Raw genomic sequence first — 72089 nt, 5'->3', positions numbered from 1 at the left:
TTGTCAATATCCATTTGCTCCAAGATTTTTGCACCATCATTTGCTGAAAATGAAGTAGAGAGTGAGGAAAATAAAAATTTAACTAAAGGAGGTTGTGAGGAACACAAAAATTAAACTAAAGGATGCTTCGACTTTTATCAAGCAAACAACTATAGCCCAAAACCACTATTCTGGTGCTAACCAATCACTATTTTACTTTGCAAAGGTTAAATATTTATAACTGTAAGATAATATTGTTGAGATAAATACATGAAAATTAAAGAATACAAATCAACGGAAATTAAAAACACAGATATAAACCCTACCTAACTTAAAATCAACAATAACATTAAGTTAAAAATAAAGTGAAATAATAATAGCAGGAAAAGCAGGACGTGTAAAAAGCAGGGACACGCGTCACCAGAACCTAGCTGTGAAACCCACACACAACAACTAATGCACAATGTACAAGCTCTATAGACAAAATTGTAGTTATATAAATCTCTCACTAATTGCCTCCACTATCAAGATTATCTTATTCTCGCATAAACAATAATCATGTTCTAATCGATTTCATCTATGCGTGTAATATATACACACACACACCGACTAAGCTAATTTTTGGCAGCACTATAAGTAAACAATTGTGATTCCTCACTCATTAAATGTGTGAAGGATAACATCTCATGATAAAAAATTGTATCTTAAGTTTCAAAATTATTTTTTGTTAGGGTGAAGCCGAGCCGTTTAACTTACAGTTGTAACATTTTGGATTTTTTCATTTCTTGTATCTGTAACCTCTACCCGACCCGGGTTTGTAAACGGTAATATCGTCAATGAAATCTCGTACTTAATTAGTATTCTTTTTTTCTTTTTCAGTTAATTTCTAATTAAACTATTAAATTGGGTATTATATGATGAATTGGTTACCAACTACGAGATATGTACAATAAATCGTTTTGCCAACCTAAAACATGCTAACCGACACTCTAATTGTGGAATATGATTACCATTTGACAACTAATTGGCTCGTTTTCTAATCTTAACAAGCCGTGGAAATTAGCACCTCATAACACTATTTATACACGTCTATAATGCAATTAAACCCTACCACACCATCCTCTCAGCAAACACTAAGCCCTAACTTAATTGCAAGCTACGAAGCCATCAAGACCCATATCGAATTCGAGCTAGAGCCGTGAACCTTATTCCTTCTATCACCCTCAATTCTTTAACGTTCCAGGTAGTAGTTATATGCATTCGGTTCAATTTTAAGCAATATATTAACCCCATATCAATTTTGATTAACATCAATCAATTGGAACCAACCCGATTCTAGGGTTTGTAGTGAAATTGGGGGTGAATTTCTAAACATGTTTAAGTGTTTTAAGTATTGTATCATTCAAAAAGATCAAAGCACCAGCCATGCGTGACGCTTAAGGACTTAGAAACCGACCAGGCGCGGGTTCGAACCCCCTAGACCCGGTTTTGATTTTTTCTTTTCTTTTTATTATATTTCTTTCATAAACTATATATATGTGTGTGTGTGTGTGTGTGTGTGTTTATAAATATAGAAAAAGAAACTAATGTATTACACTCGCTTAATAAACTGAACTAATGACCTATTAACGTTTGAAATAAATTTCGTTTAACTTTCCTGTTAATGTGTATACTGATGAAGACTTTGATAAAATAGAGGAGGATGAGAGAGCTCTAGCTACCTTGACCACGGCATTGTCACTTGACATTGCTCAAGGTTTTAGGGAATCAAAGTCTGCTAAAGCCCCATAGGAGGCATTGATAGAAGTTTATAAGCATAATGAAGACATGAAAGAGAGTAGGCGAGACATGCTAAACCAAAGGTTTAACATGTTTAATCATGTTCTTCGGGAATCCTGGAGACACAGCTTTAAAGATTTATCACTCTTATCACTGAAATGCATACTACTGATATCAAGATGACTATTGCTGAAGTCAACAAGCAGCTGCTGAATTCTCTTCAAAGAAACTAGGATATGAATGTCGCTGTTATCAAGAAACCAAGATATTTGGCTTATCTTACACTCTCAAAAGTTATTGTTATAATCAAATCTTCTGATATGGATGATAAGCCGCAGGCCATCAATCATGCAAGTGGTACGCATCTAATCAGCTTTTGTCTCTCAAGAAAATTTCACTCTGTTCAGATCCTCATCTAATCAGCCAGCATCACCCACTTTTTTCCAATAAACTCAATCTAACAAGTCAAGCCCCTGCATGTTTCGCCATAGGTTAGGGTGTGACACAATACCATTTCGATTACCACTTGCATTCCTATTTCCATTCTCGACCAGCTGTTTATTATTAACCGGTTGTTCGGTATCTCCCAACCATCTTCGAATTCGTCTGCTTGGTCATACTTGATATTTCCCCGAACATTCCAATTATTACTAATTTGCTCCTCATTTTGATCATCCCGGTCCCCTTCTCCTTCATCATCTATATTCGTTTCGTGAAAACTGATATAATCCTCATCCTGGTTCACTTGTCTTTGGTTATGGGGGGTGTTGTGTGGGATTAATGTTGTGGGATGTTGATTGTTTTTATTTCTAGATTGGTTAACTGAGTAGTTTGGATTCTTGTTGGTGTGAATAGGTTTATGGTGGAGTTGGTGGTCTTAGGTTTTCATTTTTGGCTTGGTTGATGTATGGGTTATTTTCAGGCTGGTTATGTTGGGTTCGATAACTGTTGTTGGGGTTGAACTGATTACCTTCAGCTATTGGGTTTTGGTTCTTATATTCCATTTCTAAATGTCTTTGTTGAACGCGGTTATGTCTTTCTAATCTTTCAATTTCTGGCTCAAACACAAGTGGTGAATGTCTTCCTGAAAAAGGGCGTGCATGCACCTGTCACCTGCACAATTAACGCACCTAGCGTAAAAGGGAAAAACAAAAATATAACTAATATAATACAAAAGGCAAATCACACGAAAACACTAACCGCAAGAACTCCCCAATGACGTTGCCAAAATTTGATCTAGATGTCTGGTCTAATAAAAAATAAAACCATTATGATTCTTAATTGCCTATACAAGTAAGGGTAAGTGAGGTAGCAAACCATGAAGAGTCTGTGGCCAGTGTGCAGTGGAACTAATTCTAAACATTATGAAGTTTTATTAAATTATTAAGTAGCAGTTTAGAGTGCTGAACACACTAGCAATGATTTGTGGAATAAGTGAGTACTTAAGAAAATTTGTAAACAATAATTAAAAGCAAGCTACACCCAGGGTTCAAGCATGTAATCAATCACTATCATATATCATGCATCAAAATCAATTATCAACTAATAAATATGGCTTAACTAAGCAACTCCAAATCATGGGAATCAACAATCGCTAACACGTGGCACTAGTAACTAAAGTTTCCTTACCGGTGTGACTCAATCAAGGGAAATTGTATGCTTTATTAACTAAAAGTACTCAGAAAACCCTATGAAACAAGTATTATAACAATTGACAAACTAATCGTTCAGATAGAAATAAACCTAAACCGATTTATTGTCCAACAATACCAAACATCAAATAGCATAGATCATCAATCAATAATGACCATAAGTAGTTCAGTATTAAACATGAGACAAACTTAAATCATACAATACTCTACACCCGAGGAATAACGCGAAGGAGACTAGCTTCTCATAGCTGTGATTCGCATCTCCAATTCTTCGGTTTTTGAGTTAAGATCTTCAATCGATGATGGAAATAAGTCTCCAATTGTGTATAAAGTTTCAAGAACGTCCTCCAACTACTTAATCTCGAATAGGGGCTAAAACTCTAGTTTTATATTCTTAATATAGGCTAAACCAAAACTCTCTTAACCCAAATCGGGTTCGGCGTCAGTGACCAAGATCTGGGGTCGTCGACCCCAAATATGATGTTTTCTGTTTTTGCTTGTTTCACTCCAATGCACGCGCATATCATACCTAATCTTCTCGAGACTTCATCATGTGCTCACACAAGTCCAACATAAGCCTCATTAACGATGAGGACCTTCACACGTGAAACACATATGAAGTATCCTAGTTCATACAATAAACTGATTTAAAACTATACAATAAATACAATATATAGATGATTTATACCCGACCATCACAACTTAAGAATGAGATAATACTCGGTCAACCCGATCTTTTATTCTGGCATGAAACATCTAGCTCTTGAATTTCACTTTGTAATATGCGAGAAAGTTCATGACTGTTCTATAAGAGTAACACACATTTCTGGAGACGACCAACTGGCTGACACCCTTACAAAACCGCTCCCGCGTGCTTGATTTCATCAACTTAATTCCAATATTGGACTTGTCTCACGATTGTTCATTTAACGGGAGCATATTAAAGTCAAAGAATAAATAATTCACAATTCAAATTGTCACACCCTCGGCCGAAGGCGGAAAAGGCGGGGAGTGCGTAGATTGAAATTATGCACATGGTATTAAATGTAAAAACTAATATTAAAACAAACCAACATATTGTTTAAACCAAATATAATACAAATAGAAAATACGGCATAAGCAATTTATTCATTAAACTTCTAAGTCTGACTCATCTCTTATATGAAACTTCAAGAATTTTCATAACTTAATTTCCATCACCTGAAAAACATGCGAGAGTGTCAACTAAAAATAGTTGGTGAGAACTATGTTTTAAAAATAAGTTTTATGTTGAAAGCATTCCATATGTGTCAAGTTACTTGTGTAACATTTCGGGTTTTTATCGTATTCGTTTGTCATTGTTGGAACGTTATTCGGATCTTAATATTTATAAAACATTGCATTATGAGTTATTAAGTTTCCTTATATTCACGTTAAGCCCTCAAAGTTTTAACTATTGTTTACTCATAATTATAACACAAATAGTTCATAAAATGTTCAATATTCAATCTATAGGGACTAGAAGTGACAAAAAACGAAACATCACCCTCCAGTGGCCAGAGCACCGTGCGACAACGGGCTCCAAGGCCGCCGCACAGCGCCTTGAGGTGGCTGGGCAGTTTACTCGCGAAATATCGTTTTTCGACTCATTTAAGGCATGAAATCGTTTATTTTAGGTACGTTTCAGTAGATTAAGGGCCAAGTAAATGTATTATAGTCAAGATACAAGTTCTAGTTCGTTATTTACTGCCCAAGATCAAATCTTTTGATTATATTCTGTGATTTGACCATTAAAGTGTTATTTACTTGCTAAAAGGGCCAAGAAGACTAAAAATAGTTCGGTTTATGTTTTTATATATAAACAAGCCTAAAACCCTATCACAAATCTTTACACAAACCCTAATCATCATCCTCTCAGCCGTCACCCTCTCTTTCTCTCTCAATTCTCTTCAGTTTTTGGTGTTTTTGTTGAAGAACCATTCATTAAACGGTTGACTTTGCAAGACTAAGGACCTTTGACTAGCTGTATCTCGTTGTTCGTTCATATTCCGGGTAAGTTGTAAACTGAGTTTTCATTCCTAAACCTTCAGTAGTCGATAACCTTCAATCAATTTCTGAGATTGAAGGGTATTGACTGGTCAATTGCTTTAAAACCCGATAAAGGGTAAAACAGTCAACATCTTTGACTTCTCGTTTTCTCATGTTTCTGGTCGGATTCAATGTTCGGTCCAAAAGACTTTTCTTCTCGGAATTTAATTTCAATGGTTCTGACCAAAACCCGACTCCCGAAACGAAGTTCGGATTCTGGTCAGACTCGACTCGTTTAAACGTTAAAATCGACATAACTCGAATTATACTTATCTGTTTGGATTGATTCCAGCGGCATTAGATTCTTTTTTACTTATACTTTCATACCGTTAAGTTTCAGGTTCTGTTGGATATTCTCATTCGGCGCGTTAATCGGATGACTCTTCGTTTATTCTTTAATATATTATTAACTCGCTTGTCCTAAGGTGAGTTTTGTCATTCCCCCGTTTTCACATATTTTCAAACGTTTTGGAGGCGTATACGTACTTAAAGTATTTCGTATTACGTATATCTTAATCATTAGCAAACGTTATATTGTGTGTGAATTGCTAGACATATTTGCTATTTGACTACTTGTTTAATTTACGCATTCGGAGAGGTCCACCATATTTTCATTATAGTATGATCATACGACCGTCTAGTTTTAACCGGCGCCCGATTCGCTTGGCAATGGTTCACTTGACACTTACTTGCTCATTGGTTTGGTTATTTTACCACTTTATTTACGTTTTGCTATCTTTTCATATTATATATTATTGCAAAACTTAATGACTTGCTCACTCAACATATTTGTTGACAAAACCTATTGTATTTTCTACGTATATACAGGTTATCGCATGAACTAAGGGATTGAAGTATTGGATTGCTAGTCGTGACTCTAGGAATCATAACGACAATATAATTAGATTTTAATTTGGATTATTTCTATAATTGTCATAGATTATTGTTATAGTTGTTTTGCTATATTTGGATATTTTTGTTTTATTTGAAATAAAATGAATTATTAGATATCGCCATAATTAGTGCATGATAGTTACCTCGAGCTATGGGCAATCATGCTCACGCCCCGGCATTTCCGTCTTAGGTTGGGGTATGACAAGTTGTATACTTTTGTGATTACCACCAAACCATTGACACGTTTAGCTAGTCGTCTAATCCACGATTAGACTATTATGCTTAATGTTTAACAATCTTCGGATTCTGCACACACAGACCTCTACCCGAGGCCTGCGTGGGTGGGTCGGGCAAATAGATCTATCATCATACTATCACAGGCTTAACAAGTTAATAGTTGTCAATGTGAATATGTATACATTTGTAATGATCGCACATAACGAAAATAAAGCTTGAATCAAATAGCATGTAAAACAAATTGATTATGCATGTTTTCCACCCTAATGTATAAAACGTTTAAAAGCATGTAAAAGGGGCTATGAACTCACCTTGCTTGATAGATGAACATGAGCACGAACAAGAGTTTGTTGAACCGGTCTCGGGATGCCCTAGGTTATATTTGAGATTTTTTTTAGAAACCGAGTAACGTGGACTAGATTATTAAAAAAAATAAAGAAAACCGATCAAAGTTATGTTAGTTCGTGTGACATGTGACATGCTTTGGCCTAATATGTTCCAACACTCTCATCGCCCCCTCCAGGAAAGTAATCAGGTCCAGCGTCTGATTGGATTAATGCGCGTTACTTTCCTTATATTTAATAATCTTTTTGGCAAGGGGAATTGCGGCGTTGTCCCCCTTCTAGTTACTACACGCCGGCCACATGGAACTTAAACTTTGATGAGATGAAAAATCAAAAACAAACGAAAAGATCACATTTTTAAAATATATGAAAGAACGACATTAATGAAAGTATGGGGTTTAAAGTGTAAATATTTTAGTTTATGATGTTTATTGGTATTTGCGAAAGCATAGGGTTTAAAGTGTAAATATTTAAGTTTAGGATATTTATTGACATTTATGAAAGTTTAAGGACCAATTATGTAAATATTATAATTTTTAGTTATGATAAAATTATAAGTTTTTGAAGATCATAAGAATATTCATAGCTGTCATGAAAAAATTCTACTTTTGATCCAAGATCTAGAGAAAATAATTGTGGTTTTTTGGAAAAACATGATCATAATGATCTTTTAAAGCAAAAAGGGTAAGGTTTTTTTTATTATAAACAATTTATGATGATCATGATGAGAGTATATTAACAACTATGAATATTTAAAAGAAACTTAAGAACATAAGAATAAACCAAAAGAAATTCATAAGAACAAGATTAAAATCAAAATAAAAATCAAAGAAATATGAAGAACAACAAAGAAAACATGTAAAACTTACTTAATTATGCTAGAGAGAATAAAAAGAATTAGATTTGGTGTGAAAAATAATGAGAATGAGAGGCTCTATTTATAGTGAAGGGTAGAATGTCTGAATACAATTGAGATATAGAAAAAATTGGTTTAATATTTAAGAGATAAACTAAATAATAGTAATTATTATTATTATTAAAATATATATGTGTGTGTGCGCGCGCACGCGCGCATATAATGTGCACTACACTTTTTAATATTTTTTTTTTTCATATTAAAAATCTTGAGAAATAAGATTAAGATAGAAGGTTCTATAAATTTTCATTTTTAAATCACATGATTAATTAAATACTTTGAATAAAAACTAATAATAACAAAGTATTTTGTTATATGTTATAAAATATTAATCTAGGTATTCCGGTTTAACGTGTCATATTAACGATTAAGCATGTTTTTGATGAAATAAGCATAGGATCATATAATTACGCACACAAAGATAATGTTATTCAATAATGGTATATTGGTTTTTAATGGTCCCAACTATTGTCTTTTGGTCACTGCTGGTCCCAACTAATGAATTGACTACTGATGGTCCCAACTTTTAAAGTATTTGTTTCTAATGGTCCGCGACTAATAGAATCCTAACGCCGTTAGTTTCAGATCGTCGGGAAAACGTTTTTGGCCGGAAAATATAAATTTGTTGCCGGAAAACACCACCTGAACACCGCAATCACCGCCAATTGACTCACCGCTAACCAACTACCACCACTTGAGCACCATCAACCAATTTCGACGATGGTTCTAAGGTTTCCGACGACCTCAATAATTAGGACTTTTACTAGAAAAAGTTTCCTAAAGGTTCGATATGAAGTTACCAAGATGTTTGGGACGAAAATGTTGAGTTTTCGGGAAAAAAATTGAGTTTTCCGGCCAAAACCGTTTTTCGGGCTACCTGAAACTAACGACGTTAGGTTTCTGTTAGTCGCGGACCGTTAGGAACAAATACTTTAAAAGTTGTGACCATTAGTAACCAATTCATTAGTTGGAACCAGTAGTGACAAAAAGGTAATAGTTGGGACCATTAAAACCAATATACCTTCAATAATTAATATATAACTCGACACTAATAAATGTAGACGATTAAATGAATACGAGAATTTATTAAATGAGTACAAAAGACTAGCATTTTTGCAAGAAAAATCCATAAATGTTACACAAATGATGGAGGAGTTATGGTCAGGAGAAGATTTGACAGCCTTGCATCAATTAATTGTAATTGCTTAATATTTGCAATCTTGTTGTATTTGGAGCATTTCCAACCCGTCCCCTAAATTTAAGTAGATGATTTTGTAAATTATAAGATATGGTTAAGAATGGCTGTGCGTGGAGGAAAATGAAAAGTTAGTGATTTTTTGTAAATTTGGGGAAGTTTGTTTGTCCCTATATATTTTTTAATATTTGTTGAAATTGTTTGTGAATAGAGATGAGAAAAACTGTTCGGATAAAGGTATAAAAACTAAAAAGTATTATTTAATTAAACATAGTATAGAAATGTAATGTTTTTTAACGTAATTATAGAGATGTGGATAAGAGGTGCGCTAAGAATGCTTTTATAGGTAGCCTGTAAATGAGAATATGCAATTTATTATCGTCTATCTTTTTTTAACTACTTTATTTTATAACTCTTGGATTCACTACTATTCTCGGATGATGGTCACCCAAAAGCACACATGTCAAAAGTATATAACTAATAATAGAAATGACACATACAAACCAGAAACCATACACAATATCCTAAGTGTGGAATGAGCCTGCACAAAAGGTCACCACCACCATGGTGCTACCTATGCTTATTTGCTGGTGACATGGTGATTTACCGGGTTATTTAGAGGTGCCAACACTAGATGAAGTCCTAAACCTCAATTTTGTTCGGTTAATATAATCTGAAAACATGTCATTGAAGCTTTCGCGCCTAGAAATGGTACTTCCACCCGAAGGAACTTGTGTTTTCATCTTCATCTGATCATTATAACTAACGTTCTTCTCTTCACTAAAACTCTTATTTTCAGTTAACTCTTTCCGAGCACCATTTTCACTTTTCTTGATGACACTATACGAAAAGCGTACAAGTTTTTTTCCGTGGTTTGACTTTAGGAGCAGAAAAGGACTCGGGTTTTGGAGTGGGGATCACTTGACCAGCAACAGGTCGGTTTAGGACTGATGATGAGGGGCTTGTGGCTGACGGTGACATAATTGGAATTTCATTTTCGAAATTGTGTGAACGTGAACTTGTAAAACCGAAGGTGAGTTTGCATATCTTGTCATATGCACTCCTAGCAAAACTTTTGTGTGAATGATCTTTTGCCATTATAAGGTTCGAGAAAGTAGTGGTTTGAAGCAATTTGGTAAGTGGTAACAATATGTGCGGTATTAAATAGCTAGGGAATTAAAGGGCCATTTGACAAACAAAAGGAATAAGTTGAAATTAAAGCTCCAACAATTGAAGATGGTTATTAAGCACGTGTTTCTACTTAGATTCATATGTAAATTGTAAAAGACGCCTATGATGATAGATTCTTGTTAAGTTGTTGACTTTTGTATTATAAGATTCACATTTAACGGTTTGATGAATTCACATTTGGCAAAAGTAGGGCTTGTACGTTTATTTATTGAAATAATGAACGATATTTTATTCATTTAGCTAATGAATGAGCACATAAATGTCATGATCGTTTGTGACATTCGTCAGTTTTTCGATTCGTTTTCGTATTTGTAAACCTGACCTGTTGGGTCGTTTTGATGTACTAAATATTTTAATAAAGTGATTCGCGACATTTAATATTCATTATTCGATGTTCGTTGTCATTCAAGTATTTATAAATTCCCGAGCCTTAAAAGTAATCAAGCCGTACGGGTTAAACACGTAAAACCGAAAACTATTTAATTTAATTATAAAGTTTAGGGTTAAAAAATGTAAACTTGAAAACTTTATTTAACTTAAAAGATATTTATATTATCATTTAAAGGTTCTTTAAATTTCAGGGGCTAATAGTGTAACATTTTTAATTCAATTTATATTAAAATAAAACCCTACCCGCCTCCCCCCACCCCCGTTTTTCCGGCCACCCTCCGGCCGCCGGAAGCGACGCCGGAGGTGACCCAAACACCACCAAACTTCGTCGTTTTAACCAAATAAATATGTAAACGCGTTTCTCCGTCAATATAAAACATTAACAAACTATTTAATTGCGTTTAACATCCATAAATCACCCCGTAATCGTCGCCGGAAAATCCTGGTAAATCACATTAATGCATTGACGCGTATACGCTCCGATTAGTTGTATAAATAGGGACCTAAGCCTTGTTACAACTCGCTCATAACCTTCTTTCCCTCTAATTCTCTCTACAATAGTCGTAATAATCCGGCAAAGCTTCGGCTCCGGCGAGTTCTTGTTCTTCACCAAATCAACACCTTTTGAGGTAATTGTAACATGTTTTTGATTAGTTTTGATCCAATAAACAAAAACCCTATACTAATTTAAACACACATGAAACAGAAACCGAGATTGAATTATTAGGGTTTATGTTCTTCATGTGAAGAAGATGAACCTGAAGTATTATATATATATAATGATTCTTAACTCTTAAACGAATATCCTTCTAGTTCAACTGGTTAAACTCAATTCCTCGCAACCATGAGACCTGGGTTCGAAACCCGGGTCACGCTCATTTTTTTTGGTTTAATAAACTGGCCCTGTTAATATTATTATTAATAAAATTAATTTGAAACAGTCATTATATTTATATATTAAGAACTAAACCATAAACGAATATGCAGTCTAGAGCAGCTGGTTGAAAACAAGGATTATAACTCCAAGACCCGGGTTCGAAACCCAGGTCAGTCATGTTTTTTTTGTATTAATTAAATTCAGTTTATTAATATTAATTAATTCTTAATCAATTAAAAATCATAAATAAATCATAAAAGTCTTTTTAAATTAAATAAAAATGACGTAAATTAACTATAAAATATAACTCACCATCTCACCCTTAAAAACCAAGTTTCTCGTTTTCATAAGCCGCTATTAAAAATCATTTAATAATCGCAAAGTAAACTTTAATTCTCTAAAAATCGTTTTGTTAAAGCAACAATTATATTTTCGACTTGTAAACAATAGTTCAAGCTTTTCGAACATATAAACTTTGTTTTCTCGCCATTAAAGTGCTTAAATTGTATTAATAACCAAGTCGTCGTTAAAACATAAATAATAATATAATAATCTAAGAGCCATAAGATTCGTAATAAAATTATAAAATAATAACTAAATTCTAAAAATTATTCGTGCAATTAATCAACTTTAGAATCCCGTTAGAATAGCCGTTAAAAGTCGTGTTTATTCTTATTTATAGTTCGTACGGATTGACCGCTTCGGTTTCCTTTGACACCTTCAAGTTATTCTTATTCCTTTTTCACTACAACTACTAAGGTGAGTTTTTCACCACCCCTTTTTAATGTTTTGGGGTAGCATATGTATCCTTATAAAGATTCAAGTATTATTTCTTCTAGTACAAAACTACAATTCGTACATGGACTTGTGTGTTACTTGTATTACTTGCACGAATATTACTTGCACGATTGGGAAGCCTCATTAAGTATGATCATACACCCCCCTTTGCACTCTGGTCCATTTGTATCGAGTGGAAAAGGGTCTCATTATCCAAGTACGTTGGTTGTTACCAATTGGAAAGGACCTTACTTGCGCGATTATCCAAGTACGTTGGTTGTACCAACTCGAAAGGATTTACTTGCTCGTTTATCACATGTCTATGAATTGTATGGTTTTTATGTACGTATTTAAACTGTGGAAACTCACCAGCTATATTTATAGCTGACCATATTTTATACATATGTTACAGGTACCGTGATTAGAGGTTGAAGTATTGAAGACACTTAGATTACTTAGGGTATTTCAATAAAAGAACTATTGTTATGGTTATGTTTTGGTTTGAACTTGTATTGTTACTTTCGAACTTGTGTTACTTGGTTTATTAAATGAATTAATGTTATTATGGTCACTTAATAGTGCCACGTGTGTTTGAGCAATCTGTACGTCACACTCGGGCGTTTCCGCTTAAGCCGGGGTGTTACATCGTTCATTTTGATTCGTGAATATTTGGTTAGGTTTTTCCACATACATTCTTTTATATTTGTTTAAGTTCATTTGTTTAGAGTCGTTTACACATTCTTTAAGCCCATCAGTTTCAATATTTTTTTTTCTTTTTTGAACATGTCGGTTTTAATATTCAATGAATTGAACCTAACGGGATTCTAGCCTAGTTCACGAGTTTTTGTAATACCTCAGAAGCATTGCCAATTGAATTAAAGTGTTGTTTGTTTTTTCAGAGGTAAAATGTTTATAGTCTGCGGACCACATCTGCAGACGTTTGTAGAAGAAGATGTGAGCCAAACCTCTTCAGTCTGCAAGAAGAAGATTGTTTGTTTTTTAACGTCTGTAGATTGCAAAAACAAACTGGTAGTGATGTACAAACTGTGGTAGTTGATGGTGGTGGTGTTGGATGGTGATAATGGTAGTGGTAGTGGTGGGTGGTGGTGGTAGAAGGCAGTGGTGATGGTGGACATTGGTGGTAGTGGACGCTGGCGGTGGATGGTGGTGGTGGCGAATGGTGGGGTGGGTGGTAGATGGTGGTGGTGGGTGGTGGACGGTGGGTGGTGGTGGTGGTGGTGAACGGTGGGTGGTGGTAGTGGTGGTGGACAGTGGGTGTTGGTAGGGTATGGTGTTTTAACTCTCTGTAGACCTTAGAAGATCTCAGAAGAGGATGTGCCCAATCTGCACCAAGAAGAGCTTGTGCAGACGTTTTTTAATGAAGCGTCTTCAAGAAAACAAACAGTCTACACATGGTAGGCGTAGACAAAAAAGCTTGCTCAGACCTTTTTTCAGAAAAACAAACAACACCTAGACAGCAGCAAGTTTCAATCAAAACTCACAAGTCATTGCTGCCTGTATAATAAATAACACTTAGAATCAACTGAATCGCAAGTCTTCATTTAAGCTCTTTCGTTTATGTCTGTTTGTGTTCGTGAACCATTCATTTATAATATTAATGAACGAACACAACAAAAACTTTCATTTCTTAACGAATGGGCATGAACAAAGATATATGTTTGTTTATTTAGTTAATGTTAAATAGATGAATATGAACTTGTCTCGGTTGTGTTCTTTTGGTTTGTCGCGAAAGCCGATCGTTCATTTGCCAAGGTTGGTCTGCTTGTACGTTTTATCGGAGGACAACTTATGACTGATGTAAACAAACGAACCCTATTACTGATATCTCTTACGACAGAGAATCCATATATCAGTCAAAGTCCATAGTCTATTTGCTTAATTAGCACCTACAATTCATCTTGTCCACTTATATTCAAGATGGCTATAAAAGCCATTTGAAGTGTTGATAATGTAACAAGACAGGCACACCCGAAACTTTCGGGCGGGTATTTGGGTATGTGATTAGTTATAAAAAATTCTTGCGTGTTTACCAAAACATCCGGCGGCTAACATTTGGCGTGTGGCTTAATGGAGGAGATGACTGAACATATTTTCGATTCGTGCAGGTAAGCTCAATCGGTTTGGCAAACCATATCTACTTGGTGTAAAGTTCTGCAGTTGTTTGTGTTTTGTGTCCGCGACATCGAGTTATATAAATATACTAAGTTCCTGAAGGAAAATGTGAAGTCGTTCCATGCGGTTTGTCTTGTCACGTTGTGGTGCTTATGGAAGGCTAAAAATGATATGGTGCATAATGGGTCGATGGTGTCTATCGAAAGTGTTGTGGAAAATGTTAAAACTCGTAGCTATTTTTGGGTTAAAAACAGGTCGGGTGGCATGTCGATCTTGTGGGTAGATTGGGGTAGATTTGTATTATAGTGGTCCTATGTAGTGTGTGTTTGGTGTCTTTTTCTGTTCGGTGGTCGGGTTAGCTGTTGGCTACGGTGGCCAATTATATTTTTACGTTTTTAATGCTTGCTTTTGTTGGCCGTTAAAAAAAAGTCAATATGTATAGCAATTAAAATGGTAAGAATGCATACGGAAATCCCAAGAGGTAAACTTTTGGTGACCAGTTTATCTAGTGTGTAGAATTGGATTCTAGAAAACCTTTCCAACCTCCAAAAGCAAACATAGAGAATCTATAGATCTATGTATAGAAATACCTACCGACTTTTTTAGATTCATTTCACATAGTAGTGTTATGACTCAAACATCAGCAAATATAGTTTTTAAAAGATTGGGTTTTGCGATTCAAAAAGAGGTAGCGGCGTAGCTTGTTGCCCGCTTGTCTTCTGTTTCGATGTAATCCAATAAACAATTAATACGACAATTATTGTTTTTAGATTTTTTAGTTTTAAAAAAAAAATTTCACATACAATATTATCTTGAGAACCACGAAGACTACAACATTAGCATGTGATCAACCTTAGGGGTAAGATTATTTTAAAAATGGGGAGAAGAATGAGAAGAATTAATAGAAAAAACACCAACCTTTTCGAAAAATAATAAATCAAAATTTAATAAAAAAAGTAAAAGTATAAAAATATTTTCACCGTCTTCCTACTTCGCAAAAAAAGAAAAAAAAAGCAATATTGAGGAAAAAACTCATTGTGTTTTTTGTTTATTTTTGTCACTAATTGTGTCATTTTATCTTAATATTGTGTTATATTACTCAGCATTGTGCTATATTTTACGATATATTGTGTCTTTTTTTATTTATCATTGTGTTTTTTGTTTGATTTTGTCATTATGTTTTTTTCTCTTCATTGTGTCTTTTCGTCTTTTTTTGGAACGGTTAGGTTTTTTTTTTTTTTATTTTGTGCTGTAATATTTTTATTATTATTTTTTGAATTTTCTTTTAAGTGGTTTTTTTAGACAAATTATTTTCATACTTCTCATTTTTGTCTTCTTTTTTATTTTAACTTTTCACTCATGTCAGATGCACTATTATGTTCAATAGAAAGGGTACAATAAAAAAAAAGGATATTGGATTTAATAAGCCAAATTTTGTCTCATTGCCCGACGCTAAGCTAAACTTTAAAAATGTACAATCTGTTGGTCGCTAACAAGCTTTTTACTAACAGGATTATATTTCGTTAGTTTTTAATGACGTGGCAAAAATAGTGGTGTAGACTGCTTATGTGGTCAAAATTTGTTTTTAAATTAAAATTAAAAATTTCTAACCAAAATAAACAAACTGAACCACTTTATTAAAATAAATAAATAAATAAGTGAACCGGACTATTTTTCTAACCAAATAAATTAGCAGAACCACTTTTGTTAACAAAAATAAATGAGCCGAACTACTTTTCGAACAAAAATGAATGAACCGGACCACTTTTTTTTTAACAAAAATAAACAAACCAAATTACTTTTTTTTTAACAAAAATGAATGAATTGAAGTATTGAACCACTTTTTTTTTTAAGAAAATCAACTAAGCCAACCACTTTTTTCTTAACAAAAATAAACGAATTGAACCACTTTTTAACAAAAATAAACGAGCCGAACCACATATTTTTACAAAAATAGACTAACCAGACCACTTTTCTTAACAAAGGTAAACGAACCGAACTATTTTTTAACAAAAATATACGAACCGAACCACTATTTTTAACAAAACTAAACGAACCTAATTATTTTATGGGGAAAGTACGGTGCTGTCAGACGCCTAAGCTTAGAAGGAAAACTCCTCAAAACTAGGGCTGTTCACGAGCCGAGCCCGAGTCGAGCCAAGGTGGTTTCGAGCTCGGGCTCGAAATTAAACGGGGCAACTTAGTTAGGCTCTAGCTAGATTTTGAAGTTAAACGAGCTTAAGATCGAGCCAACGAGCCGAGCCGAGCTAAGGTCGATTTTGGCTCGGTTACAAAAATGATCCAAATCACCTCAGGATGTTACAAATCAAATTTTTATAGAGAGTTTTATTCGAGCTTTTCTCGAGCGAGCCATGAGCCCAAGCTTAGCCCTCGAGTTTTTTGAACAGTCATACTCAAAACTACGTCATTTTGATTAAAAAACATCTAAAAATAGATCATTTTATTTTGGTATGTCACCATTAATTCAATGAGTTCATTTTATCTTTCTTCAAATCCATTTGCATGCAACTTTTGTTTGTTATTTCAATTTTAACTACCTAAATCTGAAACTAATTCATTAAAAATAAATAGAAAATAATTATTTGGTTTTTGTTGTTGAAAAACTTGTGATATACAGCAGGTTCTAGAAATTTCTTCTTCTTTCAGCTATGATCTTTTATCATCCCTTCACTTACATATGCATCAATCTCCTCTTCTTTCACTTATATTGTTTTTAATTCATTTATGTTTGATTGATTTTTAGGTTTGAAAAACATGCATTTGAATAAAATTATGTTGTATGTTCTTAGAAGGGTTTCAAAAACTTCTTAACAAACTAAAATTAAAAAAGTATTTCTAGTTTTCACTGTTAGGGTTCTTAATCAAAAAGGGATTAATAATAACATAAGCGCTGGATCAAAAGAAAGCAAGAAAAAGTCAAAACATAGAAGCTCTGATTAAATTCGTAAAAATCATTTTTATTTTGCCATTAATATTCAACAGTTGGCTACAAATGGATTTGGAGAAAGATGAAATGAACTCATTGAATTAATGGTGACATACCAAAATAAAATGATCTATTTTTAGATGTTTTTTTTAATCAAAACGACGTAGTTTCGAGGAGTTGTCCGTCTAAGCTTAAGCGTGTGACAGCACCGTATTCACTTTCCCCTTATTTTTTTTTATCAAAAATAAACTAACTGAACCACTTTTTTTTGACAAAAATAAATGAACCGAATCATTTTTTTTAACAAAAATAAACGAAACCTAACCATCACCACCACGACCAACGTTCTAAGATGAACCACTTCCGACCCAAACACGTTCTGACCCTAACTCTGTCGACCTTAGTTTATTTTTGTAAGAAAAGTAGTTCGGTTCGTTTTTTTTTGTTTAAAAAAAGTGATTTGGTTCGTTGATTTTTGTTTAAAAAAGTGGTTCGGTTCTTTGTTAAAAAAAGTGGTTCGAGTCGTTCATTTTTGTTAAAAAAAAAGTGGTTTGGTTTGTTTAATTTTGTTAAAACAGTGGTTCCGTTTGTTTATTTTTGTTAAAAAATTTGATTCGATTCGCTTAGTTTTTTATGAGAGAGAAAAAAAATGGTTCGGTTCGTTTATTTTTGTTAAAAAAAAAAGTTGTTTGGTTCGTTTATTTTGGTTAGAAAATTTTAATTTTAGTTTAAAAATATTTTTTACAACACATGCAGTCCACGTCACTATTTACCCCGCATAGCCGTACACGTCATCAAAAACTAACGGAATCTAACCATGTTAGTGAAAAACTTGTTGGCAACCAATAGGTTGTTGAATATATTTAAAGTTTGGTTTAACGTCAGCCAATAGAACAAAATTTAGATCATTAAAATCCAATATTCAAATAAAAAAAATATTAAAAAGAAAAAAAAGAAGAATGATTTGGTTCTCTCCCCCGCTCTTTCTTCAATTTTATCTGCACTCCCAAACTTATTTTGAACTTATTTTAAAATAATTGTAATAATAGTCATCAAATCAAGCATGGCATATAGTCTATACTAATCTCCTGTGATATGTTCCTACTTAACCCAAAAGCTGTATATACGGTAGTTCAATCTAGAGGTTAAATTATTTTACATCATCATCATCATCATCATCGTACTCAGTATATCCCACCAATAGCAATGCTATGGTAGGGTCTGAGGAGGGTAAGATGTAGACAGCCTTACCTCTATCCCATAGGGATAGAGAGGCTGCTTCCGGTGAGACCCCCGGCTCGATAGTAGTTTTGAATCAAGCCTTGGACATAAGACATATAAAACTCAATCATCGGGACACTGGCTGATTGGTGCATGTGCCCTTGTCTTTCGGCTATCAACGCCACCACATGATGCCTGATTAACCTTCCGCCACTTTTAACGTTATTTTCACGTGATTAGTAAAATAACGTCAAAATTAGTGCAATTTTACTTTTACCCACCCAAGGGTTCACACATATATACATTATATGTGCGCACCGCAAGCAGGGCGTGTTAAATTATTTTACACTGTCTCCTAAATTTAGGAAGTATATAAAGACACCATGGATCGTAAAATTTAACACAATATCGAGCAAAATATAACACAATGTGGAGTAATATATAACACAATATCAAGGAAAAAAGACGCAATGACAAAAATAAACAAAAACACAATGATAAATAAAGACACAATCATCTGAACAAAAATACTAAAATCTACAAGCTAGAAATCAAAAAACGAAAACCTAAAATCTAATATCATAAAGTTCGACTAGACAGTTCAAATGTCGCTCATTTGAGTTCAATCGAAGTCCTTTCGATACCCTTCCTATTTTTTAAAGACTGTATTTTAACTTAAACCTTCAATCTAAAATCATGAATAGACAACTTAAAGAATAATATAAAGACATGTACCTTCTGTTTTTAGCTATAATACATAAGAAAGTTATGTAACTGTGTACCTCACTCTCTTACACTCTTTCATTATACGAGCGAAGAATTTCATACGATTGTTTTACACGATTATCATAATTCTCTACTTAGAATTAGATGCTTCTATCGTAATAATTTGTAGAAAGATATCGATACTTATGAAAATATGAAAGTTGCTATGTTATTTAAATAAACCTAGATTGTGAGAGACCATAATTCTTTTGAAAACGATGCAACTTCAAAAGGATATCACAAACTAATATAAAGTCACTCCTATGCAAACTATGGCAATCCAATTAACCTTGTTTAGAAAACCAATTGTTCTTATTTTAGTAGTTTGAAAAAATAAATATAGATTGTTATTGAAAAGTATAGCATTACATATCCAAATTTGACGCAATACCTACCTGCCTTTAAATTTCAAAATCTTAAAAGAAAAAAGTGTTTCTTTTAAAGAAATTACCCATTTTATAAAATCATGCATGATGCATTCTATATATTATCGATTTACACGGGAACTAAAGTTATATAACTAGCTTATGTATCAAAGTTAAAGTAGTATGTACAAGTGCTTATCTGATTATTATTTATAGAAAGGCCCTCTATATAAATGTATATATGTACACACACCTATGGACGAAAAAGATGAAATGTAACTTCTAATATACAACTAATGTTATCAAGGAGATGAAAAATACCTTTTGAGTTCCATGGTAAAATAGACAAAGAACCTCCCACATTTATTTACTGTCAATATAGTTGACAAATATTCAATTTCTCAATGTCTAAAGGTTTTGACCACCTGCCCAATTCGACTGCGACATAGTGGACAGCTTGACAATTGTGAAGAACATGCCACACAACAGCACATATGACCACACCTGAAAATCATAGTCAGTTTGTTCATTTCATGTTAATATTTAAGCAAGCAATTTAAACAAGAAAAGATTAATGAGTGCATGCCAAAGATTCAAGAAATCTGATTATTACAATTTAAAGTTGTAACAATAGTTTTGAGCAACAAATATATTTTCTAAGGTTATAACAAAACTATCTACTTATCAACTGGCCTTCTTATACCCTAATACGAGACATTTTTACACCCATTTTGTACCTTTTTCGTATAGAAATGTCATATTTCGGTTATTTTATTTGTTTTTGTTTACATAATCGAAAGTTGCCAAACACGATTTGCTACTGGTATATTAAGATTGATTATCAAATTGTAATTATTAAATACTTTCCAAACACCTAGTGGGAAACCTTAACTAGTGGTTAAATAAACAACTTTCTTAAAACAACCACAAATAGTTTAGTAATTTTCTTAAAGAAGAACTATAAAGTAGCTAAATATATGATTTTTAGTGCCGTTTCGTACTCATTTTCAACTATAATTTTCTTTTAAATATTACTAGTTTGACGCCCCAAAGTTTTTGGGGATTTAACTTTATAAAGATTGAAAGGATGCAGATTGGAGAACTTACGGGACAAAAACAGAATTGTACTCCTGCTCGAGGCATATAACCGGCATTTGTCCATCCTTCCATGTCCCATTACCTCCACTTTCTGCTCTACCATTTAAACCTGAAGTTTTTTTTTTTTATTTTTTTATAAACTGCTTTTGCGAAACAGAAATTTTAGAACATATGAATGTCCCAAGATAATTGTCTACTTTCAAAAATAACATTAAAATTAAAACTACTTTGTTTTTATTAAAATTAAAACCCTAACAACTAAAATAGAAAACCACGTTTGTTCATCGTTGCTTCATTGCAAACCCGACAACAACCCTAGTTCATTCCATGAATGATTTCATCATGTTCTTGATTAATTGATAGGTTTAAACCTAAATTCTTCAATTTTAGCTCTTGAACAATTGACCAAGATTGATTATAGTTATATTTTTATTTCTCTTCATTTACCAAATCAAAAAGTGATAACCTAATCATCATCGGTTCATAAATCAATAAATAAGATCAGAATTTCATGTTTTGATATTCCTCTTTTGTTGATACAGGACGTCCACACTTCAATGGGTTTAGAAGTTCAATCAGAAAAGGAAGATCTTGAAACAAATTTGATTGAACATATTGATGAAAATGGATATTTGGTCATAAATAGCGGCACAGATGTTGAAGTAGAGAAAACAGAAGATGTGTGCCTGGATTTGGATTTGGATTTTGGAGTTGAAAAAGAAATAACAAATGAAGTAATCGGACAGGTTTTCGATACTCCTGATGACGCATATGCTTTCTATAATAGCTATGCGTTTTTACATGGATTTGGAATACGCATTCGTTCAGCTTTTAAAAATAGGACAACAAATGTGGCTTATCGAATGAAATATGTATGCAACAAAGAGGGTTTTAAAGATTTGAAGCGTGGTAATTCTGGGGGAGATGCTAAGAAACGTCGTAGGAATTTAAGGACAGGATGTGAAGTGTATCTTCGTATTTCAATTGGTAATGATGGTAAATGGTTAGTGGATGAATTTAATGATACACATAACCATGAGCTAACTGTTACTCAAACCAAAGTAATGAAACACAGGTCTCATGGAAAGTTTCATTGCTCAATGGCTTGCAAATCTCTAATGTTGGAACTTGGTCAATCCGGGTTGAGACCTTGTCAAATCAAGAAGGTCGTAAATACCATGAAAAATCCAGGTGAAAATGATGTCACGTCAAAACAATGTGCCGACATCTTGAACGAACAACGGAAACAATACAAAGGTAAGGAGTTTTATGGCTTTATTAAACATTTCCAAGACAAATTATTAGAAGACCCCAACCTTTATTTTGTTGTGGACTTATGTGATGACGGGTCTCCTAGAAATATTTTTTGGGCAGATGAGAGATCAAGAGACTCGTATATAAAATTTGCAGATGTTATTGTGTTTGATGTCACATACATGACCAACAAATTTAAAATGCCATTTGCTCCATTTGTCGGGGTGAATCAACACCACCAGTCCATACTTTTTGCTGGTGCACTGTTGGAGAATGAGAAACAAGATACTTTTGAATGGTTATTTCAAACATTTCTAAAGTGCATGTTTGATAAGCATCCATTGCAATAATTACTGAATCGCTCGACTGTAAAGGGATCAGTGACCACTTACATCTCGTTATAGTGACATTGAAGAGCCATACAAGCGGTGGGTAAAGAGTAATACAGTTGAAGAATTTGAAACTTATTGGGAAAATTTATGTGGTAAATACCAAGTTGACAGTGACATGTTAATCGCCTGGAGACCTAGCAGTTTTGTAGATTTGATTTGGTACCACTTATTTGAGTATATGTTCAAAATAAACTTGTTTCTATAGTTTTTAGATCTTTTTAGTAGTTTTCATATTTTAATGACAGTATGTTTTTGTTAAACTCTTTGAATGTGAAAATGTTGCAATGGTTTTTCTGTTGAAATATGCTCAAAGAAAATAAAATGTATAAAAAAGTCTATGAATTTGAAAGGGAACATAAATTAAAACAGGTCAAAGTAGCACAATATAAAGCGAAACGGGTCAAAACGCAGCAATATACACTTAAACGGCTCAAAATGCAACAATATAAACTTAAACGGGTCAAAACGCAGCAATTATAAACTTAAACGGGTCAAAACTCAGCAATTATAAACTTAAGCGGGTCGAAACGTCGCAATATAACTTGAAACAGATCAAAATATAGCAATATAGAGCGAAACTGGCCAAAACACAGCAATATAAACTTAAACGGGTCAAAACGTCGCAATATAACTTGAAACAGGTCAAAATATAGCAATATAAAGCGAAACGGTCCAAAACGCAGCAATATAAACTTAAACGGGTCAAAACGCAGCAATTATAAACTTAAGCGGGTCAAAACGTCGCAATATAACTTGAAACAGATCAAAATATAGCAATATAGAGCGAAACTGGCCAAAACGCAGCAATATAAACTTAAACGGGTCAAAACGTCGCAATATAACTTGAAACAGGTCAAAATATAGCAATATAAAGCGAAACGGTCCAAAACGCAGCAATATAAACTTAAACGGGTCAAAACGCAACAATATACACTTAAACGGGTCAAAACGCAGCAATATAAACTTAAACGGATCAAAACGCAACAATATACACTTAAACGGGTCAAAACGCAGCAATATAAACTTAAACGGGTCAAAACGCAACAGTTATAAACTTAAGCGGGTCAAAACATCGCAATATAACTTGAAACAGATCAAAATATAGCAATATAGAGCGAAACTGGCCAAAACGCAGCAATATAAACAAACGGGTCAAAACGTCGCAATATAACTTGAAACAGGTCAAAATATAGCAATATAAAACGAAACGGTCCAAAACGTAGCAATATAAACTTAAACGGGTCAAAACGCAGCAATATACACTTAAATGGCTCAAAACGCAGCAATATAAACTTAAACGTGTCAAAACGTAGCAATTATAAACTTAAGCAAACGTCACAATATAACTTGAAACATGTCAAAATATAGCAATATAAAGCGAAACTGGCCAAAATATAACAATATAAACTGAGACGAGCAACTATGTAAAATCTGTACATATAGAGACAATGCAAATATATGAAACAAGGTACATAACAAAAAAATTATTTTTTTACATTTCTTCCAAATACAGTTCCAACCGGTTACATGGACATAAAAGTAACAACAAAAATTAGAAAACCTATCCAACTATAAATCAAGTATCTCCTCGTTCGTCTTGCATCATCTTCTCTTGTCTTTAATTTATCTTCAACTTTATTCCTTATAGCCTCAACATCATTCTTTGATGTAAGTAGGATGGTTTGTCTTGAGAAAGCAGTAGCATACAAAGCAAAATGAAAAGCATTAGTATTCTTTTTAAAAAAATTGAAAAATGAATAAAAATAATTACGAGCATAGTGTTTTATGTAATCAGTGGGGTATAATTGACTCATGTACCAGTACAATAACCTGAAAAAAATAATTCTGGAATACTCATCATAGATGTGGGTTTCGGGTACTGCAAGCAAAAAAATTTCAAGTTAATTAGAATTGGGCAAATGTTATTTAGTTACAGAAAGTATGTACCAAAACCACCATTCAGGCACTTGCTTGTAGTTGCTCATTAGTCTAGTGTGTATGTCCACTTTCTTTGAAACTTGTTTTGCTCCTATCTCACTGTAATATATGCATCACAAACAGAGCTTATATGACCCATTTGAGGTAAAAACACACCCAAATAGACTATTTAACTTGATTTAGGATTTATTAATTTTCTCATAAATAGATAAAGTTGAAAGAGTATGTTATAAGATAAAACTAAATAAAATGTTAATTGAAGACTATAAACAAAAAAACGAGTTGGAGATGCCACCCTCTATTTATAATCAAATTATTATTGGGTTTTTATATGTTTGTGAACACTACTTTTGAGACACGCATTAAATAACAAACAGAGTAACTGACCTTCGTTATCTGGAGTTGTTCTTTTGGCTGTATAACATAATTTATACAAAAAACCCATTTCAGAACAAAATCATAGCATATCTAGGGATGACAATGGGTCGGGTTTGGGTATTCTTAAACCCATACCTGGTTATAAAAGTCCATCTCAAACCCGTCCCATTTTAATCGGGCAATTACCCGTCGGGTTTCGGGTTTTCCCATCGGGTTTCGGGTTTCATATTGGGTTTTGACAAAATACTCGTCGGGTATGCCCGGCTCAAAACCCGTCGGGTTTCTACCGGGGTTTTGACAAAATATAACTAATCGATTACAAAGATGGTTACCATAAAGGTAAAATATTTCAAGGAACTGACATAAACAAGATTCGACAAATAATATATTTGGAATATAGTATATGTATAATATAATAAGCTATATCGGGTACATTGGGTATATAATCGGGTAAATGGGTCTATGTTATCGGGTAATCGGGTATATTAGAAATCCCAGACCCGCGAAAAAATTCAAAACTATTCCCAAACCCTAACGGGTCGGGTATTACCCGTCCCATTTAAGTCGGGTTTCGGGTTTTCCTATCAGGTTCGGGTTTCATTGCCATCCCTAAGCATATCATGAATAATATAGAATTTTAATCATATATAACATACTGTTGGGTTATGAAGGCCTTTGGGCCGGTTTTATTAGGGCCCGGTTTTGGTTTCTAATTGTGTTTAACCCTAATCTTAGAGCATTCTCATCCAACCCCTTATATTATGTGAGGGGTGTTTTTATAATTTAGAGAGTGATTCAGGTTGTTGTGAGTGAAGGGTTTTTATATTTTAGAAAAAGTAGTGATTTTTCTGTATATTTGAAAAATTACTGTTCATCTCCTATAATTTTTTAATATATTTTGAAAGTGGTTGTGAGTGAAGGAAAGAGAAAAGGTAATAATAAAAGGTGTAAAAAATATTATTTAATTGACATGGAGAGAGAAAATAAAGTGAGTTTTAGTGTAATTTTTGGTTTGGAGACAGAGAGTGGAATGAGAATGCTCTTATATATTATATATACCCATCATGTTTTTGTAATATTTGTTCTGAGCTAATAAGAAAACCTAGTTGCATCATGTGGATGTAGGTCCTCTCGCGGGGACCGAACCACGTTAAATTCTTGTGTTGTTTATATTTTCGTTTCTGCGTGTTTATTGTTGTGCATATGTGTGTTGTTTCGCTTCCACGCGCCGCTTTGTTCCTAACACATACTAGCTATTTACAAAAAAAAATTTGACAAAAAATGTTCCATGTCAATCCAACCCGCTCAAGATTACATGTTTTGACTCAGTGGGTTGGGTTAGGGATGAACAAATAGTATCGGTACTTTCAATACCAATTCAGTGCCCACTTTGTGAGGTTTCGGGATCGGTACAGTACTGACCGGCATTTTACCGATTTTTTTGCCGTTGATACCGGTACCATACTGAGCATTTTCGGTACCGGTACCCATTTTGATGATTTTCGCTATCCCAATCCCTAGATTTTATTTCCTGTAAATAACTAGTATATTAAATATGGTTACAAAACCTATACTAATTACAACATTAATCTAACTTTTTTGCATAAAGAAACTTAGGAGGTTGTATATATTAAATAAAACACACTTTGTGACTAAAATTCGTAAATGAATGCTAGAAATAAAATACTTACAGTGCTCAATATTGATCCATATATACCAATCAGTTCACGCATGAACATTGTAAATTAACTACCTCTTTTTGAATTCCGAATGACGCTTTCTTTCCATTATGTATTGAAAGCGTGCTTAGCAATTAGATAAAAACCAAATGCAGCAAAGCCCATTGAAGCATACTTGTACCACCAAAAAGAAAACAAGTATCTACTAAAAAGCATACTTCACAATGACATTTATCTAAATGCATTGGTTGGTTGAACTTATACTTTTACTTCTTTAATAATTTCATTCTGATTTTAAACAGCGTGACCCATTTATCCACTAACCCGTTTACTGAACGGGTCATGCTATTTAACCCTCTTTAGACCAAACACTAGCCCGTTTATTTTCTTAAGAAAACTAGGCTAACCTGGCCCATTTCCCAAGATTTGCAATCAGTTGATCGATTGTTTTATGAGAAACATAAAACGGGCCTTTGAGTGGTCTCTGGAACCTAATGGTTCCAATGCCATCTTTATTAGATTGCATATCAGAGGAATACTCAACATGAAGTTCTAACGAGACAAAAGTCAACCAAAGTCAACCCGCTTTCTTAATTATGTCGAAAACCTGAATCCTAAGCAAGACCTATGTAATTCTATGTTTAGAGAAGTTTGTGTGGTTTAGTTTTGTTTAATTATTACTAATACGACTGTACCACTCTCCATCATTAGTTGTTCACTTATTAGAATTCGTACAGAACGAGTTAGGATTGAGAGCGAGAGTGACAAATCAAAAGATGATGGTAAAGAATCTTGAACGCGGTCGTGCTTGCCAGCAGAAAGTGACCAACGACAGGGACAAAAATGAATACTAGGACGCACAAACAAAATGACCCAAAGAAAGAACATCTCTAACCCAATATGAGCAACACTTAATAAAAAATAATTAAAACTATCTACAATAACATACAATGAGATAATTGTAACTTAGTATTTAATAGTCCCGCCACGTCCGCACATTGCCCCCCTCGTTTCCCCTTCGTTTGTTAACATGTTACCACCCGTCACCTTTACCCCGCGCCTCATGTGCGGTGTTTAACGCAGGAAAACACCCCATCTTTGCAAAAGTGATGCCATTTCAGTGGCTATGTGGGTTTAACACCGCTAGGTAGGGATGAGATCGGTACCGGTATTGAAAATCATAAATTTTTTTGTACTGGTATCGGTACTAATATTCGGTTTGGTTCTGACATGGTACCAGTATTCCATACAAAATTCAAATAATACTGGTAGTGAATTCTCAAAACTTGGTACTGATTAATCAGTACCAAATCAGTACCAAATCAGTACCGAATTTGCTCTATCCATGTACTTGATGCCCCACAAAGACCTATTATTTAAATCTATTTAGGTTTGATGATAATAATAATAATAATAATAATAATAATAGGTCCGGTCCTTTCCCAGGCATATTTGTGTAGAACTTAATTTACAGCGTTGGAGGATGAATGAAACCCTAATCATCACTACTACAAGGTAGCTACTTTTACACTCTTCAATTCTTCTTCTTCTTCTTCATATTTTACTTCACTTACTTCAAGTAATCAAATCCATGCATTAACAACAGAATGGCTAAATCTTTTATAAATTTGACTAAAATTGAAATGGAAAATATATATCAATCTGGTTGGTGGGTTGTTAATAAAATGGGTCAACCCAGCGCCTTCATTATTATTTAATTTAATTTAATTTAATTTATAAAAATAAGTTATATTTTAGAGTTCAGATTATGCTTTTGGTTACATTGTTCTAATTAGCACATTCCTTCCTTTTATATGATGATAGAGTAGCTACTTTAATAAATAAATAAATATTGTTAGCAGGCACAAATGTGCAGCTTGTTTTCAGCAGTTCAAGAAGAAAGAGCACCTTGTTGCACACATGAAAATATCCCACCACTCTCTGCATCAGCCGAAATGCCCTGTCTGTCAAAAGCATTGCAAGTCATTTGAATCCTTAAGGGAGCATATATCAGGTCTATTTTTCATTTTTAACATTACTTTCTGCCCCTTTATAATTATATCAAAACCCCGTGTTCTATGTTGCTATGTTAATGCGTCAAATTGGTTTTTTGTTTCTTTTTTTTTTTTTTTAAATCTGGGACAATGGTTTTTGTAACATATTTAATATATGGTTAATTCCTGAAATTCGAGAATAGGGGTGTAAACGAACCGAAGCTCAAGTTCCGCTCGTTTAACTTTCGAGAGGTCGTCCTGAGCTTGGCTGTCAGTAGATTTTCAAGCTCGAGCTCAACTTGTTTCAAGCTCTATTTCTAAAGCTCGAGCTCGACTCGTGAGTAGTTTTTTAAGCTTGAGCTCAGCTCAAGCTTGTCTTGTCTATTATATTATTTTATATACATTTATAATTGTTTTATATATATATATATATAGGATTTGGTTCATTTCAGAAGTGTTAATTAGAGCGAGAAATGCGAGAAGAGATTATAACCAATCACATGATTTCTTTTTTAATTTCTTATTATTTAAAAAAAAGGGTATGTTAGTAAAATAAAAAATGTTTTGTTTTGTAACTCATACTCATTAATTGTTTAATTAATGTTAAGTTACTAACAAATAATAAGTTGTTATTATTATTATTATTATTTATTTAATCTAAAATTTGAACAATTAAAATCCATTTGATCTAAAATCATTTTATTCTAACACATGGCTAATTAATTTTTTTTATTTGATATCTAATGTGAAGTGTCTTTTTTTTTTTATTTTTTTTTTGTTTGATTTTAATCAACTAATGTAGTGTAGGCTTATCTTATGTAATGTAGATAAAGTTACGTAATCTAGTGTATGCACACTTTTCAAAATTTGTATAGTCATAACTAATGTAGTGTAGGCATATCATATATAGTCTTGGAAAAACTAATGTAATGTAGGCTTACTTTCAAATGTTGTGTAGTCATAACTAATGTTGTGTAGATATATCAAATGTAGTGTAGGCAAAACTAATATAGGGTAGGCACACTTTCAAGTGTTATATAGTCATAACTAATGTGGTGTAGAAATATCATATGTAGTGTAGGCAAAACTGATGTAGCGTAGGCTCACTTTCAAATGTAGTGTAGGCACACTTTCAAGTGTCGTATAGTCATAACTAATGTAGTGTAGATATATATAGTGTTGTGTAGGCAAAACTAATGTAGTGTAGTGTAGGCACACTTTCAAATGTTATGTAGTCATAACTAATGTATTTTGGACATATTTAATGTAGTGTATGGACACTTTCAAATGCTGTGTTGTCATAACTAATGTCGTGTAAAAATATCTAATGTAGTGTAGGTAAAACTAATGTCGTGTAGTCACTTGAGACAAGTTGGAGTACGTTTTTATGTATCATGTATATGTATTAAACTAGTATTAATCATCTTATGAGCATTAATTATGCTAGAAAAAATAACTGACGAATTCATTAATGCCTGGTTTAAGACAAAACGGCAAAACTAGTCCTTTATGTTTGAACGTTTTTTCAATGGACGTCCTTTCGCGAAAGAAATGGCATAAAACATACTTTATGTTTCAAATCCTTTGCACGTTATGTCCTTTGGCGCTAACCCAGTTAATTTTTTCTGTTAAATCTGGCCATGTGCAACGCACATGAGGGTAATTTGGTAACTTTGCCTATCGTCTTTATCCTTCGAAAATCCAAAACCAGCACTGCCACCACCTGTTGCCGACCGCCACCACCACCACCTACCACCTGCTGTCACCATCACAGTCCCCTTCATATTTCTTCAAGCCCAAATTCACCCACCTCCCGCCCCCATCATCACCACCCCTTTCATCATTCACGTCCTCGTCTTGTTCGTGACCGACAGAAAGACACCTTAGAGAAAACACATCCGACCATCTCCATCACCGTTAAGCACCACACCCACCAACCTCCTCAACCATGTCGCTGATATGTGGATCTCGCCGTTGCCATCTCCGTCATCATCGACCCCGCCGCCGACAAACATCATTACCCAATTTTCCACAGCTTCCAACCATCTCCGCCGATCCCGCCACACCCCACCGCTGAAAACAGTCCACGGCTTCCTCTCCGACTAGCTCAACAACAACAACATAACAGACACTAAAACCCCCCCAATTTTTCATAACCAATTTCTGAATTAGGGTTTCCAAACCCAAAACCGAGGTATTAGAACATAAAATTGTGGGATCTGGATCTTTGTTTACTCGTTGTAAAACCTTAACTTAAAAAAATCAAACAATAGCTACACTGCAATGGTTCCACAACCCCACTCGTTAACGGCGGTCACACTACTCGCCATTACACTCCTCTACATATAGGGTTCAATTGATCGGAGTAAACTGGGCGGCGGCCGCCGCCTCCCACCCGCTGCCGCTATCCACGGTTGAAGTGTGAGAAGCTTGAAAGCTGAGTAAAGAAGCGTGAGAAGCTTGAAGCTTGAAAATAGCATTAAAAAATAGAGTAAAGAAGAGAGAGGGAGTATTTGGTGGCGGTGGCCGACAAAAAATATGGTGGCCGGAGATGGTGGTGGTTGGTGATGGTGATGGTGATGGTAGTGGTGTAAAGAGGGAGAGATAGAGAGAGGATGAATTGAAGGTTGCAGAGAGAGAGAGAGAGAGAGGAGAGAGAGAAATCTTTAAATATTTTCATCTTAGCTCAAAGTTTAATTTATCTACATAAATAGTCCCTCAAAGAGTAAAAGACGAATTTACCCTCATGTGCTTTGCACATGACTAGTTTTAACGAGAAAACTTAACTGGGTTAGAGCCAAAGGACCTAACGTGATATAATTTTTTAACAAAAAGGATGATTTCTGCCATTAAGTTTGCGAAAGGACAACCACTGAAAAAACGTACAAACATAAAGGACTAGTTTTGATGTTTTGTCCTGGTTTAATTAGGCCAACAGCATAAAAGACATGCATGCCCTTTTTAATTAAAAATATGTCATAAATATGTGTATTTATTTACAATAATGTCATTTCTATTGTTGACCATTGATTAAACACAATCAATGGTCTAGATTCATATCTCGCACTTCTCGCTATAATATCACTTCTCGCATGATCCATCCCTTATATATATATATATATTTACTTTTTATGCATAACACAATATAAATTATATTATTATTTTATCATAATAATAATAATAATAATTTTATAAAAATATTTATTTAACATATTAGATAGAAGTTGTATAAATAATAGGTTCTTTAGGCTCAAAATCCATCTCATTAAGTGAAGCTTGGGCTCTAGCTTGTTTAAGTTCAGCTTGATTCCAGGATCTTGAGTTGCTCACTAGCGGCTTGGATCATTTACACCCCTGCTTGCGACCCCCCTAAATAATCTTACTTCTTTTGACCCTTTACCAGCTCGCCATTTTCCACGTTTACTTATTTGCTAACGTTTGAGTGATCCATGATTTATGTTCTTTTATATGAATGTAGGCCCATTAGCTAAAGCTCATTGTTCAAGTATATTCTTTCAATATGGTTGCACACTTTGTATGAGAGTTTTTGAGAGCTCTATTTCTCTTGCTGAACATAAAGATCAATGTCTCCTAACTGCTCCTGCTTGCCTTGTAAGCTTATGTGGAATATTCTTTAATAAGTATTTACTACTTTACTAGAGGTGGTAATTCGACCCATCGAGTTATGCTTCATATTTAACGGGCTAAACAACTAGAATAAAAAAAATTACCTAAAAAGTAAACAGGTCAAACGGGCCAAAAGATATATTGTTGACCATGTTTTATTTTCAGTGTCTGGTTACTTACAACCTCCTAAATTCCTTTTTTTTAAAAATAGTTTATTCATAAAATACTGTGGTTTCTTAAAGCGAAATTATTGGAAAAATTAAGTTGGGGCTTTATTATGCATGATTAAAGCGCTTATCTTTTTAAGCTTAAAAGTAAAGTCCTTGGACTTTCTTTTAACAAAAAGGTCCTTTGTTATGATCCAATCCTTCTTTGTATCACTTAATGAAAAGGCTCTTTTTTTTCGCATGATTAAGTCACTAAGCTTTGTTAGAAGGACCATCTTGTTATGTTTTAAAAGGCCGGGGACTTAATCATGAAAAATATGAAATATGTGCGAATATTATGGTATAATTGTTCTTTAATAATTAGTTAATTTGTTGCAGGGAACAGTAGATATTCCATCCATAGATTATGAAGGTTTAGAAGACGAAAATATTAAAGCAGTTGCCATTGATTGCCAAATGGTTGGGTGTGGTAGTGATGGATCACTTGACCTATTAGCTCGTGTTTGTCTTGTTGATGAAGAAGAAAACATTATATTTCACACTTTTGTGGAACCTCATATCTCTGTCACTGATTATAGGTACTTTTTTCTTGTTTTTCGTGTATATCAATTCAACCTGTTATATAGATATATACGCCCGCCCGTGTGTGCGTGTGTGCGTGTGCGCGCGCGTATAGTTATGTACACATATATTATATATGCTTAAGTGTTTACAACCTTGTAAGTTGTTTCTTAAAGAAAAAAAGCTGGATAATTGTTTCAGTTGCTGTATTAAATATGACAAAGTTCAATATAACTGACAAAATTATTGACTAGTCAACCCGACTCGGTCTAAAATTTACCTGTTAACAAACCCACTCTAAACATCCATTTTTCTATTTGTATCTATTATAAGAGGTGGCACTTTCAACTCATTTGTACGAAAACGGGTCATTTAGGTTAAATGGGTCAAAAGTTGCATAACTGGTATGTAAATGCTTTAAATTTTGTAAAGTCATTCAATTTTCAGAAAAATGATATTTATTCTGATTTAGAGTTTTTATGGTCATATTTAATATTTTAAATTACTTTCAAAAGTCATAATTGACAAAGAGTTGACCGGTCAACCTGACCTGCCTTAAAAGTTTACCTTTCACCCATTTATATGAATATTGGTTAATTGAGGTTTTGCAATTTATAGCAGGTCAAATTGGCCAAATGTCGCCTAAGATGTATTCATACGCTCACAACTTTCTAAATAGTTTTATTCGAAAGAACTCACATCCGATACTTTATTCAAGATAGTTTTAAAAAGTGGTAAAATTTTCAACTTGTACATAAAAGTGACCCCTTTTGACTCGCTACATGAACTTTTTGGTTCAGATATGAACTAACAGGCTTAACCGAAGCACATCTAATAAACGCTATGCCACTCAAGGAAGTGCAAGAAAAGATTTCTGAGATTTTATATAATGGAGAATCAATTGGGAAAGCGAAGTTGGATGGTGGAAAAGCTAAACTTCTCATGGGTCATAATTTAAAGCATGATTTGGATTGCTTATTAATGAGTTATCCTGACAAATTATTAAGGTCAGTAAGTTCTTTTTCTGAAATTAAAAAGCATTTACAGGTTCAAAACTATTATCCGTACAATAGTTCTAGGGATGTAAACAAGTCGGGCCGAGCTTGAGCCTCCTCTACATGGCTTGAGCTCCACCCTTTAATATAGTTCTAGTGGTGTAATTGTTTTTCAAACTACTTATAAAATACGAGTCTTGTTAAAAGCTCATCCTAGGCCCTCGCGATTGGTTTTAAAGGCTTGAGCTCTTTTCGTTTATCAGATTAAGTTTGTTATATATCTATATATTATTTAGTTTTACTATATATTATACTCACTATCCCAAAACTATGGTCCACATTCATTCCAATCCATTTTTTTGACGGACAAATTTAACGTTCATGAGTCGAAAGGACGGAATTTGCTAAAAACGTATATATACAGGATGTTTCTTGTAGCTTTCTTAGTTAAGGACGAAACCTGAAACTTGTTGTATACATAAAGGACGAAAATTGTAATTTAAGAACTTCTCGCAACCAATTATTTTGTTTATTTATTTTATATATTTAATATTATTTAAGACTAGTTTTATCATTTATTATATATAAATTTGTGATTACATATATTTAATTACAAGTTTACATATGTGTAAATAAACAATTAGATATATGTGGAATAACCAAATTACAAATGTGTAAAAACTAATTTCCATAATTGTAATCATAAAATTACATATAATAAGTGACAAAACTACCCTCAAATAATATTAATATGCAAAAAAATTTAGAAAAATGGTAGGTTGTTAAGAGTTCTTATATTAGTTAGGAGTTCTGAAATGAGCCTAAAAAAGAGAGCCTTTTGTTGTGCATATGTCGGTTTATCAGCTGTTTTATGTGTAGGGATACTGCAACATATCGTCCACTAATGAAAACAAATTTGGTCAGCCACTCTCTCAAGTACCTTACTAAAACATATCTAGGGTACGTTTGTTTGCATTCTCATTCAAGCATGCATTCTAGCTATTTACTTGTCTTCACATGCGTTTTAGACTCAAGGTTATCTAAAATAAACCAGAAAATGGTCCATATTTATTATTATTATATTATTATTATTATTATTATTATTATTATTATTATTATTATTATTATTATTGTTATTGTTATATTGCTATTGCTATTATGTAGCAGTAGTTTATTATAAGGGCAGATGTATGTTACTGATTTTGAAGCTCATTTGCTCTCAAGTTAGAACCTTTTCTTGCTAGGGGTGTCAATCATGTCGGGTTGGCAGATTGACAGGTTGGCGGATTGAATTGTTCAGCCCGAAAGTGGTCCATATTTATATTTGTGTCAAAAACATCAACCCTAGCCCACACATAGTTAACATCCTATAACCCAAACACGGAGCCGTTAACGCGTTTATCTAAACATGCCAAACAGGCTGGCGGGTAATAATCAACTTGTAAACGTGTTAATCGGGTTGGTGCGCTGTAATAAATTAGGTTAAACGGGTTAGTGGGTCAGTTGACCCGTTTAACTAAACAGGTTGGCGGGGGTTGATCTGTATAACTAAAAATGTTAAATAGGTCTACTAGAACACGACCCAGTTTTTATTTTAAACAGGTTAGATGCGCCGACCCAAAACCTGATTATTCTCATGTCATGTCGTATCAGAAATTGCCACCCTAATTTTTTTGCTGTAGAAGTCAAGAGCTGAAATGAAACGTGTCAAACGGTTTGAAAGTTGCTCAGTGGGGTATTTTATTATCAGTATTAAAGTTGTTAAATCATTTTATTATTATAATTCATACTATTTATCAGTGAACTTAATTTTTTTTCATGGGTAAAAAAGTGTTTCATGTTGTATAAAACAAATTTATGTTTTCAGGTACGATATCAGGTTGGGGACACAAGACCCTTTTCAAGATTGTGTCTCGGTAATGAGACTATACAAGCGTATGCGTTCTCAAGAACACCAAGATGACAAAACTGCAGCATCATGCACCAAAGAAAACCTTATTTTTGATTGCCGAACACCAAATGATCTCGAGAACATGTCCCCTGATGAACTCTTTCAGATTTCAACACCAAATTATCAGTGCTGGTGTTTGGATTCTCGACCGCGTTATCCAAGCGTTTAGAGGTGCCAAAATGGTTTGGTAGATTGTGATCCTTAGTACCACTGGCCAAGATTTTCTTGCTTGTTAATATATATGCTGGCTTAACATGTTTTTTGTGGGATTTGGTGTAATGAAATCAGATAATTACTTGCATTAGTGAAGAATTTAATATTTTGACATATATAATCCAAAAAAAAAAATATAAGATACATATTATTAACATAAACCAAAAAAAAACTATATTATTCTTTATGACAAAACAAACCTAAAGAATCACAAAAACATACCAATAAAATAAGCATTAATCATCTAAACTCCTAGCTTCAAGCAAAACACAACTATGAGGTGTCATTTGATAACCAAGTGACCCTGGAATCTTCTCAACAACGGGTTCACCCGTCATTGAGAAGAATCCCGGATACGAAAGACCCGTATCCACCAAGCAAACCCACACCATACCCAACTGAGGCGGCGGCGGCAGAGTGGCGGTTACAGGAACATCACCGCTGTTGAAGGCGGCAAACATGCCGCTGGTCAACTGGCTTTCATCATTCTGGTCAAACTTCAAATTCATGGCTAGAAACCTGCTAGTGGGATCTTCCCAATTTGGTGGGTTCAAATCCGGTCCGTACCAATCGATATTCTCAGCATTCAAAAACTCCCTCCTTTGAAAAAAATCACTTCGTTTAACCCTTAACGAACCCAGAAACGAAATGAACTCGATCATTTGACCTGCGAATCCGGTTTTCAAAGCTTTCCAATTAAATGGTTTTCGGTCTTTAGCCGAGATCTTCCCACCTGATGATTGACCGGACTCGTCTCCCATATTAAGCACCGGGACACCCAACGAAATAAATAAAATAAAAAGAAAATTCCTGATTTGTTTAAGTCTTGTTTCGAGCACGGCTTTCTTCTTTGTAGCACCTTCTTCACCGCAATTCCAACTAAACTCAGAGGCGGTGGTAAAACTCACCAAGTCCACAAGCGAAAGCCCATGGGCCCGGGCCACGAAGTTGAAAGACAATGCGGGCCCACGCCCGTTTAAGAAGATATCACCACTGCCACATAAGCGGGTTGCAAGGTTACTCACAAGACTCTCACCTCTTAAATAATTTCTCACATCACTACAAAATCTAGCATTCATTTCAGCCCATTTTTTCCAGTGAGGAAACATGATTTCTTTTGTGGAATTTCTAATCGGGTCGAATGAGTCAGCGATGATCTTGGTTTTTGAAAGTATCGGGTCAAACGCGATTGCTTCGATTAAAGGTGGGCGAGAAAGATGCTCACCGTTAAACCCGTTTAACATGGAAGACGAGTTAACGAAACAAAAACCGTCAATATGGTAGTTGATCACCCAATGTTTAAGACTATCCAGAATCAAGTTTTGAACAACCGGGTGGGCACAATTGAGGGTATTATCGGAAGCATAATATGTCGCTTTATCTATTTTTGCTAACGGTGAGTTATCACAAGTGTGAGTGAAAACGACTTCTAGTAAAATCTCGATCCCATTGGCGTGTAAACGCTTTACCATTTGTTTCAAATGAGGTCCATACGAGTTTTGCGATGAGAAGAAATGTGAAGGGTAATATGGTCCTTTTCGCTTATCATATGAAACTATTGGTTCTAACAAGATTGCATTAACACCCAAATCTTTAAAGTGATGCAACTTTTCAGTAACCGCAGAAAAGGTCCCTCTCGTTTCGTCTGGTAAGTTACTCGACACGTCTCTCGTGAAATCCGCCACGTTTAACCGATAAATCATTAGTTTCTCCATTGGTAAACTAGGGCTGGCATCATCACTCCAATCGAAAGTAGGTTCTTTACAAATTCTCCCAAGAAAATTCTCACCTATCACCTTAGAATACGGGTCTAAAACAATGGAAGACTTTTCTTGACCATCATGTTTGACCCGGTACCCATATGACACAAAGTTCATAGCATCATCCATCGAAGAATGCCATATGTCACCCGACCGATTAACATGAGGATCTAAATCAATCTCTAAAGCGGGTTCGTCACTAGAATTATCATCAAATAAGCACAAGATCACACCTTTAGCGTTTCTTGAAAACAACGAAAAATTTAAAGATCCGTCGGTTGAATAAGAAACGCCAAGCGGAGACGGATGCCCGGATTTTATACCCACCGGGAAACAGAAACTCGTCTTTCTATGGCTTTTGATTTCAATCTTTTCACCATTTACTGGACATTTTAACACAAATGAAACATAAAACGGAGCTAAGCTTGCATCAAACTCCAATTTAACCGAAAACTTGTTTAACGAATCAACCGCAAAAGGAGTGTCAAAGATTCCAGAATCGCTCGACTGTAAAGGGATCAGTGACGATGAATCCGATCTAAAAACGCCCCAACTCATAATCATTTCATCATCATTCCCATTAAGTTTCAAAGAGAAAATGTCTACATTTACTCCATATTTTCCATCTTTTAACTTAGTAATAACAACCTTCACATTTCCACCCTTGTCGGTTCTAAATAAATAAGTGGATAACTTTTCAACGGTTTGAATAACGGGAAGAGCCGAGGCAGCCAAAACTCTGAACCTAGGATTGTGGTATAAACCGTTGCTTCCAATTTTCCCAAAAACTAGGTTTTGCCTGAAACCTAAACTTTGTGTTGTTGTAGCGTGTTTGCAACTATCAGCGACTAATAACCTGGAGATTTTGATGGTTAAGCAGGTAGGGTGAGTAGCAGACGATAGCGAAAGCATTGGCATGATTCAGAGTGTAGGCATATAAGTTGCAGAAACCGAAATTATTCTACTCGGATCTTGATCGTTGTCTGCTTAAAGTAAGTGAGATGAATCAGTAGCCTAAACAAAACAAAACTTAAATTCAAACATTATTAATTACAAATAAAATCAATGATTAACTACATTTATTCCCAGGGTACCTAATATCCAATAATCAAACAATTAAAAAAAGTATTCACATTCGATAAAACTAGGGTTTGCCTGCACATCTCCAATATCTTTCAGGAAAAAGTTGGGGTTTCAAACACACACAACAATCACTGTGAGAATTGATTATAAAGTACCTGAATTGATTGATTTGAGGGTTGGATTAAAACTTAATTAAGACATGATGGATGATAAGCGAGGCACAAAATGCACTGCATAAATAAATAGCCTATCATATTCCTGTTTCTATTAACATAGAACCAATTTTCTGTTATCATTAAGATTATTTTTAAATAAAATGGCAAAACATGTCATTCACGTTTGACCTGATTTTCATTAGACGTCCTTTAACGAAAGAAATAGCAAAAGAACATAATTCATGTTTCAAATTTGTTTCATGTTACGTCCTTTGTCACTAACCTAGTTAATTTTTCTTGTTAAATATGGTCATGTGCCTTGCACATGAGGGCAGTGTGATCATTTTACCCATTTAAGGAATGCTTGTGTAATTATACTAAACATTTGACCTTTTGAAAAAATACTTTTATTTTTCAATAAAATAAAAAAAATATAAATAACCCATCTCTCTCCCACACACACCTCTACCACACATGTAACACCCCGACCAAAGGCGGCGGAACATGCCGAGGTGTAACGATTGTCCATAGGCACATGACACTAATTAAAGTGACAGTATTTAATAAACTCATTTCATTTCACAACATCGAAAATGTCACATAACAATTATCCATAAAATAACCATAAACAAGATATCACAAAATATGGCAAATTGATATTGTTCATTTTTACTAATATCCTAAGGTCTTTGATGTCGTTTTCTTCACAATCATAAATCAACCAATATGCAAACCTGCAATATTTCATAAAATAAAGTTTGTCAACACAAAGGTCGGTTAGCAATTCATAAGTTTAATCATATTAGTATATAATAAAGATAGCCACAAAACTTGCATACGAAACGATAAATAAAAGTGGTAATTTGGATAAATAAATATTGCTAAAAACATTAGCGACACCTAGCTATAAGGGGATGCCAAATAGTCTAGGATTTTATAGTTATCGTTAATTGCATTACGTTAACGACACCTTGCTATAAGGGGATGCCAAATAGTCTAGGATTTTATAGTTCCACCAACCAAAAGCGATAAACACATAGGCATATAAGCATAGAACACCAAATCGAGCAATTATTTAGGTAAAGTATACAACTATGTTTGTGGTTTAAGATTCAAATATAAAGCATTTTGTTGAATAAGTATGAAATGTCACCCCCAAAATAAAAGATGGAAAATGGGGTATGAAGTACTCACCTTCAAGTGGTAAACTTGAAAGATGATAATTTGGAGATTTGTCGAAACCACGAGTTTAACGCACAATGCCTAAAAAGAAAAGAAGTCTTGAATTTAGAAAGGTTGTCTTGAAGGTCTTTAAACAAAATAAATGTTGAGAAATGTAAATAATTAAAGTTCAAGGTTTAAAATGTGACTATTTAAGAATTTATAATAATAACCCTTTAAAAATGTAAGTTTGCTCGAAACCGGGTTAAAGTATCTAACCTTAATATTTACTCAACCTAGGTTAAGTAATAAGGTGGGTAAAATGCAAGAATACAAATCCCTTTGGAATAAAGATACTAAAACGGGTTTTTTTTTATCGAGTGTTCGGGTTGTCGGTTCGGGTCTTGATAATTGGTCAAACCCAAAGTCAACTTTCCAAAATATTGAATGTTATGAGATAACTCAATAAAATTTAATAAGACTTAACCAAGTATGTAGTTCCATTGTTTTAGAACTAACAACGCACGTTAAGCGAGTGTTCGGTTTTGTCGGTCCAAACTTTGTTATGAGATCAAGTTGGATCCAACATTTCCAAGTACTTAAGAAAATATTTAAAAATCAATTTGTAACTATTTTTAAAGAAATGTACAAGTCTTGATGGCTAAAAAAAAACACACTTGTGTGTCTTAAGCGAGCAAGAATCGGTTTGGTTCGGTTTCCATCTCACAACAAGTTCATAGATGGTTTCCACATGTCCAAACACTAAAGAACTTTTATAATAATGTACAAATAAAAAAATACAAAAAGTTAACAATAAAGTCTTTAAACAAAAGTTCGGTTTTCGGTTCGGATCGTGTTTCGGGTTAAGACCGAGGTAAGATTCTACAAACCCAAAACCATGGAATTTGTAAAAATGATTTTAGAAACTTAGATCTAACACTAAGTATGTTTAAACAAACAAAACTAGTAACAAAGTTCAGTTTACGGTTTAGAGCTATTTACGGTTAAACCGAAGCATAGACTCTTAAAACCCATAACCATGGAACTTGTAAACATGACCAACAAACTAAGCAAGATTAATATGTATGAACAAGTTATATAGATGTATATATATCAAGGACACGAAGTCCTCCATGAAGCCTTGCCTTATGGGGTCCGAAACTTCACCGACCGGAATCGGAGAAGTAACTACCAAAGGTAAACAAGGGGTGTATATTATATATATGTTGCACAACCATAAACAAGTATTAATAAGACTACATAAACTAATTAAGATGAAAGACCAAAATTCTTCAAGAACACTTAAGAAGATAACCTTGAATCTTTGATGTTTGAGAGAGTTTTTTTTTTTTTGGAGTTGTAGTAAGGGAAAATGAAGAGGAAATGTGGTGTATATATAGGGTAATGTTGGTGGTCAAATATGGGTGTGAGACACAAGAGTTTTCATGCAAAATGGATCAAGACAAAAACACAAAACAACAAAAAAATAAATAAATAAATAAATAAATAAATAAATAAATAAAAATAAAAATAAAAATAGGATGTTTTCAAGATCCAACAAGTGTGAAACAATATTGTAAAATAAATCAATCATTTTGATTATAACATAAGCTTCGGTTTACAAATCGGGTCGGTTTACATAATAAACAAATACAAAAACGAATACAAACAAGACCCGAAATTGACGAATGTCACAACACATCTGCCATCCACCATCACCATCCCCTCCCCATCATCTTCATCATCACCATCCAACCAATCACTAACAAAACCGGTTTTCTGGCGAGCATCGTATCGACTACAACCACCGCATTGACAATGGTAGTTCCCAAACCGGCAACACAGATCCCAAACGGTTTTCAGCGGTTGACGAAAGGTTGAGGGGTAGTGGTGTGCCGGCGGCGGGGTCGACGCCGACGAAGATGGAAACGACGAGATCCACATATCAGCGGCGTGGTTGAGGAGATTGGTGGGTGTGGCGTTTAACGGCAGCGACGGAGATGGCCAGATTTGATTTCTCCAAGGTGCCCTTCCGTCGGTCACGAACAAGACGAGGACGTGAATGATGGTGGCTGGTGGTGGGTGAATTTGGGCTTGAAGAAATATGAAAAGGACTGCGATGGTGACGGCAGGTGATAGGTGGTGACGGTCAGCAACAGGTGGTGGCCGTGATGATTTTGGATTTTGGAGAGACAAAGAAGATAGGCATAGGTGGTGATCCGATGAATGATGGCTTTTTTTTTAAATTTCTAAATGATTTATAAGTTGAAATCAAATGGGGGAGGGGGTAAGTAAAATTGAGCCATGGCACCATCGGAGGTGAATGATTGAGAGTGTTGTGAGGAATGAATTGTGGTTTGATTGAGGAAAGTTTGGGTTTGTGTTGCAAAAGAGGGATGAAATTTGGAGGTGTTAAAGTGTCACACCCGGCCCTGAGCGGCGGAAACAGCCGGGCGCGCACGAGTGGGGATTGATAATTAAGCACGGGCCATTGCAAACATTCAAAGATTTTCATTGCGCATGAAAAGTTTAATACAAATACATTACATTGATTAAAAATTACATAAAAACATCCAAGTATAAAAACTGTTGAAGATTTCCACGCCATATCCCCATGCGCGGCGGGAACAACCACGCGCATCGAAGGGATAGAACTAAAATCTTCCAAAAAGCTAGTTTAGATGTTCAGCGTGAGGTGCTCTAAGTGTGACTCCATGCGCTACCTAGTTATCTCCTGAAAGACACGTAAAAACATTTGAATCAGTATAAACTGAGTGAGTTCACAAGTTTTAGTAACTTGATAAATCGTATTGCATCCTAATCTTGATACAAATCATTCTGAAACATAGTTCTGATAGCATCATTAAAACACATGCTTGGTAAAACATAGTTCTATCAACATATTCTGATAAAATCGTTCCGCGGGTTACGCGCGAACATTTCTGGGAACTGTGCTCGTCTATGCAAAGTGGCGCTGCCACTACGAGCTAAAGTAATACCGTCCCGCGGGTTACGCGCGAACGTTTCAGGAACAGGTGCTCGTCCATGCAAAGTGGCGCTGCCACTACGAGCTAATCAATAATTCCGTCCCGCGGGTTACGCGCGGACGTTTTGCCGGAAAACAAGGCGCTCGTCCATGCAAAGAGGTGCGACCCCTACGAGCGGGCTCAAACCCATAGTACTGCCCCATGACCATACTAGGCACTCGTCCATGCAAAGAGGTGCGACCCCTACGAGTGGGTGGATCAAACCAGCAGTCCCTACCCTTAGAGTTCCAATGGTAAAGTGATCACTTACTCGAGTTCTAGCGCACATACATCGAAAACCTTAGATAACCGTTTGCATTGCTCATCATGAAACATAACTTAAACACATAATCGCTTGCATAGCTTGTAAGTATACCATGATAAAACATTATTTAAGTACGTGTCCCTCGCCCCGAAAACAGTTTAAAAATAGTGAAAACAGTGAAAATAGGGGCTGTGAGACTCACCTGTGGTTTTTGTTAAGGGATTAATCGAGATTCGGGTTTTCTTGGTGTTGGCCTCGGAATCGAAGGTCTAGAATACGATTAAATAACAAGGAGTATATATATTAAGATCAAGAAATAGGAGAATATAAGGTTTGGAAAGTAGATCTCAAGTTTATAACCTCGGCTTACCTAGTAACTGGAACGGAATCGAAAATAACGGATGCTCGGGAGATGATTAGTGCAAGTTTGCAGTTCTTTGAAGTGTGTTTTGAGTGATAATTTAGGTTACATATTTATAGGCAAACTCAAGGGAACACAATCCCTTGCTTTAGGGGATTGTAATCTTTTCATATCTAGGTGTAATGATGATGAAGTATGGAAATTATTATTGTTTATTGTTTATTTAAAAGTGGAGGTGTGGACAAAAGATCTTGATTTGATTTGGACAGGGCATGCAGGTCTGGGGTTGGTGGGAATAGGGTGGCTGACAGTTGACTTTTCATGTTACAGTGTGCTTTTTCAGGTACTTTTGTCAGTGTTCAGTAAAAAGTGGAAAATCTCTGAAACACGCTACTGTTTCCTTTTGGGCGGGAGTAATCTCCTTATGACTGGAGAATAGACTAAGTGTTCTGTGCGCATCACTTTGTGCGCATAGCTTTCTGCGTGAAGGACATTTCTTTGCTGCGGGTAGGTGCGTAACCTTCTCGCAGTTAGGGATATTGAGTTTCATTTGCAGATTCTCCAGGTGGTCTTGGTATTTCAACATAGTGATCAGTCATGTTGAAGTCAATTCCATCTTGGAGCTTCAGACAAACTAGCTCTCAATGTTCCCGCCATGCGGGGAGGTTAGTTCCCTTCCGCACGCGCATAAACGATTTAGGATGCACCCGCCTTAGCATCATGCGGGATGGTCAACCCATAGACAACATAACGTTAAGTTACATGAAAACATAAAGCCAAAACATTCGCGCATGGCGCATCTAACATATGCTCACGCTGGTTCTTAACATGGTGCGCTCGCGCAGGGCGCACATAACAAATGCACGCGCTGACTAACATGGCGCGCTCGCGCAGGGCGTACATAACAAATGCACGCGCTGACTAACATGGCGCGCTCGCGCAGGGCGTACATAACAAATGCACGCGCTGACTAACATGGCGCGCTCGCGCAGGGCGCACATAACATAATTACCTAATATTTAGGTTGATTACTTGGTTTAAGGGATTGGGAATTTACCGGGTGTCACATTCTCCCCTCGTTAAACGAATTTCGTCCCGAAATTTAGGAGACGTTGCTGGCAGAAGCCATGCTCTGAAAGAGGTGTGGGTATTTCTTGCGTATTTGGTCTTCTCTTTCCCAAGTGAATTCAGGCCCACGCCTCGAGTTCCATTGAACCTTTACTAACTTGATTTTGCTTCTGCGTAACTTTTGTTCTTTCCAATCGGTTACTGCTATAGGTTCTTCTACGAAGTGCAGCTGTTTGTCGATGTGAATCTCTTCCAACGGCAAAATCAACGTTTCGTCAGATAAGCACTTTTTGAGGTTGGACACATGAAACGTATCATGAACTCCACTGAGTTCGGCGGGTAAACGGAGTTTATAAGCACTCGGACCGATCCTTTCCAGGATCTCGAATGGTCCAATGAAGCGCGGATTCAACTTTCCTCGCTTGCCGAAACGGGGGACTCCTTTCCATGGAGAGACTTTCAAAAGTACTTTATCCCCTACTTGAAATTCCAATGGTTTCCTTCGCACATCTGCGTAGCTCTTCTGTCTGTCGCGTGCTGTCTTAAGGCGATCCCTTATCTGAAAAATCTTGTCTGTTGTTTCTTGGATCAATTCTGGACCAGTCATTTGCTTGTCACCTACTTCAGCCCAGCACAGTGGGGATCTACACTTGCGCCCATACAAAGCTTCGAACGGCGCAGCCTTAATGCTTGTGTGATAGCTGTTGTTGTAAGAAAATTCAACCAATGGGAGATGAGTATCCCAGCTACCTTCGAAATCGATTGCGCACGCGCGTAGCATATCTTCCAATGTCTGGATTGTTCGCTCGCTTTGCCCATCCGTTTGAGGATGATATGCCGTACTCATGTCAAGACGAGTACCTAAAGCCCCTTGTAACGATCTCCAAAACCTTGATGTGAACCGACTATCTCTATCAGAAATGATGGACACTGGGACTCCATGTTTTGAAACTACTTCTCGAATATACAGTCGGGCTAACTTTTCCATCTTATCGGTTTCCTTGATCGGCAGGAAGTGCGCTGACTTAGTTAGCCGATCCACAATAACCCATATTGTGTCATAACCCCCAGGTGTCCTTGGCAGTTTGGTGATGAAGTCCATAGAGATTTGTTCCCACTTCCACATGGGAATTTCTGGCTGCTGAAGCAACCCTGATGGTTTCTGGTATTCAGCCTTCACCTTCGAACACGTCAGGCACTTACTGACATATGTCGCGATGGCGCCTTTAAGATTGGGCCACCAATACAGCGTTTTAACATCTTGGTACATCTTGTCTGCGCCAGGATGTACGGAATACCGCGTCTTGTGAGCTTCGTTCAATACCTGCTCGCGCAATCCTCCCTTGAGAGGGACCCATATGCGGTTAGCGAAATATAGATTGCCGTTCTCTTTAAGTTCCAAACTCTTAACCATACCCCCAAGGCATTCGTTTTTAACAAACTCTGATTTCAAGGCTTCTTGCTGAGCGTCTCGGATGCGAGTAGAGAGATCTGCGTGAATGGTCAACCTTAGAGCCTTGACTCGTAGCGTTTTTATTCGCTCCTTCCTACTTAGCGCGTCTGCTACCACATTCGCCTTTCCAGGGTGGTACTTAATTTCACAATCATAATCATTCAACAACTCCACCCATCTCCGTTGCCTCATGTTTAAATCCTTTTGATCAAATATATGTTGAAGGCTCTTGTGATCCGTAAAGATTATACACTTTGTACCATAGAGGTAATGGCGCCAAATCTTTAGCGCGAAGACAACCGCTCCAAGTTCTAAATCATGCGTTGTGTAGTTCTTTTCATTGGTCTTGAGTTGGCGTGAGGCATACGCTATGACTTTGTCTCGCTGCATAAGGACACATCCAAGTCCCTGATGTGAAGCGTCGCAGTAAACAACAATGTCATCCATCCCCTCGGGCAAAGACAAAATTGGCGCACTACATAACTTCTGTTTCAACATTTGAAATGCTGTTTCCTGATTTTCGCCCCAAACAAACTTCTTGTCTTTCTGGGTTAGCGCGGTCAGAGGTAGAGCTATTTTGGAGAAGTTCTCAATGAAGCGTCGATAGTAGCCAGCTAGTCCTAGGAATTGCCTCACCTCAGTTGGGGTTTTTGGCGCTTCCCAGTTTTCGATGGCCTTGACTTTGGAAGGATCAACGTGTATTCCTTTCTTGTTTACAACGTGACCGAGAAAGTGAACTTCTCTAAGCCAAAACTCGCACTTGGAAAACTTCGCATACAACTTTTCTTTCCTCAACAATTCCAAAATCAATCTCAGGTGTTGCTCATGCTCGGCCTCGGTCCGTGAGTAAATCAGAATATCATCTATAAACACAATCACAAACTTGTCCAAGTATGGTTTGCACACGCGGTTCATCAGATCCATGAACACAGCCGGCGCATTAGTTAGCCCGAAAGGCATCACTAAGAACTCATAATGGCCGTATCTAGTTCGGAAGGCTGTTTTCGGCACAGTTTCCTCATGGACCCTAAGTTGGTGGTATCCTGACCGTAGATCTATCTTCGAATAATAACTGGATCCCTGCAACTGGTCAAATAAGTCGTCAATCCTCGGTAAGGGGTACCGATTCTTGACTGTCAGCTTGTTCAGCTCCCTGTAGTCAATACACATTCTGAACGAACCATCCTTCTTCTTAACAAACAGTACTGGAGCTCCCCAAGGTGAAAAGCTTGGGCGTATGAAACCCTTATCCAATAGTTCCTGTAACTGATTGGATAGCTCTTGCATCTCAGATGGAGCTAATCGATAAGGCGCTCGAGCTACTGGCGCAGCTCCTGGGACTAAATCAATACGAAACTCGACTTGTCGCGGCGGCGGTAATCCGGGCAAATCTTCAGGAAAAACTTCTGGAAATTCGCGCACTACTGGTAAGTCTTCAATTCTTCGCTCATCTCCTTTCTTCTCTACGACATGCGCCAGGAAGGCGTAGCACCCTTTCCTTAGGCACTTTCGCGCCTTTAGGCACGAAATCAGTTTCGTCGCAACTCCCCTTCTTTCCCCTTGAATTACCAAGGTTTCTCCGTTCAACAGTGGGATCCGAACCTGCTTCTCATGGCAAATGACTTCCGCGTGGTTCTCGACTAACCAATCCATACCTACCACCATGTCAAAACTTCCCAAGTCTATTGGCAACAAATTAATATTGAACCCGTGACCTCCCATGACTATTACACATTGATCAGTTCTTTCGTTCGCGCATAACTGCCTACCATTGGCTAGTTCTATAGTATAAGGCGTGTCTAGCCTACTGGTTGCTAGGCCTAGGGAGTCTTTAAACTCAGCGGATACAAAACTTAGGTCAGCGCCAGTATCAAATAAGACAGATGCAAAATGTCCGTTAAGCAAAAACGTACCGGTTACCACATTCGGCTCTTCTTTAGCTTCGCCTGCGCCGATCACAAAAGCTCTCCCGCGAGCTTGGTTCCCCTTTTGCGGGCAATCCCGACTAAAATGCCCTGGCTTCCCGCATGCGTAGCAGTTGTCGCTTGCTCCAGCTTCTCTGACACGGCAATTCATCGTCTTGTGCCCTGGTCTGCCACATTTGGCACATTCGATTCTTGCGCATTCACCCTCGTGGTGATACTTGCATTTGCTGCACCATGGGCGAGGCCCGCTGTATCATTTTCGTGGTGGCTCCGCGGCCTGAATCGCGTAAACCCTTGCGCTTTCCTGCTTCTTAAACGGTGGCTGCTTGGAGTCGGACCCTCGGTGGTGAGAGTTCCATTTCCTCTTGGGATCAGAGGTTCGCTGCTCGATTCCGCGCGTAGTCAACATACCCGCACGGACCGTATCCCTTGTAAGGGTGATGGCCCGCGCTACCGCCTCATCAAAGGTTGGAGGCGCTGCGGCGTTGAGCGGAACCCTAACAACAGGAGGTAACCCAAAAATATACCTCTCGATCTTCTTTTCCTCCGTGTTTGCCATGTCTGGCACCAACTGGCAAAGTTCGTTGAACCGGTTGTTGTAGGCGTCGATATCCGTTCCTACCATGGTGTGGTTCCAGAATTCCTGTTGTAGACTCTGGATTTCTGCGCGAGAGCAGAACTTTCTCATCATCATCTCCTTCAGATCCTCCCAGGTCTTGTGGAGAGCAACTTCTCGCCCCAATGTTTTCGTTTGAAGCTTCCACCAAGACGAAGCTGCCTCTTGGAACATGCAGGTCGCGTAAAGGACCTTCTGGTTCTCACTACATCCGCTAATGGAGAGAACTGTCTCCATCTTGTCAATCCAGTTGTAGAGCCCAATGGCCCCTTCGGTTCCCTTGAATGGCCAAGGCTTACAGGCCATGAATGTCTTATAGGAGCATCCTTTGTCCAAGGCTCCTGATTCGGGTTCTGGGGTCTCATTCTGACGACCCTGACTTGATTCGGCCTTGCTGGCCTCATGTGTTGCGATTGCTTGCGCGATTATTTCCGCGAGTTCCTCGGGTGTCATGGTAATTCCTTTGGCTTTAGTTGGAGGCATTCTCGCTTTAAAAGAGTGAAAATATATCAGGCTTAGCGCATGTACTCTGAGCACATTATGTTATCATTATTACTACACTGTGTGACCCGTGTTCCTAAGTGTGTGTATAGTTTCTTTTGAAAATATTTTCTTTGAAAAATATTTCATGCGATTCCCCAACGGTTATAGTCTAGGTTAAAACTTCTTTTCCTAGTTCGCTATAACCAGTGCTCTGATACCAATCTGTCACACCCGGCCCTGAGCGGCGGAAACAGCCGGGCGCGCACGAGTGGGGATTGATAATTAAGCACGGGCCATTGCAAACATTCAAAGATTTTCATTGCGCATGAAAAGTTTAATACAAATACATTACATTGATTAAAAATTACATAAAAACATCCAAGTATAAAAACTGTTGAAGATTTCCACGCCATATCCCCATGCGCGGCGGGAACAACCACGCGCATCGAAGGGATAGAACTAAAATCTTCCAAAAAGCTAGTTTAGATGTTCAGCGTGAGGTGCTCTAAGTGTGACTCCATGCGCTACCTAGTTATCTCCTGAAAGACACGTAAAAACATTTGAATCAGTATAAACTGAGTGAGTTCACAAGTTTTAGTAACTTGATAAATCGTATTGCATCCTAATCTTGATACAAATCATTCTGAAACATAGTTCTGATAGCATCATTAAAACACATGCTTGGTAAAACATAGTTCTATCAACATATTCTGATAAAATCGTTCCGCGGGTTACGCGCGAACATTTCTGGGAACTGTGCTCGTCTATGCAAAGTGGCGCTGCCACTACGAGCTAAAGTAATACCGTCCCGCGGGTTACGCGCGAACGTTTCAGGAACAGGTGCTCGTCCATGCAAAGTGGCGCTGCCACTACGAGCTAATCAATAATTCCGTCCCGCGGGTTACGCGCGGACGTTTTGCCGGAAAACAAGGCGCTCGTCCATGCAAAGAGGTGCGACCCCTACGAGCGGGCTCAAACCCATAGTACTGCCCCATGACCATACTAGGCACTCGTCCATGCAAAGAGGTGCGACCCCTACGAGTGGGTGGATCAAACCAGCAGTCCCTACCCTTAGAGTTCCAATGGTAAAGTGATCACTTACTCGAGTTCTAGCGCACGTACATCGAAAACCTTAGATAACCGTTTGCATTGCTCATCATGAAACATAACTTAAACACATAATCGCTTGCATAGCTTGTAAGTATACCATGATAAAACATTATTTAAGTACGTGTCCCTCGCCCCGAAAACAGTTTAAAAATAGTGAAAACAGTGAAAATAGGGGCTGTGAGACTCACCTGTGGTTTTTGTTAAGGGATTAATCGAGATTCGGGTTTTCTTGGTGTTGGCCTCGGAATCGAAGGTCTAGAATACGATTAAATAACAAGGAGTATATATATTAAGATCAAGAAATAGGAGAATATAAGGTTTGGAAAGTAGATCTCAAGTTTATAACCTCGGCTTACCTAGTAACTGGAACGGAATCGAAAATAACGGATGCTCGGGAGATGATTAGTGCAAGTTTGCAGTTCTTTGAAGTGTGTTTTGAGTGATAATTTAGGTTACATATTTATAGGCAAACTCAAGGGAACACAATCCCTTGCTTTAGGGGATTGTAATCTTTTCATATCTAGGTGTAATGATGATGAAGTATGGAAATTATTATTGTTTATTGTTTATTTAAAAGTGGAGGTGTGGACAAAAGATCTTGATTTGATTTGGACAGGGCATGCAGGTCTGGGGTTGGTGGGAATAGGGTGGCTGACAGTTGACTTTTCATGTTACAGTGTGCTTTTTCAGGTACTTTTGTCAGTGTTCAGTAAAAAGTGGAAAATCTCTGAAACACGCTACTGTTTCCTTTTGGGCGGGAGTAATCTCCTTATGACTGGAGAATAGACTAAGTGTTCTGTGCGCATCACTTTGTGCGCATAGCTTTCTGCGTGAAGGACATTTCTTTGCTGCGGGTAGGTGCGTAACCTTCTCGCAGTTAGGGATATTGAGTTTCATTTGCAGATTCTCCAGGTGGTCTTGGTATTTCAACATAGTGATCAGTCATGTTGAAGTCAATTCCATCTTGGAGCTTCAGACAAACTAGCTCTCAATGTTCCCGCCATGCGGGGAGGTTAGTTCCCTTCCGCACGCGCATAAACGATTTAGGATGCACCCGCCTTAGCATCATGCGGGATGGTCAACCCATAGACAACATAACGTTAAGTTACATGAAAACATAAAGCCAAAACATTCGCGCATGGCGCATCTAACATATGCTCACGCTGGTTCTTAACATGGTGCGCTCGCGCAGGGCGCACATAACAAATGCACGCGCTGACTAACATGGCGCGCTCGCGCAGGGCGTACATAACAAATGCACGCGCTGACTAACATGGCGCGCTCGCGCAGGGCGTACATAACAAATGCACGCGCTGACTAACATGGCGCGCTCGCGCAGGGCGCACATAACATAATTACCTAATATTTAGGTTGATTACTTGGTTTAAGGGATTGGGAATTTACCGGGTGTCACATAAAGAGATGGTGGTGATAGGCGAGGCGGTGGTGGTTGCCGGAGACAATGTTGGTTGTTGGTGGTGATGGGTGAAAGAAAGTTGGGGAGAGAAAAAAGTGAGAGAGAGAGAGAGAGAGAGAGAGAGAAAGTTTTGTCCCTTTGTGTATTTTATTATTTTATTTGTTAGTTTTAATTATAAAATAAATTATATATAAAATTACAAATTTACCCTCATGTGCAAGGCACATGATCAGATTTAACAAAAAAATTTAACTGGATTAGTAACAAAGGACGTAACGTGAAACAAATTTGAAACATGATGTATGCCTTTTGCTATTTCTTTCATTAAAGGACGTCTAATGAAAATCAGGTCAAACGTAAAGGACGTCTTTTGCCATTTTGTCTTATTTTTATAGGTATCTGCTGTTATATTTTGTTCGTATTTGCTAATTTTCGATCATGAGACGTTATAAGTATTTGATGATTTATATTTTTTGTTATTATTAGATTTTTTCTTTTATTGTTATAAGTATTTGCTGTTATTATTTTGTTCTTGATTTTGATTCTTTTGTTGTAATTTTTAAGTTTTTTTCTTTGTTATTATAAATCATTGTTTATGTAGATTGATATTTTTTCTTATTTTCTCGTTTTTTTTTATAAATTGGTATTATTTCCTACGTTCTCATGTTAAGATTAAAATGCACATGAACCTTTACAAGTACAATCTAAAAGGCTATTTATTATAAATCCATGATTTTATCATCTTCTATATCTTAAATTGTTTACCTATTGCATATTCAACTTCTTGACTTAGAGCATTCACACCCATAAATCTTCATAAATCAATTCAAACATTCACATGGTAGCCACATCATACTCTAATTATTTCTTTAAAAACCCTACTTTTTACTCTCCACATAAACCAATAAAAACCTCCACCTCATTTTCCGCATCATTATTTACTTTTACTATTATTTAATATTTAATAAATTATTTTTACAATACATTAATTTTATAATATTATTATTTAAAATTATTTTAAAAATATTTAATATTACCAGAAAAAAATAATAAAATTAATGTTTAAAAAACTTTATATATTTTTCGCACATTAATTTTTTTTTTTTTGAAAAGAGAAAGGACTAAAATATTAAAAAAAAAAACTAAAATGTTTAAAGAAAACTATACATTAACTGGAATCGACAAGTTACATAAAACATACATGTTGATTGTTGGTGTTGAGAAAACCCGAGTGTTGGGACATTGGATGGCTCGTTCGAGTTTGGGTTAGAGCCACTTAGCAAGTTTGAAAATGGGAATTGGTTTTCCGTGCTTGATTAATAGTGTGGGGTAGTAAGAATTATATGAAGGTTGAAAAAGATGAGGAGTTGAAAGTGTTGGTGGAGTTGAATGAGATAGAGTAGGGGTATTTAAAGTGGTAACCAACGGTCATATTTGTAACTAATGGTCATATTTGTTTTACCAACGGTTATATTAGCCCAGATATGTTATACTAAATTATGTCGGAGGATGTGGTGGACATCCTTATTACGCAAATGTTTATACCTCTCCATACGTTGTGCAAAAGCTTCAGACGGTCTAGGTATTGGCAGCTGCACATCCATTTCTACCTCATCAGTCCAGTCGATTACAAATTCCCCTTCATCCTGCACAATCATGTTGTGCAATATAATGCATGCATACATAATATCATAAATTGTTTTCATGCTCCAAATCCTTGCAAGGCCTTTTATAATATGCCATTGACCTTGGAGGACCCCAAACACCCTCTCCACATCCTTTTTTGCTGACTCATGATGTTTTTTGAAAGCTTTCGCTTCGTCAGTGTGTGGATACTTTAAGCTTTTCACAAGTGTCGATCATTCCGGATAGATTCCATCTGCAAGATAATATCCTTGATTGTACTGTCTACTGTTTACAGTGAAATGACATGGTGGTGCATAACCCTCAGCCACGTCGTTGAACAGTGGTGGCTGGTTTAAAACGTTGATGTCATTATTCGATCCAGCAATGCCAAAATAAGCATGCCAAATCCAAAGATCGTGTGATGCAATTGGTTGATTTGAGGGTTGGATTTCTGAGTGGAAAAAAATGGGTATGAATCAAAACCAATACCTATACAATACCACAAAATGCACTGATTATCGTACGTATAAATAAAATAGCCTATCCTATATGTACATTATACATCCATGATTTTATCATCTCTATATCTTCAATTATTTACCTATTGCATATTCAACTTCTTCACTTATAAAAACAATTTACCAACAACATTATTAACCTACTCACACCCTCTAGTTTTCTACAACAATAATGAAAAAAATTTCAAATAGGCTCTAACACCATACCTAGTGGATAGAGCCCCTGTGGGGGTTATGCATACCACATCATCGTATGGACTTTATGGTTAAAATGGGTGTAGTGAATGAAACCCCTTCAAATCATTATCTTATAATTATTTTATTATTTAATTTTATTACAAAAATAAACAAAAAACAAACCCACCAATCACCTTCCACCCCATTTCCCTATAGCGCCCCGAGGGCGGTGTTCCCGGCACTATGGGGCTCCATAAGTAGGGATGACGCCCCACCACACATGATCTAAAGTGCGTCGCCCTCTCTCCATTTTCCACTAATGAATGCCTCTAGCGGAGTCTCCCACGCACCTCTCGCTTAAATAATAAATTTATTATTAAAAATTTTGTTTTAATTACTCCGATAAATAATCCATACTATTGACCATTTTTCAAAAAAAAAAAAAAACATTCGTATCATAACTATATTCTGAATCTTCTCATACACTCTCATGGATCCACACCAACCCCAAAGCCCATCCCATTCCAAACCGCAATTCAAACAACCATTTTGGATACATCTCCCACCACTTCAATAGTTATATCAATTTTAAAGACCCTGCTTTTAGGACCCAGAGCGGTTGCACGAGTTTTAAGCTAGCCTTAACTTGATCCGGGCCTAACTGAACCAAGCCGCAGACTGCTTTCTGAGCCGAGGCCAGGACAAATCATGCCTCTCTAGTCCCTACCTTTTGGCTAAATGCAAAGGTTAAAAAATATTACCCATTGTAAAAATACAATTATGATTTACAAAACATATGCAAAAAGAATGGGTTTAGTAAACCCTTCAGATGCCATTGATCAGCTGAACAACTGGTTTTTTCTGTACACAAAAACGCCATATCTTGGCTCTGTTTCGACTCACTCCCGAGTCACTAACATTCTCCAACTCAGTCAGTACATGCCAAATTCACAGCCTATCTTCCACCATTACCAGTGTCGGGCACTCGGTCCTGCTGCAGAGCCTCCTTTCGGACTCTCTGAAATAAATTTAAAACCCATTTAGATCAAGAATCATACAAAGGGCTGGCAAATTCTTACACAGACCTGTTAACACGACACGGAGTTAAACATGTTTGGGCTTAAGTTAAAACAGGTTTCGTGTCATAAACAGGTCGACACGTTTAAGACACGAGTAAGCCTATTTTATATTAATTACATTAAACCTTATACAAGTGTTGGTTTTGAATACGCTAAGAATTATTCTTGGAAGGATATTATTATTATGGATTGTAATAATTTGTTAATCAAGTTAAATGGGCCGTGTCATGTTATTGAATGGGTAATATTAGTCGAGTTAAACACGTCTGTTATCGTGTTTGAAGAAAATGACAGGATTAGTTAATGGTGTTGTGTTCGTTTTTAGTATTTGTGCTATTCTTGGAATGTCGTGTCTGATGCGTTTAACATGTTTAGATGTGTTTTGCCAGCCCTAGAATCATAGACGAGAAATCATGCCAATTCAAACTGGTGAAATACCCGTTATGTCCTCAGAACTGCCTTGTTGAATTACTTTTTTACCCTCCCTATGATGAATACTCCTCTTTGTTGCAACAAGTGGACTGTTTTCTTCTTCATCAACAACTACAGGCCTTTCAAACTCCATTGAACCCTTGAAAACCGGGTGCACGTATGCGTCTTGAAGATATAATTTTATGTTAAGATTCGGTTCGGTTGCCCGTTCGAGTGTATCTTTTTTCATTGCATCCTGTGATCAAAACAGAATCATGTAATCGTTGTATAAACAAAACGGTGTTTCCGTCTTTTCAGATTATGTCTAACCTCTTAACGCAAATCATCTGAATTGAGATTCAAACTGATCTGGACCTAAAAAACATTGCAGGTTGGTTTCGGTTTTGCATCAACCGAAAAAGGAAAAATCGAACCGAATCTATTGAGACTGAAAAAACCAATTTAAGTAACTTACAAGAAATTAATAAATGGTTTAATAAAAAATTTTAGGTACAAAATTTGTGACTATAAATTAATCAAAAGTTAACAAAACAAATTTAGGTCCAAAGTTGCAGGCCCAAATTCATTATTTTATGGCATTGGTTTTCAGCCCAAAAGGTAAAACTGGAAAAAAAAAAACGAACGGTTTTCAAAAATTCAAAAAATAAATTCAGTTTTTGGTTCAGTTTGGGCCCAAACTAACTAATACGGCCCATGCGCACCCTAGTATAAACAAAAGGGTAGTTTCGTCTTTTCACATAGAGTTGGTTACGTCTAACCTCTAACGGGAATCGCTTGAATTGGGCTTCAAACCGGCCCTTGCAGAATCTAAAGAACCAGAAGGTTAAGATGGGAAGAGGAATGAGGCAATAGTTTGCATTAGTTGCCTTTTTTGTGTTTAGTAATCCTAAAAATAGAAATTGTGAAATGATTAATCCGATGATTATTTGGTGGTGAACATCGGGCCAAAATGCTGCACTACTCACGTACTTCTGATCGTATACGTTGATAATCTAACATCCACAAACAACAAATAGCAGAAAATTTCAATTTTGATCCAGTTATCTGTAACGAGCAGGCTAAAAAAAGAAATCAACTAAAAATGAAACGGGTCAGATACAGTTTAAACCAGTCTACCCGGTTCGACGGCTGTTGCGCCATGAAATATTGGTCTGGGGCGAGCCGATTTGTTTAGACCGAGAAAAACTAGGGGTGTGCATGTAACCGAAAAAACAGAACCCAAAAAAAACTGTAAGTTTGGTTTTATGTTTTCGTGAAAACCGAACTTTCGGTTCTGTTACAGTTTTGCATGTAATTAAAACCAAAACGAATTTATGAATTTTCATTTTTTATTTTGAATTTTAAGTACTCTATAAGAGTAAAATTGGTGTTACCCAAATATTTTAGCCAAAATTATTTTAATCAATTAATTATTAACTAACAAAAAGATTTAGTCTCATATTTTGCGTCAAACCTTTTTTCGGCCCAAAAAATTTCAAGCCCAAATGGTAAAACCGACAAAACTGAACGGCTTTCAAAAGCTCAAAAACCAAATTTCAGTTTTTGGTTCAGCTTGAGCCCAAACCCTTCCCATTCAGTCATGCATACCCCTAACAACAACCATCAAACTTTAAAACCGAGCCAAACCCGAGCTTTCCCTGGCTCGGCCTGGCTCATGAACAGCGCTAATTATGGTTTCGCTTTTGAAGGAATGGTGGAACAGTTTACCTGATGGCGGAAAACCAGAAAGGCAAAGGCAAAAAAGACTACAATGAAGGGGAGTAATATAGGGGTGACAGTAGAGTACACTAATCCAAGCAGAAAGTATAACTGTATTCGGGGCTCAGATACGGCCCAAGTTAAGGAACCAGCATCCATTGCCTCTTCTCTGTCCTTTTCTGTCTTTACCAGAAATGTGTTTTTCAAGTGAAAAACAATCAAAGGAACCAATCTTAAGATCTCTGCAGCAACCCCTGACCAACCATCTACCATTACATATGTTATGAAAAATGTCGCTTTCATTGGGATCGACACACCAACTGTTTTAGGAATCCTGAGTTTAACAAAGTAAAGAGAGTTTAGCAAATAATATACTAAATGTTGTTGCTCACTAGATAAACTATAATGTCACAGTAATAATCTTTAATAAAACGATACAGAGGGTTTTATGCATTTTGTTTACGCTTTAGCCGACTTTCAATTAGGCCTGTAAACGAACCGAACATTTAATGAACTGTTCGTGAACCGTTTGACGGGAAGTTAGTTTATTTAATAAACAAACAAACATGAACAAAACTATCTGTTCATTTAGTTAAATGAGCAAACACGAACGCATGTCTTGTTCGTACGTTTGTGTTTGTGAACGTTCGGTTATGTTCGTTCATTTATGTTCATTAGTTTACGTTTGTTTGAGTTTATTCATTTATGCATTCATTTATTTTGTTAGGCCTATTATAATTTGGTATAGTTTAATTAATTTTTTGGGCCAGCGTATTGATACTCGTGTTTACCTTTAATTGGTGTTAGCTTAGTTATGTTCATTTATATTTGTTATCTACATTCAGTTATATTCGTTCGTTTACATTTATGAACTCTTTGTTACTATTAATGAACAAATCATTTTCTAACCGATCGAATACGAACAAGAAATCCACGTTCATTTAATTGTTCATGTTTGATCGGTTGTTCGCTTTTGCTAAATGAACGAACACGAGCCTGCCCCATTTGTGTTCGTTCGGTTCACTTACAAGCCTAATTGCAGCCCATTTGATGTGGCATAGTGACTAGGTCGGGCAAGTTGAGTAACGGGTCAAAAAATCCAGTCTTGTCAGGTTGACCCAAAAATACTTATTGACCAAAAATTTAAAATTGTTTTAAATAATTAGTGTGTCAACTATGCTTACAAATATTATATGCTTTCAAAAATGACAATATATTTAACAAATTAATATAGAAGGTTTTATGCATTAAAAATAACACTTTAGGTGATCTTCAACTCATGTGATAGTTTTTTGTTACTGTTTTTTTATACTTTTTACCTGTTTGATCCGTTAAAGATGTTATGGGCAATGGGTCGATATTGTCACCTATAATAGAAATGGGAAAAAAATAGCATCATACTCAGTTGGGGACTGATTCATAAACTCTTTTAAGTTGCTGAAGGGCAGTTCCGGTAATTATGCTTCCAAGAAACACATTCACAAGCAAAAAAAGGTGGTATTTTCCAGCGGAGCGCGTCTCTAAAGATGAATGTGCGGTAAATCCCTCTATTTTTGACATAAACATTATAATTGTTGGTAGAAGAATGAGAAATATCTTCAATATAATCCCAGGAAGATAACCTTGAATTACAGACTTCACTGATCCCCTGATCATTTAAAGCATTTGAGATTCACAATAACAATAGAATGATTAAGTCCATAAACTTTATTAAAAAGACAATTTTTTTTTATGTTTTAAAAGCCTAGTGATTTTACCATACAAAAAAAAGTCCAATGATCTATGTGCAAATACATCAAAAATCTGCAAGGTTTTTTTTGAACAATTGGCTTATTTATATTCATAACTAAAAATATTTAATGTTTAGAAACGTAAATAAGAACCCATGAAACGGTCTAGTTGTATGGTGCTGCCCCTCCAAAAGTGAGGTGGTGGATTTAAATCCTTGCAAGTGCAAGGTTAGGGGGATTTTGGGTGGAAAAAATTGTTGTTAAAAAAAATAAAAATAATGAAAAATAAATAAGAAAAAGGAATAAAACATGTTTAAAGGCCCACAACTCCACCAACCCAACTTAAATTATAATATAAATTACCCATTTTGACCCAAACCCAATTTGCCATTTTTAAGTAGAGGTGCACAAAAAAACCTGGTTGGAAACCGACCCAGTTTTGAGCCCAATTATGAAACCGGTTTGGTTGAACATGGTTTAAACCCGAAGCGAATAGTAGGTCTGAAACTGCCCTATACTTTTAAACCGGTCAAATTGATTCTTTCCCCCTCAAAGCCGGGATTGAAACCTTAACCGGTTTCACAGAAATACAGGTTTGACTTTTTTCGAGCCAACCCAACCCGCCACTTCTAAATAGAGGTGCACAAAAAACCAGGTTGGAAACCGGACCCCAGATTTTGAAACCAGTTTGGTTGACCCTGGTTTAAACCTGAACCGAACCGTAGGGTTGAAATCGATTTGTAACCCTATACTTTGAAACCATTCAAACCCAGACCGAACCTATAATAACCCAAACTTTTGTATTAGATAACAAACGAATAACCATAATTTTAATATAAATGTTGTTTAAACTATATAATAATAATAAATGTGAAAGTCAAATTATAATAAGTTGGTGAGACTTCTACTTGGCCTTCAAACGTGAGCAACAAACAATCAACTTATTTAGGAATTTGATTGTGGTTATAACTCGTAAATATATATATATACGATAACAATTCCAACGAATCTTCATGGATTAAAAAAAAAAAAAAACCTAAATCCTATTCTCTCTGCCGTATTCACAAACAACCACCACCGCCCTACAAATCGTCACGAAACGTGTCACCTTTACCGGAAATTTTAAGACGAAAACCACCGCGACCGCTAACGATCACTTTCAGAGACAACCGCCACAACCTTGGACGCGTCAGTGGTTGCAAGGAGTCACCGACACCGCGTTTCCTGCTTTTCCGAGTTACGCCACCTACACCGGAATCACAAGTGCCGAGCCGCCGCCACCGGAACGAACCAACGCCGCTTCCACGCTTCTACCTCCATCGAAGGTAACCCAGATCGAGTCATACTTCATGTTTTTTTTCCCATCGATGTGAACAATTGGTTAATGAAACAACAATAATAAATCGTATGGTTAGGTTAAACACGAACCATGACTTACATTGGCGTTTTGTTTCGGAATGAAATAGAACAGTTAAATGAGGTTTTAGTTGATTGAAGTTATTGTTTTATAAATTTGTTTCTACAGAAGTTTCCCTATTGAACAGTGGGAACTTAATATTAAATATATATAGGAGTATATATGGAGTTCATATATATGAGCAGGCCTATTGTGACTTAATTCACAAACTGTGAAACCATGCATGCTCCTCATCTGATTAATATATAAATTGGTTCTGTAGACAATAAATATACTATTTGTAAATATTAAAATGCGTCTAATCAGTTTATCTAAAAGTTAACAAAACCAAAAATCCAGTTATGTAATTTAAGTCCCATGAACCTAATTCGTAACTCTTAATATAATTAAAGTGTAGGTTCTCGGACTCGTTAAGGACAACTTTTATTGTTCTATTTTTGTTCATCAGTTAAGGTACGGTTTCTGTTTTTGTTTCCTCTTAGTACTATTTATATTCCGTTACTTTGTAGTACGGATTCTGTTTTTCTTCACTCATAGTATTGGTTCTAGTCCATTTTATATTCGATGTCCGTCACTTCGTAGTGCGGATTTTTGTTATCTAGTTCGGTTTATTCGTATGATATGGTTATATTAATTTTATAGCATGCAATAGGTTATATATATTTTGAATTCATTATTGCATGTTCCTGTTTAAATATCTTTTAGTTATACGACTTTAGTTCAGTACTCTGTTACCCGAGCATTTCTGACTTGTCGTTGGGGCGTCAACGACATGGCACTTATCGTGACAGTGCGTAATCAAAGTTCACGGCGTCTCTGAAAGTACTCATGTAGTACCTTGGCCACTTAGAGGCGTATAGATCGATCTTAGCTCCGACTTCTAACTCCTGACTCCTGACTTCTGTTTGAGATGGAACAATGTGTGCACGCCACCCACACCGTCTCTTTGGTGCATGGACTAGCTAGCTGTGTACCCCTCTGTTTAGGCTCTGGGTGCTTCCGTATTACACGACCTATTTATTTTAACATCATCATCGTGTATTTTAGTAATTATATTTTGTTTCGCTATATTTCTGGTCCGTTTTGATATGTGTATACGCATTTGGTTAAATTTGAGTATATTCAGATTACGTCCCGATCGTGTATCGGATTATGTTTCGCATCTAATTATAGTTCGGTCTAAAACGTGGTTTTATATCCGCAATAGTTTCAGTTTTACTTCAGTATGTGTTTTGTCTTATGTGTGCCTTTACCTATACTATTGTTCTTTCCGTTACTGGGCAATTTTTGGCTCAGCCTTATTTTCTTGTTTGTGTCTGTCTTATTTGCTAGCAGGTAATTCGGGAAATCGGGGAGATCAGTGATGAGAGTAAAATGAAGCTCAAGAAAAAGGACTTGATTAAATTTTCTTTTATTTAAGCATTTAATAAATTTGACTTAGAATTTCTTTCAGTGTTTTTAACTATTTTGGTTGCCATGGGATTCTTTTCATTTCATTTAAATGGTTTTTGTTTGGTCTATGATATCTGTAATAGTGACACGTCAGCCTGCTCCGGGTTGGGGTGTTACAGTTATGGTATCAAAGCCCAGGCTCTTTCTTGTAGAAAACTTACACGAAAATAATTAAAAATGTGAGTTAATGGGTAGACATCGGGTTAGGATTTTCCTTTTCGTCTTTTGCGTATTCCGTAAATCTTTATCGTTCAATTCATACGTTATCTTACTTTCAGATGCCTTCTAGAAGACGTGTTAACCGCCAAAACGGGAATGATGCTGGAAACGACCCACCTCTTGCGACCCTTGTCGCTAACGCCGTCAATGCGGCTATTGCTGCGGCAGTCCCTAACATCATACAACAGTTGCAGCAGAACAATGCCGGTGGCAACAATGTCGGTGGTAACAACGCCGGTGGCAACAACGCCAGTGGAAACAATGCTGGAGGCAACAATCATCCTGTTGGTATTCATGTCTGGCTTGAGCGTTTTCAAAAGCAAAAGCCAAAATCCTTTAGTACTGCTAGTTCTCCAGTAGAAGCTGAAAACTAGATCGCGCACATCGAGAAACTGTTTGAAGTGCTGGGTGTTGAAGATGTGTTTAAGGTTCGATTAGCTACTTACAAGCTCGAAGATGACACTCACAGATGGTGGAAGACACTGAAAACTGCCCGTGGTGGAGACAATTATGCTGCTACACTTCCTTGGAATGAATTCCGTACTTTGTTTTACCAACAGTACTTCACTGATGCTGATCGCAGTGAATATTTGAGAGAATATTCTTCAATTATTCAGGCTAATGATGAGCCCATCGTTGAGTTTAAAAATCGTTTCAGTCGATTGGTTAGTTTTCTTGGCCCAACTGTAGGCACGCAAGAACAACAGACCAACCATTTCAAGTGGGCCATTTGTGACCGAGATAGGAAGTTTATCTTGAACCTCCGTTTTAATGACATAAATGAGATAGTTGATGCGGTTAAGAACCTTGATAATGATAAGAAACACCGCCAGAAATCTTTTGATGAAAGTCGTAAGCGGCCTAGAGAAAATAATCAGGGTCAATCTTCTTCTCAAGTTGGAACCGAACAGTCCCTTGTACCCCGAGACCGTAGACAGCGTACTGATAGAAATTTCAACAATCAGCCACGAAATGGGGGAAATCGAAATCAGAATCATAGGCCCGCACAGAATAATATGCAACAACATCATAACCCCACCAGAGCTCAACCACTTAATCAACAAAACCGAAATACTCCTCTGTGTGGCACGTGTGGGAAACGTCATGGAGGTGCTTGTCGTCGAGCTGAAGGTCGTTGTTTTAGATGCGGAGATGCAGGACACATGATCAGAGACTGCCCTCAGCGGGACCCTAGGGCTAATACTAGGGAAGATGTTAGATCTGCTGCAGGAGGACGAGTTTTTACACTTACAGCTAATGATGCAGCTAATGCCCCAGGTATGGTTTCCGGTAATTTACAAATTGGTGATCGTGATACGTATGTTTTATTTGATACTGGTGCGACACATTTTGTGGTATCACTCTTATTTGCTAAATATTTAATGACTATGCCTACTGCCTTAGAGTACCCTTTAGTGATATCTACTCCTCTGAGAGACACCACTATTATCTCTCACGTTTATAACGAGTGTCCAATCCGAATCAATTCAGTTATCCGTGCCGCAGACTTGTATCCTATGCATATGAGCGACTTTGATGTTATTCTGGGTATGGACTGGTTATCGCAACATAATGTTACGATCGAATGTCAGACTCGTCGTGTTTTATTTGGAAATCCTCAGTGTCCCGAAATTATCTATCAGGGGACCCAGCCTCGAAAATCTTTAAAAATTATTTCTGCGCTTAAGGCTCATAAGTTTCTATCGCACGGTTGTGCGGGATTTCTTGCTTCAGTTAAAGCTACATCTTCTAATGAACCCAAAATCTCTGATTATCCGACTGTTTGTGATTTTCCGGACGTTTTTCCTAAAGAATTGCCTGGACTTCCACCAGATCGCGAGGTAGAATTTACTATTGATCTTGTCCCTGGTGCCAAGCCGATTTCTAAGGCACCCTATCGTATGGCACCTTTGGAGCTTAAGGAGCTCAAAGAGCAGCTACAAGAATTATTGGAACTGGGTTTTATTAGACCGAGTGTCTCTCCTTGGGGCACACCGGTCTTATTTGTGAAGAAGAAGGACGGTTCATTAAGACTCTGTATTGACTATCGGGAGTTGAATAAAATCACCATTCGAAATCGTTATCCCTTGCCTCGTATCGATGATCTATTCGACCAGCTTCAAGGCGCCAAATGTTTTTCTAAGATTGATTTGAGATCTGGTTACCATCAGCTTAAGATCAAGGATTCAGATGTTTCTAAGTCAGCTTTTCGTACTCGTTATGGCCATTATGAATTCTTGGTGATGCCGTTTGGGTTAACCAATGCCCCGGCCGTTTTCATGGACTTGATGAACCGAGTTTTTCGAGAATTTCTTGATTAGTTCGTGATAGTCTTCATCGACGATATTCTAATTTATTCTAAAAGTAAAGCGGAACATGAGGATCATCTTCGTATCGTACTCGAGATTTTACGTAAAAAGAAGTTTTATGCAAAATTCTCAAAATGCGAGTTCTGGCTAAGCAAGGTAGCGTTTTTGGGTCACATTGTGTCGGCCGAAGGCATTTCAATGGACCCGGCTAAAATCGAGGCAGTCACTAATTGGCCTAGACCTACCTCAGTCTCAGAAGTCCGTAGTTTTCTCGGCCTTGCCGGTTATTATCGCCGATTTGTTGAAGGTTTTTCCGCCATCGCCCTACCCCTCACGCAACTGTTAAGGAAAGGGGTTAAGTTCTCTTGGAATGATGATCGAGAGAAAAGTTTTGAAGAACTAAAGAAGCGATTGGTTTCTAATCCGATTCTTACACTTCCTTCAGGCTCGGGTGGATACCAAATTTATAGTGATGCTTCTAAGAAAGGTCTCGGCTGCATTTCAATGCAGCATGGTAAGGTCATTGCATACGCCTCACGACAGTTGAAACCTTACGAGGTCAACTATCCGACGCATGACCTCGAACTCGCTGCAGTTATTTTCGCGTTGAAAATCTAGCGTCATTATCTTTATGGAGAGACTTGCGATATTTTCACTGATCATAAGAGCTTGAAATATATCTTCACTCAGAAGGAACTGAACATGAGACAGAGACGTTGGTTAGAACTTCTAAAAGATTACGACGCTATCATACAGTATCATCCGGGGAAGGCAAACGTTGTAGCCGATGCTCTTAGTCGGAAGAGTTCCGGAACAATAAATTCTTTTCAGCTGCAACCTCATATCCTCAATGATCTGGATAGATTGGGTATTGGTCTCCATTTTGGTGATACCAATGGATATCTAGCCAGATTTCAGATTGAGCCTGATCTAATTTCTCGAATCAAGAGTGCGCAATGTGAAGACGGAGAAATTTGGGCAATTATACATAATTTGGAGGGTGGTAAACAGTCAGAATTCAGAGAAGACGAACATGGCGTAGTTTGGTGTGGGAAACGGTTATGTGTTCCTAGCGATTCCACCCTACGGGAGTCGTTGTTAGCCGAGGCTCACAGTTCACCGTTCTCAATCCACCCCGGATCCACAAAGATGTATCGAGATCTTCGTCAACATTTTTGGTGGAGCGGTATGAAAGAGGACGTGGCCAGTTATGTCAGCAGATGCCTTACTTGTCAGCAAGTTAAAACTGAGCATCAAAGAGCTGGGGGTTTACTTCAGACACTTGACATTCCGGTATGGAAGTGGGATGATATCTCAATGGATTTTATTACCGGACTACCTAAAACGTTCAAAAGAAATGATGCTATTTGGGTTGTAGTCGATCGTTTGTCAAAATCGGCTCACTTTCTTCCAATTCAAAAAGGATTCTCAGTCAGTAAGTTATCCGATATTTTTACTCGAGAGATTGTGAGACTCCATGGCACCCCCGTCTCTATTGTTTGTGATCGAGACCCACGTTTCACTTCGCGTTTTTGGAAAGGGTTGCAGGCCGCATGGGGTACTAGATTGAGATTCAGTACCGCGTTTCATCCTCAGACTGACGGTCAGTCAGAACGTACCATTCAGACACTCGAAGATATGCTTCGAGCATGTGCTTTAGAGTGGAGTGGAAACTGGGACGAGTATTTAAGTCTGGTTGAGTTTGCCTACAATAATAGTTGGCAAGCTAGCATCGGTATGGCGCCATTCGAGCTTTTATATGGTCGTAAGTGTAGAGCCCCTAATTGTTGGGATGAGGTTGGTGAGAAAATTATTGAAGGGCCCGAGTTGGTACAGATTACAAATGAGAAAGTTACCATTGCTCGTGAGAAGCTAAAAGAGGCTCAGAGTCGACAAAAGAGCTATGCAGACCGACATCGTCGAGCTTTGGAATTTAATGTCGGTGATCGGGTATTCTTGCGAGTTTCACCTTGTAGAGGCGTTCAACGTTTTGGAATCAAGGGAAAACTTAGCCCAAGATTCATCGGACCGTTTGAAATTCTTGAAAGAGTTGGCGAAGTCTCTTATCGTTTGGCTTTACCACCTCAGTTATCTCATGTGCATAGGGTCTTTCACGTATCTCTTCTTAGGGGGTATAATTATCACCCGTTACATGTTGTTACCTATCCGCTCCATCAGATTCGCGAGGATTTATCTGTTGAAGAAGAACCTGAAGCTATTCTTGATCGTCAAGAACGCATTATGCGAAAGAAAACTATTTCATTCGTTAAGATTCTTTGGAAGAACCATTCTGAACGAGAAGCTACATGGGAAATGGAGGATACAATTCGTTCCCAATATCCGTATTTATTTCCGTTTTAGCACTTGGTGATTTCAGTTTGGATGGTTTTGATTTCATATGAATTCTGTTTTATATGTCCTAATATTTGTTTCCAAGACTTTGCAATTGTCATGTCTGAATTTATGAAAGTTTTAAGTTTGTTTCGTTTCCGTGATATCCGAAAGTATGTGTCACCGTCTTACAATTTCGAGGACGAAATTTTTTTTTTAGGGGAGTATAATTATAATAACCCAAACTTTTGTATTAGATAACAAACGAATAACCATAATTTTAATATAAATGTTGTTTAAACTATATAATAATAATAAATGTGAAAGTCAAATTATAATAAGTTGGTGAGACTTCTACTTGGCCTTCAAACGTGAGCAACAAACAATCAACTTATTTAGGAATTTGATTGTGGTTATAACTCGTAAATATATATATATACGATAACAATTCCAACGAATCTTCATGGATTAAAAAAAAAAAAAAAAAAACCTAATCCTATTCTCTCTGCCGTATTCACAAACAACCACCACCGCCCTACAAATCGTCACGGAACGTGTCACCTTTACCGGAAATTTTAAGACGAAAACCACCGCGACCGCTAACGATCACTTTCAGAGACAACCGCCACAACCTTGGACGCGTCAGTGGTTGCAAGGAGTCACCGACACCGCGTTTCCTGCTTTTCCGAGTTACGCCACCTACACCGGAATCACAAGTGCCGAGCCGCCGCCACCGGAACGAACCAACGCCGCTTCCACGCTTCTACCTCCATCGAAGGTAACCCAGATCGAGTCATACTTCATGTTTTTTTTCCCATCGATGTGAACAATTGGTTAATGAAACAACAATAATAAATCGTATGGTTAGGTTAAACACGAACCATGACTTACATTGGCGTTTTGTTTCGGAATGAAATAGAACAGTTAAATGAGGTTTTAGTTGATTGAAGTTATTGTTTTATAAATTTGTTTCTACAGAAGTTTCCCTATTGAACAGTGGGAACTTAATATTAAATATATATAGGAGTATATATGGAGTTCATATATATGAGCAGGCCTATTGTGACTTAATTCACAAACTGTGAAACCATGCATGCTCCTCATCTGATTAATATATAAATTGGTTCTGTAGACAATAAATATACTATTTGTAAATATTAAAATGCGTCTAATCAGTTTATCTAAAAGTTAACAAAACCAAAAATCCAGTTATGTAATTTAAGTCCCATGAACCTAATTCGTAACTCTTAATATAATTAAAGTGTAGGTTCTCGGACTCGTTAAGGACAACTTTTATTGTTCTATTTTTGTTCATCAGTTAAGGTACGGTTTCTGTTTTTGTTTCCTCTTAGTACTATTTATATTCCGTTACTTTGTAGTACGGATTCTGTTTTTCTTCACTCATAGTATTGGTTCTAGTCCATTTTATATTCGATGTCCGTCACTTCGTAGTGCGGATTTTTGTTATCTAGTTCGGTTTATTCGTATGATATGGTTATATTAATTTTATAGCATGCAATAGGTTATATATATTTTGAATTCATTATTGCATGTTCCTGTTTAAATATCTTTTAGTTATACGACTTTAGTTCAGTACTCTGTTACCCGAGCATTTCTGACTTGTCGTTGGGGCGTCAACGACATGGCACTTATCGTGACAGTGTGTAATCAAAGTTCACGGCGTCTCTGAAAGTACTCATGTAGTACCTTGGCCACTTAGAGGCGTATAGATCGATCTTAGCTCCGACTTCTGACTCCTGACTCCTGACTTCTGTTTGAGATGGAACAATGTGTGCACGCCACCCACACCGTCTCTTTGGTGCATGGACTAGCTAGCTGTGTACCCCTCTGTTTAGGCTCTGGGTGCTTCCGTATTACACGACCTATTTATTTTAACATCATCATCGTGTATTTTAGTAATTATATTTTGTTTCGCTATATTTCTGGTCCGTTTTGATATGTGTATACGCATTTGGTTAAATTTGAGTATATTCAGATTACGTCCCGATCGTGTATCGGATTATGTTTCGCATCTAATTATAGTTCGGTCTAAAACGTGGTTTTATATCCGCAATAGTTTCAGTTTTACTTCAGTATGTGTTTTGTCTTATGTGTGCCTTTACCTATACTATTGTTCTTTCCGTTACTGGGCAATTTTTGGCTCAGCCGTATTTTCTTGTTTGTGTCTGTCTTATTTGCTAACAGGTAATTCGGGAAATCGGGGAGATCAGTGATGAGAGTAAAATGAAGCTCAAGAAAAAGGACTTGATTAAATTTTCTTTTATTTAAGCATTTAATAAATTTGACTTAGAATTTCTTTCAGTGTTTTTAACTATTTTGGTTGCCATGGGATTCTTTTCATTTCATTTAAATGGTTTTTGTTTGGTCTATGATATCTGTAATAGTGACACGTCAGCCTGCTCCGGGTTGGGGTGTTACAGAACCAGTTAAAATCCGATTTCAAACCGGTCAAACCCGATCCGTTTCACCGAAAACCGGGCTTAACTTTCATTGACACAACCCAATCCGGTTTCAAGCCGAATCAGTTTATAACCCTATACTTTAAAACGCTACATCCCAAACCGAACCGGTTAACACCCAGTTTCAGACCGGTCAGACCCAATCCTTTCCCCCTAAAAACCAGGTTGGAACCTATACCAGTTTCACCAAAAACCAGGTTTGACTTTCTTTGACCCAACTCGAAACCTCTATTTGTAAAAACATTCAATTGGAAGTTAACTCACATTTCAATAAGAGGTCTCAAAAAGGGAAAAACCTTCTGAATTCCCTCAAGATTAGTCAAAGTTTGAACAAAGGCTATAGGGACCATAAAACAGAAAGTAAGACCAAATAAAGCAACAGCCATTAGCAATCTTCTCAAATTAAGTTCAACATATGGCATGGCTAAATTGTCCCAATAAACATCACGTGGTTCCGGGGCCCACTCGGTGAGCCATTTGGTGGGGTTATGTGATTGGTCTGTTTGAGCACAAACGGCTGCACCCCACCGTGTTCTAAACGAAACAAATGCTGCAGGCATAATGTAGTTGGGGTCATTTAACACTCTTTCTCTTTCAGCTTCTTCCTAATGTTTTCCAATCATAAGAAAGGATAAATTAAATTGTTATAAAAGTATATAAATATAATAGCTAATAAATAATAAACAAGCTAAGCTCGAGCTTGAAAAACTACTCATTAGTCACGACCCAAGCTCAAGCTTAAGATATGAAGTTCTTAATGAGCCGAGCTCGAGCTCTCTTAAGTTTAATGAGTCGAGTTTGAGCTCGAGCTCGACACAGCTTGTTTACACCCCTAAAAGTAGATGTTTTTCCAGGTCAAAACTATTCGGGTCAGGTTATGTTGACCTAAAAGACTTTTTGTTCAAAATATTTGTATATTTTATGACAATCTGTTTTTCTGAATTACAGTGATTTAGGAAGTTTGTGCACTGAAATTAAACTTTGGACTTTGACGTATTTAAGTCGATAAAAGTTAGGCTCCACCTGAAACACTTTTTGTTCAAACTATCTATACTTTTTTGAAATAACTAGTGATCCAGATATGACTAAAAAATATTTAATTTGACATGTTTGGCCCATGTTACTTGTTTACTTTAAGCTCAATATCTTGATTTGACCATTTGACCTGTTCAAAACTATAAACAACCCGAATTGACCCTTTCATAAGTACATTGGTCAAAATTACCACCTCCAGATATGGTGTTACAAGAAAGCAATCATTTTGTAACTTTGTATGCTTACTTCTTTGCTTAGAGTCTCGATTTGTTCCGTATAGAAATCTATCGCATCAACGTGTTTTCCCCAAAGACCCCAAAAACCTGCCTATATAGACGAACTACATGTAAACCGGTTTTAAAAGTATAGAGAAAATAATATTTAAAACGGAAGACGTTAAACGAAAATACCTTAGTTGTGGGCCTTTTATTAGGGTGTCTCTCATAGTTGTTGGTGTAGTAAGTAAGCCAATTTTGCAAACTCTTTTTCACAACCACCATATCTGCAAGAGTATTTGCATCGTACACTACCTACAACTCCAGGTTTATATATGTAAATTTCTACATAGATGAACATAGGTGAATGAACATAAACGGACATCTTGAGTGTACAATAATTAAAAGTAAACGTGAAGATGATATTTTATTTCATAATCAATCAATCATGCCCAGTAAAATCCCACCGACAGCAAAGCTATAAGTAGGGTCTGGGGACGGTGGGATGTAGGCACACCGTACCTCTATCCAAAGGAATAAAGAGGTGGCTTCCAGAGAGACCCTCGGCTCTAAGAACATGTGTATGAAGCAAAATAAAGGAAATCAAAGTTTAACAGTTATATAAAAACTACTACTAATTATAATAATATTAATAATAAGATCACAGTTTAACAGCTATAAAAAAGCTAATAATAATTATAATAATAATAATAATAATATATGTAAGGGAAATACCATTATGGTATGTGACCTAAATAAGCTATTAATAAAAAAGCTATTAATAATATTTTATTTCATAAAACTAGACTAAATAGTAATGGATCTATTTCATAAAACTAGACTAAATTGTAATAGGCCTAAGAAATTTAAATGAAGATATGCACAAACGTAAACAAACAAGCTTAAAAAAAACTAAACTAGCGAACATAAACAAATTTATGAATGATCGTTTTCAAACATAAATGAATGAACGATACATGTGTTCATGTACGCTCGTTTAACTAAATGAACATAAAAGCATTTATGTTTGTTCGTTTATTAAATAACCGAGCTTTCTGCAAAATGGTTCACAAAGATTTCACTGAATGTTCGGTTCGTTAACAGGCCTAGATGCATTGTATAATATAAATTCCTGAAAGAAGAAGTATACCTGATGTGTAAGGTAATGATCAGGGTGATTAACACAGAAGAAATGTTCAACATGTTCACTAACTGATTCGTCAACATCTGGAGGAACATTCCTCACAAGAACCTGCATGAGGCATTCTCACAGTACAAACTATTAGGGCCCAATGACCAAAATTATGAATAAAACCCATTTAAGAGATTATATGCATTAAAAATTAAATCTGGCCGACTCTCAACCGGTTGACCATTGACATGTTCCCTGTTAGCAAAATTTTTTTATTTGGTCCGATTGAGATAAGCCCATAAGCCACAACCCAAATCTACCCATTCATAAGTTAAGTAGATCTGTGCATGAAACCGCAATAACCAACCCGTAATCACATA

The 72089-nt window shown here is 36.5% G+C and overlaps 1 protein-coding gene, 1 long non-coding RNA gene and 2 pseudogenes across 3 annotated transcripts in view; 1 reads left to right on the top strand and 3 right to left on the bottom strand.

The window, feature by feature from the left end:
- Positions 1 to 20094: 20094 nt before the first annotated feature.
- On the bottom strand, positions 20095 to 24828 carry LOC143559965 (uncharacterized). The gene is made up of 3 exons (XR_013140030.1): positions 24799 to 24828; positions 20837 to 20936; positions 20095 to 20233 (listed from the first exon to the last, which is right to left on the bottom strand). It is a non-coding gene; the product is annotated as an uncharacterized LOC143559965 (long non-coding RNA).
- A 3118-nt stretch (positions 24829 to 27946) lies between these two features.
- LOC143559975 (RNA exonuclease 4-like) lies at positions 27947 to 35932 on the top strand. The gene is made up of 7 exons (XM_077048388.1): positions 27947 to 27983; positions 28328 to 28482; positions 31941 to 32074; positions 32635 to 32834; positions 33618 to 33824; positions 34692 to 34772; positions 35680 to 35932. The coding sequence occupies exons 1-7, from the start codon at positions 27952 to 27954 to the stop codon at positions 35930 to 35932; spliced, it is 1062 nt and encodes a 353-aa protein (XP_076904503.1). The 5' UTR covers positions 27947 to 27951.
- Positions 35933 to 36164: 232 nt separating this feature from the next.
- On the bottom strand, positions 36165 to 38654 carry LOC143559964 (isoamylase 2, chloroplastic pseudogene; annotated as a pseudogene).
- A 16365-nt stretch (positions 38655 to 55019) lies between these two features.
- Positions 55020 to 72089, bottom strand: part of LOC143559963 (hyperosmolality-gated Ca2+ permeable channel 1.7-like) — an 18311-nt pseudogene continuing 1241 nt past the window's right edge. The window contains exons 4-12 of the transcript XR_013140029.1: positions 71728 to 71829; positions 70773 to 70892; positions 70609 to 70689; positions 69592 to 69932; positions 58791 to 59037; positions 57399 to 57723; positions 56450 to 56683; positions 55698 to 55926; positions 55020 to 55198 (exon numbers count right to left, since the gene is read on the bottom strand). The product of XR_013140029.1 is annotated as a hyperosmolality-gated Ca2+ permeable channel 1.7-like (transcript). The remainder of the gene's footprint in view (positions 55199 to 55697; positions 55927 to 56449; positions 56684 to 57398; positions 57724 to 58790; positions 59038 to 69591; positions 69933 to 70608; positions 70690 to 70772; positions 70893 to 71727; positions 71830 to 72089) is intronic.

Source organism: Bidens hawaiensis, unplaced genomic scaffold (genome assembly GCF_021521415.1).
Source record: "Bidens hawaiensis isolate Kalapana, Puna unplaced genomic scaffold, B.hawaiensis_p1.1 tig00020146_1, whole genome shotgun sequence".
Taxonomy (NCBI): Eukaryota; Viridiplantae; Streptophyta; class Magnoliopsida; order Asterales; family Asteraceae; genus Bidens; species Bidens hawaiensis.
This window is presented reverse-complemented; position numbering and strand designations above follow the sequence as displayed.

Excerpts from the sequence above, each read along its gene's own strand:
- LOC143559975 (XM_077048388.1), top strand. The coding sequence starts at position 27,952 with ATGAATGAAACCCTAATCATCACTACTACAAG. Across the intron at positions 28,483-31,940 it reads CTTAAGGGAGCATATATCAG|GCCCATTAGCTAAAGCTCAT; the intron begins GTCTATTTTTCA and ends ATATGAATGTAG. Across the intron at positions 34,773-35,679 it reads CTTACTAAAACATATCTAGG|GTACGATATCAGGTTGGGGA; the intron begins GTACGTTTGTTT and ends TTATGTTTTCAG.